The sequence below is a fragment of the Augochlora pura genome, chromosome 7, assembly GCF_028453695.1.
Source record: "Augochlora pura isolate Apur16 chromosome 7, APUR_v2.2.1, whole genome shotgun sequence".
In the NCBI taxonomy this organism is placed as follows: Eukaryota; Metazoa; Arthropoda; class Insecta; order Hymenoptera; family Halictidae; genus Augochlora; species Augochlora pura.
In genome coordinates, this window is record NC_135778.1 from 1,839,216 (window position 1) to 1,911,304 (window position 72,089).

The following is a 72,089-nucleotide window of genomic DNA, read 5'->3' on the forward strand; positions in this document are numbered from 1 at the left end:
AGAAGATTGACAATTGACTTACAATAGACAATTGACTTACAATTGACAAGAAGATTGACAATTGACTTACAATCGACAAGAAGATTCGATTCTCTTTGATGCGTGAAGGAAACGTTGGAAATCATAATGTACGATACTCGTAACTATAGAAGAGAAACGAAAGGGGCGAGATTTCCGCTCTGTCACTGATAATGAAATTAAGCTGAAAGATATGAGAAATAACGTAGATCTGTCATTTTTAATTTACACCGTAGAGAATCGACACAGCGGAACTGAATGAAGCTAATAGCGTTAATATATCACTGTATTCAATTTATTAAAATCATTGCTGTTAAAAACAAGATCACTAGACAATGTACAAGCATTAATAAACTTTGTTGCGTCGCTGCGGTAGTACTGCGTAGGGAGCGCGAGAGGGCGCGCCTCAATTATTTTAGTCAAGTCTACCGTCTAGGTTAATACCTTACCGCCATGGCAAGGAAGTGCGAGCGAAGAGAACGAAAGAACTCGTCGAATAGACGTTAATCAGTTGCGTGCGAGAAGAGAAGTCGTTACAACCTTTTGTTATTCTTTCCGAATTATATTAGAGTTTTTGATTAAAGTTTTTTGGTTATCATAAAGAGTAAGGTGTTCGAATACATTTTCAATCCTATGCCTTAAAATTCGTACAAACTTCCTCAAAAACGTCACTGTTTCTTCGATCAGAACCGCATCGTCGTTTTCACGGATTATCATATACCGCAGCTCGCCAAGCAGCTTCGCGATTTTCGCGATTGATTCCCAGCGGATCCTCAGGTTGACACAGAACTCGGTTGCAATCAGTAGCCACGGCGAAATAAAACGAGAGAAAAAGAAGAACTTGCTCGGTGGTCGCGCCGTAAAAATTCGCCGTTTCTCGGGGACACGAATGAACAAAAGTTTCGCGTACACGGAACCAGATATCCCGAGGGCATGCCGAACACGTAATCGCCGGTACGCACGCGGAACACCGATACGCATGATCGAGCCCCGCACAAAAATGCGAGCCCCCGCGGACCGCGCGGAAATTAAAGCGAGAGCCCGCGCGGCGCGCGAGAGACGTATCTGCTTGTTTCTCGAGCGGCGCTGCTCCGACGCGAATGCCTAATCAGCTAGGCGCGCGTAAACATGTTCGATTCACGTTTAATTGCGTTTTACGCGGGGACGCGCCCGTGACCGGATAACGTGTCGCGTCGATCGCGAAAAATTCCGTTGCTCGGAGAGGGGAGGGGGTCAGCCCTTTTACCATGAAATCATGGTCGAAATATAAAAGTGTGACGGATTTAATTGAAAATTTGTATATAAGGGTTTTTATGGTCACTGATTACGAATCTGAAAGTGAAAGTTCCGAAAACAAAATGGCGGATCCAATATGGCGGATGGGTTGTCCGAAAAATGTTTTGATTTTCACAAAAATTGATGTACGTATATTTTCGGGTGTTCCGATTACGAATCTAAATTTCGAAATTTCAAAAACAAAATGGCGGATCCAATATGGCGGATGGTTTGTCGAAAATATGATATGATGTTTACAAAAATTGGTATATGTATATTTTCGGCAGTTCCGATTACGAATTTAAATTTCAAAATTCCAAAAACAAAATGGCGGATCCAATATGGCGGACGGGTTGTCGAGAAAATGTTTTGATTGTCACAAAAATTGATGTATGTATATTTTCGGGAGTTCCGATTGCATTTAATATATAATTATATAATTTGTATTTTAAAAAATATTGGAAACCAGTTTGGCATGGAAAATGATTTTTCTTTATAAAGAATTTACCGAGAAAATTAATTGCGTTTTCCTGTACTTCGATCTCTTATTATTTCATCATCATATTGTCTATAGTAATCTATAAATCAAAGATGAACGATCATAGTTCGACAGCTATCATTCCAGCGAATTGCTTGTCTTTTTCCAAATTGATTTCAAATAAAAGATAACCCTCCATCTGAAATAACTTGCGTTGTCAACGGAAAAACGTCAAGAGATCCGCACCACCAATGAGCATTGACAGTTAATTGACTTTTTAATCAATCTCCTTTATCAGTCAATCAACTTTTAAATCAAATTATCGTTCGCATTTGTTAGTTTAGTCTGCGCTGCGATTTTTATGCAAAATCCTGTAAACATTGCGAGATAGGTTATCTATGTTATTGTGATCTTGTATCGTTTCGCTGACACAGCAATACGGTGTAATTTTCCCAACATTTCTTCGGTTCGCGGTTGCAAAAATATTTACGAACAGCGAAGCGTTCACAAATTCTCGCGAACACGCGAAGCCTGATCGGTACGTTTGTTAAACAAATTTCTTCGAACCGTCTCTCCGTGACCGATAATTAAATCCGCTGTCACTGCCGAATCGAGCGCAATTCGTGCTGACACAATTAAACAATCGATTCCGTTGACCGTGTCGACTGCAGCACCAAGCGAAAACAGTCAGAGTTGATAATCTTCAGCCCGCGAAACATTCGAAACGCGCGAAGAAGAATTTCAGCCGAACGGAATCGAAGCTTTCCATTGCCGATAAAACGAAACGTTGCGGCAATCGTTTCGTCGCTGGCAAGGCTACAATTTCAGCGATTGTGAGAAAAAATGTTATTGGATATTGATACGTGCTGATTGCAATAAATTGGCGCTTCGGCGTATCATATACTTAATAAAGCGACGAAAGATTAAGTGGTGAGCGCGCCGTGTTCGGCGGCAGGATCTTGCAAAATTCTTGATTATAGATCACGCGGCTCTCGCCGTCGCTATCATTAGCACGTTGCACGCCGTTGCGTTCACGATTTTATAGTAAGCGAGCCGCGCGTGAATGAGCCAACGGATTTACCGACTCGTCGCATCGAAGTATCATCGAGCCGGGATTATCTGTAAAAATAGGCGGCGTATCGCGCCAACGGGATGCTACGCGGTTAATAAAAGTCTTGCTCCGATAAACTTTACTGCGATTCTATTTATCGCGCGGATTATTCGGTCCCCGAAGTGAAAAGTCTCTTAACGTAACGAAACGTTCGCACGGGGTCAGATGCGCGTACGTCTTTCGTTGTTTTTACGGAGATAGGCTTGCGCCGCGTTTCATCAATAGCGCTGCGTGATCGATGATCTAATTATGCTAGATTCACGGAATCCTTACAATATATTCCTGTAGATTAATTCAAACCGATGATTTTAACTGGAGTCGTTACGCTAATAATAATCGCAGAACCACTTTATTTTGCACTAAAAATTTTCAATTCACGATTACAAGAAATTAATGAGTACTGCGAGTACAAGAAATTATTAAATAAAAATTTGGTCACGATCAACATGGTTCGGAGAAATAGAAATAGTTCTGCACTGTTGTTCCTCCGCGTTCTCAATGTCTCCGTTGAATTGCCAGATGACAATATCAAGTCGAACAAAGTAAAAATGAAATTCAGTTAAACGAGTCGGCGAGTGCATCAACTGAAACTCAAGAAAACTCTTCGACACTTAATTGGTTACACGATCCAGCACTTAAGGTATGAAGAGATAACAACCTCGTTCGAATCGCGCTCCGCCAGATGAGTCACAAGGATCAGCCGAAAAGAAGTCACTAAATCAACGAGTTAAAGCACAAATGAAACTCCACAAATCTCCACTTTATCGGACCCTAATTCCGATGAAAAGGAAACGACAGTGTCCTTTATTTATTGAATGAAAAATATATTTATTAAATGGGTCACCGTCGCGAGAAGAAGCTACCAAGACGAGCACCGATCGAATCAAACTCCGCAACATCGAATCGAGCCCGGGACTCCAGTGAAAAAGAAGGAAACGTCGAAGTCCATCACGGTTAACCCGAACTTCGTAACATTAAATGGGTCACCGTCGTAAAAAGCAGCCGGCGAGCACAAGCAAATCGAACCGCTGGTGGTTTTACAAAGCGGGAACACGCGAAGACACGCTATTAAAACTAAGACTCGAGACTGTCCTAGAACGAAACCGGTCCAGCGTCAAAGTGTCCGGTAAAAGATAGGCGTTGTCCAGGTGTTCGGGGCGTTCGCAGGAGGCAACGTGCCGGCGACCTTGGTCCCCGATGTCCTCGACATTCTCGTGGGATCGGCGGCGGTGTGCGACGATTGGTCGAGAGAGACTGGTAGCGCTCTCGATCCGACTGGCTCGCTCCGATCAAACGCGCTATCAACGCCGCAGTCGTTTGCGTCGCGATCGTCTCCAGGACAGGAGGAGAGTCTCTCTGTCTCGCGCGTCCCGCTGTCATTTCCACGCGTCATCGTCGGCCGTCTTGCTTGCCAGCCGGTCGGGTCACGAGCGTAGCCCGGCATCTACTATATCGGTTTCCTCGGTCGCCGTTGGCCGCGGCCTGCCCCGCGTCGAGAAATGCGTGGGACGGTCGGGAAAGGTGCTGCCCGCACAGGCCTCCGCCGCGGCACGCTGCTAGTCACCGGTTCGTGATTAAGAGAGCAACGTCGCCAGGGAACTCGCTCGAGAGAGCCTCGCCGCTCGCCGTGAACGCTCGATCCCTCGCAACCTGTTACCGGTCGCCCGGTTGCGAAATGCGTCCGTTACGGGAACTACCTGTTCACTGGCTCTGACTCGCACCCAGCGAACGGTTCGCTTCTCTTCGCGCGCGTCTCGTGCTCCTTGCGCCCGGACATCCAGAACGGTGGATAGAACAGCTTCAGGTGAAAGTGGACCGACGACGATCGTCGTCGATATCCCCCGTGTGCGTCGAGTGATCCTGCGAAGATTTTTCCACTGTGATCTAACAAGTGACCGACCAGCTGAGAACCGCTGTTTTGTGGTTTTACGAGAGCTAGATATATTTTGTGGTTTTATGGTAGCGCGTGTCTTTATGCCTTCATGACGGTTTCTGTGGAAGTGTAATTTGCTTTCTGCGAGAGAGGCGTCGCGAGCAGAGGGGACTTTGTATCGGCCTTGGACAGTTCGCACTGGTCTGGTGATCGACAAGGTATGCATTGTTTCTTTTTTTCTCTCTCTTGTTCTATTAAGTGCTGAACTTTGCTCGAGATTTTCGCGCTCGTCTCGGAGAATCTAATGTTTTCGTTGGCTGCGATGTTGTGCTTTGAACCTCGTTCCGCGATGTAGGACAGATCTTTTTTTGCATTCACACTGTGTACATTTATACGAGCATCGGTTTTTACGAAACCGTTTGATTCGTCATTGTTTCTTCGAAGTGTTTTGTATTGTCTTCGAGGTGTCTTTGTATTGTCTTCGAGGTGTCTTTGCATTGTCTTCGAGGAATGTTAACTGTTCTAGCGATCGAAAATGTGTGGCTTCCCTTCGTTTCCTGTATTTTCGTGGTTAAACAGTTGTTAATCAATCTATCGTGAACAATTAAGCGTGACTCATCTGTACTATTGTATCTACGAACAGTTTCGGATCCTCCAAAATTCAGTGATTTAATACCGTTCGTCAAAAATTGGAATACTGTTTCTCCTGTTAATAAACTTGATTACCGTGATATCGATACGAGAACAATTTAATCCACCAGCGAAATTGTATATTTCATGCACGGCGCGCCTCCGCGAATTTCGCGAAATCCGCCGCCTAATTATTACTTTTTACATGCAATTTAATTCGAATATCGGTGCAAAGGATCTGGAGCGCGTGACACGATGATTTGCATCGTATACTTTTCTGTTAATTCCTCGCGGACGACCGAGCCCCATCGACAAATATTTTTCACGCGTTGGTCTCTTCGAACGAGACAGAGAGAGAGAGAGAGAGAGATAGAGAGAGAGAGAGAGAGAGCTTGTTAAGTTCTTTTTTTTCCTGCGATGACTCCTATCGATATTCGCACGCTCATTAAAAAACAACGGTTCTTGTTAAATTGGACTAAAGTAATTATATCCGATCGATAACGGAAACGTTTCAATACTTTTTCACCTGTGTCTGTATCGAATATTTTAAAGGTACCTTTTTCTCGATCAACGTCTATTGTATACTATCGAAATCGGTTGACTTTCCATGCGCTACAAATGATTGAAGACGAGTTAAAAAATCTATAAATTGTAAGTGACATAGAAATTATTGTACGTGTCGGTGCTTGCCATTTCTTTCTTTTTGTCATCAAAATGTTTTTGACAAAATTTTCTAAATAAAAAAAAAATTCGATAAAATATCGACAAAATTTTCTAAATCTACAATATGTAAATTATTATTATTATTCTTTAATTACGGGCTAGTAAAACCCGTTTGTGTCACCCGTTTGTATATACACATAGTCCGGAATACACTTAAATAATATAAATGAAAAATTATAATATAAGAGTTGTTGCATTTGTAAATTGGCTCAATGAATTGCCAAATAATTCGATTTTTCTATTATGTTTATTTGCTGTTCTTAATGCTCAGGTTATACAATTCTGAGATCCCAAATTGGTTTTAAAGTAATCATCAGCAATTATTATTTAAAGTAATCGTCAGTAATTATTAGTTTTTGATATAGGTTCGAATAACACGTAAATAAAACGAAAGTCTAACTTACATAACCTATGTTAAATATTTATCGAACTTCATCCAGGAAATTAATTGTTGGATAAATAAATCTATTTCAAAGAACGACACTATAGTTGTTATCCACTGTGCATGGTTCGATTGCTTTCTTTCCTGGCGTATCAGTATAATTTGCTGTTATTCGAAATATTCTCGCTTGCCGGATCATGATGGCTCGCGTGGACGGATCCGGTTAATATCGGCATGCGCGTTTTTCGTATTATAAGGTACGGTCGAACGCCACTTTCGTAATTGACGGAGAAATTCTTTCGCTTGGAATCTGATACCGCTGTCACGCCGTTGACTATTGACCAATTGACGGCGGCGGCGGTGGTGGGGCCGGCGAACGCGTCGAAATCCACAATGGCAGCGCGCATCGGACGTGACCGAAATGAAAAGGCCGTCACGATAATGCGTTTCACTTGCTTTAAACGCTCTCGGCTAAACGCTTCGCGGACACTATTTTCTACATCCGGCTACCGGATACTCTTCGACACACATAAACGCGCACCCGTTAAATACGTCGCCGCCGCCGCCTCGATTAATCGCTCTTGACGGCCCATGCGTCGCGCAGCATTGGCGTCGATCCTGCCCCGAAAATTTCAATCGTTCTCCGGGTCCTCTTATAAATCGTTGATATCGATAAAATGTCGTTCGTAATCTGCTTGCCGAGTGTTTTTACTACTGGTTTTTTTTAATGAAAATAATTGAGCCGATCGTTAGTTGGCGATGAACAATTTTAATAACTGTTCCATTGTCTACAGATGTTTCGATTGCTATTATATTGCTGTTTTAACCCTTTGCACTCGAAGCCATTTGAACAGCAAATCTAAAATAATTTCTCTGGCTTCTAATATTTCCATTTTATATGACAAAGTGCATTTTATGCGTATTTAATTGATTCTTGTGATTCATACTAACAGTTCTACTTATAACAATTTTTTAAATCCAAACTCTATTAGTACAAAGATTATTTTAGAACGTGATAGAAAAAATTGAGTGGCGCCTCAGAGTCACCACTCGAGTGCAGAGAGTTAAATTATGTGGGATTATAAAACAATCACGTTACAATATTTTCGTGTGGTTACTACATCTGAAATGTGAGAAAAATTTGTTTTACTTATTCAAAATTGTCACTTTATTAATTAGTAATTTAACCTCTTGGGCACGACGCGCCATTGTAATGGCTTAGTTGTATTATTAGTTTTTAAAGTGAACGATTAAAATAAAAGTGTACATATACAATATAGTGAGAAAAGAATATATAATTGGAACAGCTATATAAGAATATGAAAAATATATATATTGAGAAAAATGGTAATTTAGTTATGAAAGTTTTCATTCGCGTAAAATCCAGCCGAAGAGGTTAAGAAATATTTTTTCGTTCCATCACTGATGTCGCAAGCTTGTTAAATAAAGTATCGATAATAAAGCTGTCCCCTTAATCGAAGAACTACAAGAACAGCCTAAACCAGTGCAGACGAATTAGCGAATGTTTGAAAAGGACAACGAGAGCGACACGGACAAGCGTCATTTAGATAAAAATGAATGCGGAAGTCCCGGGACATCGCAATCATTTCAGCGGGCGCGTTATAACATTTTCCCATTTCGCCGTACAAAAATGGCTTCGCTTTTTCCGCGCAATATTCCAGCTATCGAATATTCAAGCTCGTTCGACTAATTACTCGCGCGCGGGCGCGTACCTCTGCACTTACATTTCCGATGGAAACGCGGCGGACGTGCCGTGCGTTTGTCGAAAAAAAAAAGAAGAAAAAAAAACAGTCGTTTGATCCCGGCGACGATTGGGCAAGAGAATGATCACCTCGGTCGTTACATTTCAATTTAAAATCATGCTCGTCGGTCGAGCGTTTTTTTTTCTTTCTTTCCCGTCATATTTTACGAGCGGTTTCCTACCGTGGCGCCGCCGGCGGCACGACAACGAAAACGAGCCGAAAGAACGAAGCTCGTCCTTCGGAGATGAAAGCGATTGCCTTCGGCCCACCGTGCCCGATCGGCCGTCTGCTTTCGGATACCCAGCGCGTGGCCTTGACATTGAGCCACCGTGCCATAGACCAATTACATAAGCCCGTGAAGAAAGATGAAATCTCCGGGCTTAGCCGTCCTAGCGCCGGAACGCACGTCTCGTTTCACCTCTCGGGACTCACCTGCTCTTCCCCAGCGACCGTGAACCGTTTCGCCGATGAGTCAGACCCACGAACTCGACCGTTCGCAGAATCGTTGCTCGATCCTCTGTTTTGCCGACGTCATCGCGATCCGTGTGTCACTTTGACCCCGAATCGTCGCCAATTCATTACGAATGTCCTCCTGCCTCCGCTGTAATTCGATTTATAATTACACTCGATGCCAATTTATTCAACATTCGGTTCTTATTAAACGCGCGTTCGCTTGCAAATTTATTAAAAGTACATTTTTACCACTTTTTCTTTACCTCCGCGCGTCAGCGATATTTATGACTTTATTTTTCTCGTTCTACTTATTAGTCTCGTTCTACTTATTAAACATAACCTGTGACTGGTGAAACAACGTCATAGCTAACGAAATAGGAGCAATATTATCGCGATTCTCACAGACGCAATTAATCGAATAGGAAACTGATTTAGAGAACATAAAAACTCGACATGCTCGCTGTGATAAACGATCTCCAACAGATTTAATGAGATCGTTCGAGTCGCGGTTCGATCGAAACAACGTCCAGAACGAATAGGTGTCGTTCTCGATGCCGCGGAGATTTCACTTGCAAATACAGTACAATTAAAGAAATGATCGACTGTTATTATAAGTGCAACGATGCATTATTATCGCGGCGGACGGCTCGCATCGCAAAACCGAGAACCGCCGCGCCGGCGGCCTTGTTGTTATGCGCTCCCTGGTCTCCGCGAGCTTACCAAAACGGCAACGTCCGCGAAATTCCAGCCGCGCCGAGAATCTTTCTTTGTTCGAGCCGGACTGTCTGACGTCGTCGTCGTCGCCGCCCGGTTGCAAATACCTCGCGGGTTTTCTTCTCTTTCCTCTCGGCGGACTGTTAACTGTCATCGGTGCTGCCCCTTTTGTTCTACTCGAGACCCGGCGAAAGAAACTGAAACTGCAGCAGCGACGTGGATCTCGGCGAAAATCGCAAAATCGCGCGTTTGAGTGATTTTTTCTGGAATAAGGTTATGTCGAATCGCGATTTAACGTAGATGTAATAAAAATGATATTCATTTTCAACGCTCTGCACTCCGACGTTGTGTCTATGCTATAATAAATCTTGTAAAATATGTAAGTAGAAGCGTAGAATCTTTTATTTATTAATTACTGTGAAATTTCACGAAAATAGCCGAAAATCGCGCATTCGAGTGATTTTCTCTGCTGGCATAATTTGTTGAATCGCGCTTTAATTTAATTTAAATTTTTTAATAATTTGACGAGCCAGAGTCTCTGGAGAAAATATATTGTGGTCAAGTTCTCCTTAACCTCTTAGGCACGGCTGGATTTTGCGCAAATAAAGTCTTTCATAACTAAAAATTACCATGTTTCTGAATATACATTTTTATCCATACAGCTACATAATAGTATTAATTACGTATATTCTCTTCTTAGTGTAATGTATATATACACACTTTCACTTGAATCGTTTACTTTAATAATTGATAAAACAATTGAGTAAAGCACGCAACATTCGCGAAAGCCACTATAGCGGCGCGTCGTGCCTAAGAGGTTAACATAACCTTGTCGGATCAAATTTCATCGGTCCGAAACGATTCGCAAGCCTTGAGCGTTCTTTCGCTCGAATGAAACAGCCTTGATCGTTGTTTCGCCGGTTGACTTTAGCGTTAGAAACCTTGATCGATGATCGACGGAAAAGGGCAGGACACGTAAATGACCAATAATATGCACTAACTAGATACTCGAGGTCGGCCAGCTTTCACGGTGTCGAATACCAAACGCGCGACCATGCCTTTGTCAAGAAGAAAAAAAGGATAACGTCTCCCGTTCGCTGTCAATGCCAATTATTCCTGCTCCGGCCGTGATGTAATGTTTAACTTCGATTTTTCATCTTACGCAAGCCAGATATGTGTTGACGACGCCTTATTGGCCAATCGACGTTCGTTCCTAGAACGCCGAGGCGCTTCTTCCGCTTGTTATTGAATTTTCGTTATTGCCGCGGCTTCTGCAAACATGGCGGACTTCTCGGCGGCTCATTTGCGGAAACGCCGCGCGCAATTCTGTTGTTAGTGGACCGTGGAAGATGATCATAAAATAGAAGTCTTGTTTAAGCTGCGGTTAACGGACAGCGAATAACTATGCAAACCGCACGATTGGAAACGATAAAAGATGAATAAAAATTTGCTCGGCCTGGAATCGTTTCAATTTTCATTAAATTGATACAGTTGTGCGGTTGGATTTTTACGCATTTATGTATTTTTTAAATTTTGTTAATTGATTGTCAAGAGAAAATTTATATTATTCGATTCTCTCTTGCGTACGCACGTGAAATGAATTATATTTTCGAATTTCGTGAAATCGATACGATTTAAAACTGTGCTTTATTAATTCAGCGTGCTTGTGTGAACGCGAGCATGAGCGTTAAGGGGTACAGTGTTTAATTCGTTTGATTAATATTTATAAGTATTTATATTGATTAGTATTTGACTAGTATTTTATTAATAGTAGTATTCGTATTTATGACGAATTCGATCTAGCTTGTTACGAATAAAATATAAAAATAAAATAATGAAATAAAAGATAGGAATTTCTGTTACTATATCTTCTCTCTTCTGTCAACATAGAAAAGGTTAATTTTTCTTAACCACTTAGCAATCTGTCCAAATCCACCAAGAATAAAATCAAACTATATGAAACTATATAAAACTATATAAAACTATATAAAACTATATAAAACTATATAAAACTATAGAAAACTATAGAAAACTATAGAAAACTATGGAAAACTATATAAAACTATATAAAATAAAATCATCGTCGAGATCATGTAAACACTGACTAAATCATAGCAAATTTTAATTACAGGTCCTCACGGCGTGGATCGTCCAGGACGAACAATCCTGGAAGTATGATCGCCGTAATGAGTCGCTTCTGTTGATTCGAGCGAGCACCGCCATAGAACGATCAAGGAACCATGTTGCCGACATCGAGGCTGTTACGCGAGGATCCGGCTGGATCACCGGACCCTGGCGCGCCATCCATAGACCCGGCCGCAGCATTGGCTGTCCCGTCGATCGTGGTGGAGGACGCCGAAGGCAACGACGACGATCCGCCACCGTACACAGCGATCGCGCCACCGGATCACGTCGGCTGGCCGTTCGTCTTTCCCGGTATTCCGTATTCGTTCTGCAGCACGACGCCCTGCAGAGCGAACGCGTCGTTGGCGTCGTTCCAGCCGTTGGCCACGACGCCGACGCCGTTGCCGCCGACATCGACGCTGACGCCGACGACTCCGACGACGTTGACGACGGGCTCGGGTCTGCGTCCCGAGGGGTCGGACGGTCAGCAAGCGTCGATCTCCATGCCTTTAATGCCCTGCCGGCTGTTCAAGTTCGGCTCCCACAGATCTCTGTTCGGGCACAGGGGCCTCCCGTTCACGGATAACATCTCCGTGAGCAAGGACGGCCGCGGAAGGACGCGCAGTAAGTGTACCGTGCGGTTTACTTATTCAACGCCCCGGTGGTATTAACCCTTAGCACTCGAGTGGCGACTCCGCGGCGCCATTAAAATTACTGTAATACATTTCAAATTATTCTTAATAGACATCGCCAAAGCTTAGATTTAGAAATTGTTAATAGTTTAACTATTATATGAGTCACGAGACTCAATTTCATATGAATAAAATAATTATTGTTATATAAAATGGAGACACTAGAAGCCAGAAAAATTATTTTAGATTTGCAGTTCAGATGGCTTCGAGTGCAAAGGGTTAACCTCAATTTTTTTCTATCACGTTTTAAAATAATCTTTGTACCAATAAAGTTTGGATTTAAAAAATTGTTATAAGTGGAATTGTTAGTGTGAATCACAAGACTCAATTACCTATGTATAAAATGCACTTTATAATATAAAATGGAAATATTATAAGCCTTGGAAATAATTTTAGATTTCCAGTTATAATGGCTTTGGGTGCAAAAGGATTAAATCGTAATTCTGGCGAAAACTAAATTATATTCGTAAATTTTAATACGTTTAAAATGTTTAGAGGTCAAAACGAAACAAACGAAGGAAAATTATAAATAATTTGAGCTGGATTCATAGCTTCCTTCGTCATCGCTTGATTATCGGGATACACGCACTGGTGGGCGCTTAGCAAAGAGATCGCCACAGTTAACTGGTTAAGAACAAGTACCTTCCAGTCGGAGCTTTATGCAACTTTTTCGTTTAATCGCTCCGTTCCGTCGGCATTGATTTCGTTCGCACAGTGAACACGGTTTTAGTAGTTCGCAAACAAAAAGATGAGCTCGGCGCGCGAATAATTTTGCTTCGGAAATTGTTTTAATTCGGCCTGGAAAATTCGAAATTTAGAGGAAATAATTTGATCGCATTATTGCTGTATTTATTCTCATAAAAAGGTGGCTTTTTTTAGTTGAGATATCGTTGTTTAAGTAATGTGTCCACTTGTTTCACTCGGTCGTAATTTAAACTGCTGCGGTAGCTTGCTTAAGGAGATACGCTTGTCGCCGAAGTCGTAAATCTAATTTGTTTAGCTCTGCGTAATCTTGAAATCCGCAGTAGCTTGCGTTATGAGAAAATCCTTTTTAACCCCGTTGCAATAATGTTGGAATATAAGAACATAAAAAGTGGTACTTTCTTTTAATAAAAATATGCGCGAGTCCTTGGTTGAAATAGAAATAAATAATACAACCGATAATAGACAAATAGCGTAGCGTGATCCGAAAGGGAAAATTTCATACTCCATACTCGTCAGAAAGTACAAAATTGTCAAGATGAAGACCAACTACAATTTCTCGCGCTGTATTCACAGTGGGAAAAAAATTTCCAAGAAAAATACCTCTTGGAAAAGCGACGGTAAAAACTGTAACTTTGTAATAAGTGACAGAAAATTCTGCGGCATCTCCATGACGGATACAGTCGTCGAGTACACTTAACTGGATAACCCTTTGCACTCGTGTGACTCTAAAGCACCACTGAAATTATTTTATTTCATTCTAAAATAATTTTTGCAACAATAAGGTTTAGATTAAAAAAATTGTCAAGTGGTAAAACTGTTAGTAGGAGTCACAAGAATAAATTTGCATAAAATTGTATGCATAAAAATTGATTTTGTTAAATAGAATGAAAATACCCCGGACTAGAAAAATCATTTCAAATTCACAGTTAAAATGGCTCCGAGTGCAAAGGGTTAATCGTGACAAAAAAAATACAGTGCCCGGTCGCATCGAAGCTGCTTCGTTTCGCTTGCGTGGCGCGGGATCGGTGGTTCCCCGTCCAGGGTGTCGTTCTTGGAACGATTTCGCGGGGACGTGTCGTATCGCGCGTGAAGTGCGCGGAGGATTGGCGAGCAACCGTCGACGAGTGGCGCGTTTTATAAAATTTCCCGGCGCGGCGTTCGCAGGGCCGGCGCGGTAACGAGATCTTTAACGCTCAGTTTTCACAGGGCCCGTAATTCGACGCGCTGAAAATTCATTACAATAAATGTTTCAGTGTAATCAGCGAATATAACACCAGGCTGAACGCGCCTGGGCGCCGCTTTGTGCTCTCTCTCTCTCTCACTCTCTCTCTGCTTCCTTTTTCTTCAGAAACTCACTTTTTCCGTGCGGCGACCATTATCTTTTCGTTTCAATATGTGAAATTAAATTCGTTACATAAACGTGCGCTGGGAACAAACGTTATTTCTTCCATTGCGAACGATTCGAAATTAAAAAAGCTCTCGTACCGCTACGGTTTAAATACCATTCTATTTCGTTTACGAACGAAAAGCACACTGCTGCAGACTTCGCTAAAAATAGCACTGAACGAAATCGCATTTCTCTACGCGCGCGCCTCTGTTAAAAAAGCTAATGTTACGATGGTTGCTTCGGCTCATTGACTTTCGTTAACTTTGCTCGGTGAAATACCGTTTACTCGACGCAATCGCGTGCCCGTTGCTAGCAAAACTCAAACAGTGTAATTATTATATTTATAGAAACGTATTAATCGTTTAGAAATTTTGTATTACTTATTACTATTTATTATAATTCGTTCTATTACCTGACAGAAACTGAACTTTCGGAACGATATGAACGAACCTTTAAACTGTTAAATACTGCCGCAGAAATCGTCTTTATCGACCTATAAATCGGCTTTTTATAGGCTAACCAATAATTTGTTACCTATAGTTGAAGTAAAAGTGTTAGAATGTACCATGTAGCTCCGATATTATTATTCAATTTTTTAAATATCAGATACCTTTCTTAACGAATAAAAATAAGTAAAATGGATGAAATAGATATTGTTTAATGCTAATGTTATGAAAATTGGAAAATGTTGGTAGATTTAATTACCCTACGATGACTTCAATGGTCGAATAAAGTGTTAACCCTTTGCGCTCGAAGCCAATTTAACTGTAAATCTACAGTAATTTCTCCGGCTTATAGAATTTCCATTTTGTACGACAAAGTGCATTTCATGCGTACATAATTGATTCTTGTGATTCATACTAACATAGCATAACCTCAACAATTTTATAAAATGCAGAGTTTGTTACTACAGAGATTATTTATCGCGCAGTAAAAATAAAGACAACTTATTCATAATTCTCCCTCCCCTAGATAACAATTCTCCCTCAGCTTTAACCCTTTGCACTCGAGTGGTGACTCTGAGGCACCACTAGAATTGTTCTATCACATTCTAAAATTAACTTTATACTAACAAAGTTTAGATTTAGAAAATTTTTAAAAGTGAATCTGTTGGAACGATTCACGAGAATCAATTTCCTATACATAAAATGCACTTTGTTAAATAAAATAGAAATACTACAAGACAGAAAAATTATTTCAGATTTGCAGGTAAAACGGCTCCGAGTGCAAAGGACACGTCCTTTTTTCTCCAAAAAATTGAGAATTTTGGAAGAGAAGATACCACTATTCGACTGTTACGGCTTATTTTATACTTGTTGACAATCGACAATAATTATATAAAAACGAGCCACGAGCCTCGAATAATGGTACCCGCTCTTCCCAAATTGTCCATCTCTGTTCCCAAACTGAGAATTGCGAACGTTTGTCAACAGGATACGGCGCCATACTCGTCGCCGCGGCGGTCATCATCTTCCTGATGGCGTTGTCGTTGCTGGTGAGGTTCGTCATGGAAAAAAGCCTCTGGAGACGCTAGAAGACGCTTGGAGACGCCGTCGAGGACACGTCGAATCTCCCGACGCCGCGGGGGGAAACGCTTTTCTCCATTCCCGATCCGGACTGAATCTAGAGTAAGCGTTTATCACGGGTTGTAATTCCCTCCGCGTCGACGCGAATTGCAAGTATAATTAGAACCGCGATTGCCGTCGCCTTTTGTCTCGCCTCCGAACAGAGAGTGCTCGCGAGCCCGCAGACCTGCAAATCGTAAGTGCGATATTACATAAATGTATCCGCCGTGATCGATGCGTTGCATATCACAGCGACCGCGCCGCGTCGCGATTCAACGTTACTACTTTAAACCATAATGTGACATGTATAGTGCGTAACTTTTTTTTACTTCTACTTGGTATTTTGTAACTGTGTAAGAAATAGAGAATCTACTATTTTAAGAAACTTTCTCTCGTCTTATTCGAACAACCTTCTTCCTGATTTTTATCCAAGTGGCTCGACCTTTTATAAAATAATTCCAAACGGACGTTTGGGAATTTCATTATTTGCCTCGTAGATCTTAATTTATACGGCGGAGAGATTGAGACGCAACGAAATGTTATTTTTATTCCAAGGAATCTTGGTTTGAAAATAATTTAAATAAATGTTATTTTTATTCCAAGGAATCTCGGTTTGAAAATAATTTAAGGTATTTTCTGAAAACGAACCTTGAAATTATTTGCATATTTCTCGGAGATCCGCGGCGACGAGTGCTTCGAATACTGCTGAATCAGAATCTTGCATGCTTCGAAAATGGAATGTTCTTTGTCGCAGAGAAAAAACAACACGGCGTTGCATTTCCATAACTACGATCTCATAAGTGAATACTTTAACATAATATTGATCGTCCAGGACGAAACAGATTACGTACCGTCTCCGACTCGATAATCTGTTTCATTGCGACCATGTTTTTTGCCGCGCTCGTTCCAGAAGGTTAATTAACCTTTTAGATACGGCAGGATTTTGCGCAAATAAAGTTTTTCATAACTAAATTATGATTTTCTCTTAATATATATTTTTTCCGGATATCTATATATAGTACTAATAACATATATTCTTTTCTTAATATATTGTATATACACACTTTCACTTTAATTGTTTGCTTTAATAAATAATAAAACAATTGAGTAAAGCACGAGCCATTCGCGAAAGCCACTATAGTGGCGCGTAGTATCTAAAAGGTTAAACGAGCTACGCGCAGGAATCCTCCAAAAACAGTTCTTCTTTGTCGGATTGCATCGCAAGAATGGAACCGTCGATTGTCTGAATTTTTTCACGGTGTAGATGCCGTCTTCTTATCGCAAATGATCGTGGTCGGTGGACGCGTCACCTTTCGCGACACGACGACACGAAGATTAAATATTTTTGTTGATCCAATATTACGCTCCGCGGGAAGATCCGATGGGTTGCGTTCCGACGAGCAAACGTTTGCCTGTTGACATTCGGTCGTGGTCGGCGGTCTGGCCGCTTTCAAAGATTCCGCGATTCCACCGTAAAATTTCTCTGGTTATCCAACCTCTGCGGAGACCGACATTATGCAATCGTCCTCCGCGCTACGTCATTCCTCTTTTTAATTACTTAATCGATTCTTTTTAATCGACGCGTCGATCTTCACGGACATTGTCGAAAGAGAATTGTACAAACATGTTTAACCAGTTAAGTGTGCTCGACGACTATATCCGTCACGGAGATGAGGCAGAATTTTTGTGTCACGACGATTATATCCGTCGTGCGTAAAATTACAATTTGATATTTAAATTGTAGTTCAGTTTTTGATATTTAAATTGTAGTTCAATTTGATATTTAAATTGTAGTTCAATTTGACATTTAAACTGTAGTTCAATTTAATTTAATATTCTATGATTAAAATATTAAAATAATCCATATGTAAAATGTTCAGAGATCAAGACGAAATGAAACAAAAGAAAATTATAAATAATTTGAGTTGGATTCATAACTTCGTCATTGCTTGATTATCGCGACACAGACTAATGAGCGCTTTGCAAGGAGATCGCCACAGTTAACTGGTTAAATGTCCATAACAAGGATTTAACATTGCAAAGGAAAGTGTTGTTATATCGAAAAGAGTCTACAAAATTGTTCTATGCAAGAATCGTTCCCACAGCTTTCGCGGTTCGAACGCAAATAATTCTTAAAGTTGCATCTCATCGCGGTCACCTCACTAATTCATGAATTACTAATTTACTAATTTATGAATTACTAATTCACTAATTCATGAATTACTAATTTACTAATGCATGAATTACTAATTCACTAATTCATGAATTACTAATTTACTAATTCATGAATTACTAATTTACTAATTCATGAATTACTAATTTAATAATTTACTAATTTATGAAGACAGCTGGATGTTACTCCTCGCAGAGGTGCCTGGACATTTAACAATGATAATCCTTTCTCCGTTTCAAGCTCTATTTAGTCCCCGGTTGCGTGTTTAGCGCATTAATTGTCCCATTACGGATTCAAATGAATTTAATACTCGACGACGCGCATAATCGACGGGATGCAGCGTGACTCACGTGCTCCTGATGTAAACAGTCAGACGCACGGCATTCGTCAATACGAGACGAAGATTACTATATTACTTATTGCTTTTCGATGGAAAGCTACTGTCATGCTGCGCGCGTACCATTAATCGCTTGACCATCGTTTTATCAGAAAACATCTGCTATCGCTTTTTACGCGGAATTGTGATTTTCCCGCGGCCTCGACAGTCCACGAATACTATGATACATCCGCTTAGGTGAAGTCGCCGGAGCGATCAATGAGAAAATTATCATTATTTTATTATTATTTATTTATAAACGGACCGTAGTCCTTTTTGCATGAAATTAAACATGAAAAGAGAAGCAAACATAATATACGTAACGACGAATGGACGTGTTTATAAACGAATTATTTAAGAAAAATAGCTCTAATGTATTACAATGCTGGGAGATTAGGTGAGTTTTTAATCATGTTCCCGTGGAGCAATTTGGACTATATAGCTTAAATTGAAGCTGAAAGTGTCTACTTTAAGGCCCCGGAACGTATGTTCCCGTGGAATGTCCTGGGATTTTTGGGATCAACTTTTCGATCGCATCAGGTGGCCAGGGGCTCATGCTGGGAGATTAGGTGAGTTAGAAACTAGTCAGATGCATCGAGGAGCCATCGTAAAACAGAAGTTCCATTAAAATCGATTTCTTTTTCCGATTATTTTAATATGATCGAAACAATGTAAATGCAAGATTTTCGTTCGAAATGCATAAAGTCCGCGGCGCAGCGATGAGTAACGGGAATAAAATGGTAACCGCGCACCGCGGGCGAGAAGAAACGCGGCGAAAAAAAGCAAGTAATCGGTAGAACGATCTCGCTCTCTTGGCCAGACAAAATTAAATCTCCGCCATTTATCTCGCAATTTGGCATCCGAAAAAAAGCTTCCCGCGTGGCCGCGGCAGTTTCAAGATTAAAAAAATCTATCGTTCCATGTGTCCGGGAACGCCCCGCTAGTCTAACCGCGCAGCCATAGTAATTCTACTTTAAAAGTCCAATCAGCGGCCGATGGGTATCGAGGAGATTCAATTAAATAAAAACCGTTCGCGGGATCATTTCGCTGTTTCGCGGAACGCGTTTATCAAATATTGAAACATTTTTCCGTACCGCGGGTATCGCGCAATTCATTTGCGAGCCCCCCCATATCCAAAAATCTACTTAGCCGAATCGCGTATTCCGCTTCGAATTACACGCGCGCGCGACCCGGAGCGAATATACGGCGGCGCGACAACAGGGAAATGATTTTATAATCGGGGACACTTAATTCGGGGGCTGTTTTTAACCAGTCAACTGTGGCGCCCTCGTTTGAAAGTGCGCACAGTTTTGCGTCGCCGGAATCGAGCCGCGACGAGTATATTCGTCAATCGCAGAGTAAGTTGCGCTGCTAAGATATTGGATGAAAAAGATGGGTTTATTTTATAAAATTGAAAATTTTATTACTAATATTTACTTCTTTGGTTAAAATAAACAATTTTTGGGGTTTGATACAGCAAGATGAAGATCAAGATCACCGAAAATTCAAAGTTGCTGCACTGCTCGCGAGTTAGCTTTCTAGTTTATAAATCCACTTTTTCACTTTTGCCTCTGCCCCTTTTAGGTTAACATCGAAAAAAACGTTGTCATCGCACATAAATAAATTCATTACGCGAACTGGTAAACTTTTTCAACCAGTGCAGACGGGGATGCACGACATCGTCTCAAACTGTTTATATTTTCTATTTGTTTGTTTTATTCCGGCATAGCCTGAAAATATTCTAAACATCTTGAAATATCAGAATATGTTTTTTTTTTTCAAAAATTGCAATTTAAATAGCTAATGGTCACTGATTTATACGCGTGACGAGTATACTCGTCGATACACAAAATTTTGCCACTTCTCCATGACGAGTATACTCGTCGTTACACAAAATTTCGCCACTTCTCCATGACGAGTATACTCGTCGATACACAAAATTTCGCCACTTCTCCATGACGAGTATACTCGTCGATACACCAAATTTTGCCACTTCTCCATGACGAGTATACTCGTCGATCATAGTTGACTGGTTAATCGTTGAAAATTCCGAACGAGTCTCGCAGCGTCCGGAGAGACGTTTCTATGGTATAGAAAAAAAGAAGAGGCAAATATCGTCGAAAAAGATGGGACGCACTCCGTCGAGAGAGGATACCGTGACTGCAATCGCAATCAGCGGTTTTATACGTCGCGGTGCTTAACTCTGATAAAGTCGGCTCGACGCCGGTGACCAAACACCATACTCCCTCCGTCCCTCAGGCGGTGGGATCCAAGCAATGCGCCACCGGGGAAATTAGCCGGCAAAATAATTAATGGAGCAAGCTTTTACTTGACGTCCGCCGCGCCGCGGTGGCCGATATTACGAGCGGGGCCCGGCGGCGCGACTCTAAACAAATGCGCTGCAAAATTGTTGATTCGCGCTAAGCACCCTCCGGAGTCTTCATCGTTTCACGAGAACCAGGGCCCCCCCCCCCCCCCCCCGGAACTGGAAAACATTATCGCTGTAACTGCATTGTGGACGGTCTGTGCTGCAATTGGTCCGCTCGCTCGCTTTCGCTCCGCGCGTTTCGTTCATCGAGCAAATTTAATTTCTGGCCGCATTGGCGAGAAAAAATATTCAATTCGTTTGTCCTGGCGGCGTGGCGCGCGAGACAGATTTTCAAATTTGTTTTTGCCGAGTTGAATTTTTTTCTTAAAATGGCTTCGAGTGCAAGGGGTTAACCCCTTGACGTACCATTTACTTCACAGTAAATTTTCACAGAATTTTTCAATTGCTATAATTTCTTAAAACAGAGAAAACATTAATGTCTATTTCATGCCTGAATATACTCAAATGCTTAAATATTAATAACAAGGGATTAGAATTTTATTCCAACTTTAAAGAACAGAATAACATCCATACTTAACAATTTATTACGACCAATTTCCATCACGAGTCAGACTCGTCAAAGTACGGTAAGGGGTTAATAAAGGCGTGTAAACGTCGAGCGCGATTCCACAAGCAAAGAAAGATCAGGAACGCTAAGGAATATAAATATTCCAGATCATAAGAAATGTCAGGCTTCTATATTTAAAATATATCAAAGTTCAAGAAGGTTATAATTATAACCTTGACACCTATTAGTCCGTTCATTTGTATTACCTTATCTCTGTTTGCACGAGACGCTCGTACATGAATAAATAACTTTCAACTGAAAGATACTGGAAGATTACTTTACGTCGAGGGGTCTCAATAAAATCAGTTGCAAGTTCATAGCACATTAATAATTGAATCGATATTCTAAAATCGTTCCCGTCGAATCATCAAAAATAGAGGTTAGAGGTCGCGGAACGATACTTGATGGTAAGCAAATTCAATCGGAACACGGTTGTCAGTCTCCCCTCTCTCTCTCTATGTTTTCGCTGGTTTAGATAAATGAACAGGTGTGCAACGACTTGTGCCGTACCGGCGAGAGATTTCTCCGGCTTCGTGAAATCGCTAGGGCAGCTCGATCGATCGATCACGGCCCGTTCCGCGGTGATTCGTTAATTCTCCGCTGATCGCGAATGTTTCTCTCGTTACAGTCCGTCATGCGGTAACTGTTTTTATTACGGCGATGTCGCGGCAGGGTGGGGGGGAGGCGCGCAATGGAAGTGGATTGGCCGCGCGCGCGGACCCGCGGATGGGACACTCTATCGATTTTGATGTTTCATTAACTCTCGGTACGTAACGAACAAATTGATTCGCGTTCCCGTAGTATGTCAACCGAAATATCAGTTTTCGCGAAGCCCCCCGGGGGCGGTCCGCGCGAGCTGGCCCGTACCAGGAGCCCCGGTGGTTTTCGAAGCGGCGCGGTTTCTGCGAGCGGACCGAAAGCGGGGCGAGGGGGGAGGGGGACCGGGGCAGGGACGGCTCGCTATTGGATTTTTTTCCTTCCGGTTTTCCCCGGGCCGGCTTCCGGTCCGCGTAAAAAACCAAAGAACGAGTGTCATACGTCCTGGAAATGGTCACGAAAAACAGCGATCCCGTTCTTCCCGTGATTTATCGGCGAAGTTGTTCGAAGCGAAACATGAATCCCCGATTCTGTAACAATGATTCATGGCGATATAAAGCGAGCGCAATAAAATCCGGCGCGCAACTTCGACGCACACCGCGGGAGGGGTGGTGGAAATAGGCAGCACGCGATAGTACTGTCGCGTCGTTCTCCAAACCGTATCTCCTTTCTTTTGTCCGCTTCTCTTTTTTTTCGGGTGCTAAACCTCTTGTCGTGTCGTCTATTCTACAGTGTATACAGTGATTAGATGGTAAACTGACTGCGTTGTAAAGGCGTGTCAGACTCGTGATGAGGATTTCAAACACCATCTAGTGGGTTGGGGAATAAGTTCGCAGTGTTTTAATATTTTCTTTTATTTCTATGAAAGCTTCGTGTACGCGCCGCTAAGGGTCGGACGCTTGAGGAACGGCGCCACTGTCGCGGAAGAACTTAAGAACTTAGAAAAGTAATTTCTAACCTTCACTGTGCGATATGAAAACTGAGGAAAGCAGGAACGTTTAATTGGCGATTCTCTAATTTCAGGTTAGTATATAAGTTGTAAATAGGGTTATAAAAAAGGGGAAAATCATATAAAAAAATTTAATAAACTCTAATTTTAGACGAATCCGTTGGCGTTTCCTTAATCCTACACCCGAGAAGAAAAAAAATCGAAAACATATTATAAATCGCCATATTAAAATTAACGCTTAAATGTACGAATTTATTTAGTCACTTTCTACGTCGGAATCTTTATAATTTGAACAATGTAGAAAGAAACAATGGGAAATCGGTCGGTGGCACAGTGGGCTTAGCGTTAATAGCTTGAGAACAATGTTTTTACTGTTCTGTGTCCTTGATGGAGAAGGAAGGCGAGCCGGGGTCGAAGCGGCAGAAAGGGAAAGGAAGGTCGAGCGGAGGGTACAGGTAGCGGTAATCGCGAGGGAAACCATTAAGGGCTGTTTCTGAAGCTTATCGTGGCCGCGCAGCAAGAGCGGGAAAGCATGGAGGACTCGGGGCCATTCAATTGTCGTGATAACGTTGAGATCCGAGTCAAGGCGCATCAGCCTTGCCCGGAAACGACCTCGTCGAACTGCTTCCTGCCCGTTTAGTCTTCCCTTCTCTCCAGGCAACGGCGTCCACCCGTCGCTTCCGACTTCGCGCCCTCTGCGAAGTTTCCGTCGAAAACAAGGAATGCCTCACCGTGCCGTGCCACCAGCACCCCCTCCGAGGAGACGTCAATTCCACCAATTAGAACTTTTTCTTCCGCGACATTCATCACGCGATCGTTACGACGTCGTGCTCTTTGCATCTAAGTTAAATATTAACCCTTTGCACTCGAAGCCATTTTTACTGTAATTCTATAATAATTTTTCTGACATACAGCATTTTCATTTTATAATGATTTATCATTTTTCATTTATATGACAAAATGTTTTTTATGCATATGAAATTGAATCTTGCAATTCGTGCAATAACAGTTATGCTTTTAATAATTTTTGAAATTTAACTTTTTATACTATAAAAATTATTTTGGCATGTACCGTAACAATTTTAGTGGTGCCTCAGAGTTACCATTCGAGTGCAAAGGGTTAACGCTTTCTGGTGAATGATTTTAGATCTTGGAAATATTGTCCTGGGTCTGGTATTGGTCTTTGTATTTCAGAATTTTGTAGAAATCTGTAGAATTTTATACAAGTGCCAAAAATATTTGAATGTGTATCCCGCAATTTCTTTGGATAAAAATTTTCAACTTGCGCTTGATATCTTGTCAAGCGAACAATAGTTGCAGAATTGATTTTTGTCGATTTTTAAAGGGTTTTAGTCTCTCTATAAGTATCGATGAGTGTCAGCAATTTCTAAGTTTAAAGATTACCATAAGATCGACGATTATACCGTGGTGGTAGAATTGAATATTTCAAAAATTGTGTATAGATTTCGAAATCGATTTTCAGATGTGTCCTCAATATGACTTATTTAAAGAGAATTTTGTTTAATTTTGACAAACTTTCACAATCTAATCAACACAACTTTCACAATTTAATTAACTAACTTTCACAATTTAATTAACAGCCCTTAGAGAAAATTAAACATGTATTAAAAAATGATCGGTATTCCTTTAACATTTATAACACCGCGATTCGCAACGGCGAGAAAGTTAAAAAAGATTGCACGCTTCCCGGCGCAGGGACGTATTCGTTAAATTCCAGATTAGGCCGTTATCAGCGGCAGACGCGGCGAAGCACCGCAAATAGGTGTCGTCCCTGTTGCTTATCGCCGGCAAATACAAATAAGGACAGTTGAACTTCAGCAATTGAATTTGTAAGTCGCGTCCCCCGTGAAACACAGTCTCGTTTACGGTAACAGTCGAGATAGGTGGAGGAAATCGCGCGATGCAGGAAACGTTAGCGCCCGGCAGCCTCCTCTTCCTCTTCCACCTCCACCACCTCCCCACCGCCGCACCAAAATATCGCGAGGAATTTCAAGTTCCATCGTTCCGATCCTAATCAGTTATTCCGCGACGCAGCCCGCGATTTTCATCTGGATTGCTCCTCCTTCACATTGTTTCAAGCTTCCCCGAATGGGCCCCCAGTCACTAGCAATTCCCTTGAAACCTTCCTTTACCGACTACCTATCGAAATCTCGAAGAAATCTCGAGCGGCGGCGAGGGCGCGAGCCTCTCGCGCTGGAACGTTCCCCTGCCAAAGTGTTCCCGGCCTTTGTTGCATTACATAATTGGAAACTTTGTCGCTTAATCTTCCAGCTGCTGCGATTTTTTAGATTTTAGGTTGGTAGATGATATTTAGGTTGGTGTGTATGAAATATGTCGGATGTTTAAGTAAATGTATAATGTATTGTTATTATCTTAGTTGATTATACTTATTTAGATTTTAAATAATCAAAATTGTTCCGTTCCATTCTTTTTAGCCCCAAAACGACGAGTTCGCAGCGAAGCCTGCACGAGATAGTAAGTATACAAGGATGCACATGCGAAACCTCAATTATTCGGACTTTCAGTGCCAAAATTCTCTCTATTGTCCAACCAATTGTCAAATTCATTTTTATTGTAATATATCGAACATAATGGACGTTAACAGGATTTTTCAAACATGAAAGAGTTAAACGAATATTTCCTATAGAACATTTTAACTTTATAATCTCGGCTTTACCAAGTTAATGGCTTCGATACTGTGGGAATTTTTGAAGTTAATATTCAGCATTTAACGTGTTATTTTAATGAAAATTCATGGCTTTCGGATGGATGTCGCGTCTAGATTCAGCGAATTGCTGACATTTCGCAAATGTTAGGGTCTGCATCATTAGGGCCAAAAGACTATGATAGAAGAAGGCCTTTTGATTCGGGGAAGTCTTTTTACACCGACGATGCAGAAAAATGCATCAGCTAATCATATGACTTTTAACCCTTTGCACCCGAGTGGTGACTCTGAGGCACCCCTCAAGATTATCATATAACGTTCTAATAAAATTGTTATACTATGAAATCTATTTATTTTTAAAAAACTGTTCAAAACATAATCGTAATATATCCTCAATTTCGCAAGCATAAATTACAGCAATAAGTCGTATAAAATATACAAGATATTGCAGCAATTTATGCTTACGAAATTCGTTAATACGTCTATCAAAATTTTATTAAAAAGATACAAGATAGAATAAAAGGATCTATTAACCCTTTGCACTCGATGCCATTTTGAAGACTTTAAAACTATTTTGGATGATTTACAGTAAGTCGTATAAAATATGCAAGATACTGTGAATCATCCAAAATAGTTTTAAATTTGTCTTCAAAATGGCATCGAGTGCAAAGGGTTAATAGATCCTTTTATCCTATCTTGTATCTTTTTAATAGAATTTTAATAGACGTATTAACGAATTGTTCCCTGCAGGTTAAAACATAATACACGGTCAACGGATCTCATCTCGCAATTATTGAAGGACTCAATCGCGCTTATCTCTTTCTCCTGAAATCGAGAATGCCGAAGGATGCCTTTTGCAATCGGCGAATGTTTCGGCCCGAACGAGATCAATCCACGTGGATGAAAAATAAATTTGTAGAAGTCCGCGTGTTGTCCTAATATTCGAGGAAACAGTTGCGAGTTGGAGGGTTCGCACGCCTGTTCCACGGGTCCTGTATACACGCAATATAGCAGTACGTATCCGCGAACAAACAGAGAACGCATTCCCGCTTGGCCCGCTCTCCCTGCGGCCTTTCTCCCTTCGAGAGGAGGAACGAGAGAGATAGAGAGTCATAGAGAGAGAGAGAGAGAGAGAAGGAGAGATAGAGAGTCAGAGAGAGAAAGAGAGTCAGAGAGAGAAAGAGAGTCAGAGAGAGAGAGAGAGAGAGAGAGAGAGAGATAGAGAGTTAGAGAGAGCGAGAGTCATAGAGAGAGAGAGAGAGAGAGAGAGAGTGCAGAGATTGCAAGTAGCGCCGTTCGCGGGATAAATCATTCATACATAGCCAAATCTCATATCGGTTTCTGATCCTCCAGCTATGACGGCCTTTGAAACGCCTCTCCTTGCCGCCTGCCCCCGGCCGGTTCAATCCCGGGGGCCGGGCTCTGTTTATTGTTACGTCGCATTTATGCATGAACCGGCCGCGATGCCATTGTCACGGACACATGACGAACCATAGTCCGCGAACAGACAGAGGGTGAGCGCGCGCGGCTCGACCCACGACCTGGCCCCTGTCCCGGCACGGCGCGGCGCGGCCCCCGACCTGTCCTTTTTGCCCCCTCCCCTCCCGCGGAAGTTGGTAACGGTGAAAATCGAGGCAGAGTTATTGGGCCAAAACGGAAATCGATGCCACTCCACGCTCGTCGGCTACAGTCTGTTTCATAAGAATCCGAACGTTAGAGACATTCGAATTTCATTCAGAGGAGACTTACGGCTGCCACGTGACTTCTTTGATATTTCTTTGGTATTAAGCCTGCAGAGGCCGTTCCATGCATTTCAAACTTTGGGGTTTATTACTTCGTTTCGTGCCTCGATGATTTCGCAGAAGCCACTTTGGCAAATGCGAGAAAAATCGATTCGTTTATGGGTAACATTCCTTTTTATGGATAACTGGATCATGAACGTTGCGAGACACTTATCATTTAACCCTTTGCACTCGAAACCATTTTAACTGTAATTCTAAAATAACTTTTCTGCCATATATCATCCCAATTTTATATTACAACATGTATTTTATTCATACGAAATTGAATCTTGTAACTCGTGCAACAACAGTTATACTTTCAATAATTTTTGAATTCTAATCTATCATAATATTAAAATTATTTTGGGACGTTCGGTAACAGTTTTAGTGGTGCCTCACAGTGAAAAGGGTTCAAATGCGACGAAACGATAAATAGAAATCGGGAACCAACATTTAAAAACTCGTCGTAAAAGTAGAAACCGTAATCTGGATTTGTAATATTTCAAGAGGCAACTCTGGTTTTCAACTCTATCCTACAAGCAAACGTCAATTTGTCAAGAAGTTACGATGACGTACGTAAAAATAGAGGCTCGAAAACTAAAAATTTATCCCGGGTCGACTGTTATACGATAGAGAGTCAGCAGTTCTCTCGTCCAAATTTAGTGTTCATTTAACTTTATGGATTAGTTTATTTTTCTCCCCGTCAACGTCGGCGAGCGCGGGTCCACAGGAGATTTATAGAGATTTCCACAATGACGTTATATCGCTAATCACCGCTGTATCGTTCGGCAGCGCCGCGACAACGCTGGTTCAAAACAAAAAACGACAAACTGGTTCATCTGAATTCCAGTTCCAAATGAACTCGTCTCTTTTTAACCCCTTACGACTCCTTCCATACTGCGTTGATTAGCACTTATTCGTTCTCAATATTTTGCCTAATAAGGCCAAACCATTTTTCTTTCTTCTTCGTTATTTTTATTCATTTTCACTTCGAAGCTTTGAGAACAGAGTAATTAAATTTGATTTCGATTTAAGAGAAATTAATAATATTAACCCTTTGGAGTCGGAGCCATTTCAAGCGGAAATCTAAAGTAATTGTTTCAGACTCGTGGCGTGTTCATTTTATATAACTTGGAGCATTTTGTACATTCTGAAATTAAATTTTATGACTTGTGCAACAGTTAACACATTAAAGGCGGGGTATCTTGACGAAAGTATGCCAGGTAACGCGGCGACCACCCCGCCTCGTTTTTCGTCCTAGGGCGGCCGATATTTTGTGTAATCGTAAAAAAAATTTAGATTTAAAAAAGTTTATTTAAACTCTTAAAGCTACAAGAAATATTAAAAAAGAACTGAACACTAGATAAATCGTATTACTACGACTCCCGTCTTCAAGGTACAGTCAAGATAAATCGTAGTACATAACCTGAAATAACCTAACTAATAAGTTCAAAACCGAACATAAATGTTTTTGTAACTGTTTAAATAAATGAGTAGACGATTATAATTAAAGATAGAACACGATAGCTTATGTTATTTATAAAATATTAATAATTCCTTTCTTTTTTCCTTCTCGTCCTAAATTTTTGTCCGCTACTGTACATGCGAATCGACAGTAGGCGGTTGGTAACAGCCAATCAGTTGTCGAAATAAACATAGAGGGCAATTAAAAGATATATTGCTTAATTAAACCGAAACATAGCAAGAAACAAAGGTACGCCGACGGGACCGTCAAGAGTCAAGGGACTAGAATAGAGAGGGGGCGGGGGGGAGAGGAGATCGGAAGACCGACGGGCACAAATTAAAAGAAAATTCCATTAAACGGAATTCCGTTTTTTTTTTTCGCCGGGCAACTCGTCGACCGTATTACTTCTTCTTCCTCGTCTTCAATTTCTAGCGGTTACGCTACTTTCGAGCGCGGTCCCCTCGAATTAAACTTTAAATTACTCACAGTCACCGGGAACAAGGGTCTACCTGAAAAATAAATACAAGAACGACGCGGGGGCGTGGGTGGCGGCTGCCTTAAGAAAACCGTGCGGGAAGGAAAGAGAAAGAGAGAGAGAGAGAGAGAGAGCCGGTCCGAGCTCGTGCCGACCGATGCACATGAGGGGGTTAGGCGGCCGCCAGCAGCGGTTCCCGGCAGTTAATTATCCGACATGAAAGGAACCGTCGTCGGCCGCTTTCACCGCTCTCGAGTCTCGCCACTCACACCCCCGGCATGCCATCGAGTTCTTGTACACCTCGTCCGGCGACCTTGAGTGGCCCGGCACCCGACCGAGCCCCGTCTTCGTCACCTGCGAGAGCGCCTCCCCCCGCGCGCGCAACCCTAATCCGATGAAAAGGTTACGTTCAAGCTCCGTGAACGGGCCGCGCGCGTGAATGGGACCCGGCGAATCTCCTCGCGAAATACACCAATTTATATATTAATTTAGTGTACCGCGCGCGGACGACGCGCTCCCGATGCGCACGATTCGGCGAGAATTCGCTTTGTAATTACCGCCGAAACTTCTGCTTTCGCATCCACCGAATTCTAAATAGAAATCTAACTTACTTCTCTTTGCGAAAAGAACTGTAACGCTCGCCTTTTTAACGATTTCTATTACGATATTTCGCCCAAGAAATAAATGTGTTGAATAAATATCTTATCAACCCTTTTTGCACTCGAAGCCATTTTAACTGTAAATCGGAAATCATTTTTTTGCTGCACAGTATTTCCATTTTAAGCGACCGAATGTATTTTATATATACCAAATTAAATCTTGTGATTCATATCATTTTAAAGTTTCATGTTAAACAATTTTTCTAAAATTAAACTTTGTTGCTGTAAACATTGTTTTCGAAGCTGACGGAATAATTTTAGTGCTGCCTCAGAGTCGCCAATCGAGCGCGAAGGGTTAATGTATCTTCGTGACTTTAATAATCGTGAATTAAAATATTTAAAATCGATCATCCTGTAATAACTCGTTCATATAACAGTGAGAGACTGCCTGCCTTTTTTACATCTTTCGCAAGGGATGATTTTTATATCTACAACACTTATTTCCCTGAAAAACCATTGGAAGCTCTTCACATTTTTTTTTATTGCTTTGTAGATTTCGTTTGGACCACTTCGTTAACAATGGCACATTAGATGCCACTGGTGTTGGCAGATTAGATGCCACTGGTGTTGGCAGATTCGGCGTCGCGCGTACAGATCATAGCCGACGAATAAAAGGACAGCGGGGGTGAAAAAGAATCGATCGGATATCGAAAGGACGCTAAACTATTCCATGTACGCTCGTATCCGGGTATCAACGGAGAACGTTGTGTTTGCACGGATTAACTTTGATCTAACCGTGCAGTGGCACCCCCGCGCCACTGTAATGTCACACCCCAGTGGTTTTCCTCGAGTTCGCGAAGAGAAACACAGAGGGTTAACTTCGGTTTGAATTAATAAACGAGGCTTTGCTTCTAATACCGGGCTTAACTCAGTTTAGTTTGTCGATCGGCCTGTGTAGCACCAAACTGTAATCCGATTTTGCAGATTGTGCTCAATACGATACACCGGGCGCTGGCTCGTCGTGGCATATTTCGCTCAGGTTCCCTCTCTCCCTCTCTCTCTCTCTCTCCCCCTCTCTCTCTCTCTCTCTCACTCTATCTGTCTGTCTATCAATCTATCTCTATGTGCAAGAATCAATCAGCGCTCTCTTTCATCCCCACCAGCATTTATCATCCACCGAATCGTCAGCAGTAACTGTTTCCCTAAATAAATTCGATACGTGTCTCTTCGTTGGTAGACTATTCAGCTCCAAACATCTCTGCGATGTCGAGGTGAAAAAATAAATGAAATTTACCGGAAAAATTTCAAGCCATTTTCGGATCGACTTCATTTTTTTAACGAATCTCCAATTTTTCATCAAACGAGGCACCAAGACGAGGCGATTTTCTCAGATGCGTCGACTATCTTGTATATCAATTATTTCAATTTGTATGTCATACAAATATAATTTATATACGATCATATGCAACTATATACGATTATATGCAACTATATACAATCATATATCGCGCCACTCGTCCAACCGCGCGAAACACAGTGGCGACCGAGAGTCGCCGCCTCTCGTCCGTTAAGGGTTAATTCCCGAAACACCCTTTTCTCACCTGGGGATCGACGCGGGCCGTATCGAGACCCGGGCCGTTAGAAGAATTCAGACGCCAGCAATTATTCGGGTTTTCCAGACGATCCCCCAGGCCGCTCCCGTCCACCCCCTCTCTCCCCCCTTCCACCCCCGGACCGTTCATAAAATCAAATCTGTCTGCCGCAGCGGAGCGGCAGAACCACGTGAAAGTCCGTAAGAAGTGGGGGGAGGGGCCTACGGAGCCGTAGTCCGGAACCCATCCCCCCCCTCCCTCCGTCCCCCACCTGCCTTCGTTCTTAAACCTGGTCCTCCAACGGCAGGTTGCGCAAGATGCGAAAGTTTCTTCCGCGAGGAAAGTTTTGAATATTCAATACTCGCCGTGGCACGAGCGCAACGCGTCTCGACGTCGTCGTCGTCGGGAGCGAGGGTGGGGAGGGGGTTCGCTAGAGGAAGGGGGTAGCAGACGGGGTTGGTTGCGGGTACCGGAGAGCAATTTCATTTTTCCTATTTTGTTCGCGGCGGATTCGGCGATGCTAGGCGCAGCCTACCAAGAATCGAGAGAAAAGGGGTGTAGGGGAAGCGAGAGAGAGAGAGAGAGAGAGAGAGAGAGCGAGAGAGAGGGAGAGAGAGAACCAGGGTATTTTCTATTCACGGTGCGTCTGGGATCCCGCAGCTAGCCCCCTCCTCTCTCTCTCTCTCTCTCTCTCTCTCTCTCTCTCGCATCCTCTCGAACCTCCGCGAGATCCTCTGGCGAGACACGCCGAGCCAGGTCTCCTGGAGGGTTAGATGTTTTCGATGAATCGATTCGAGGGTACTTCCGCTATGCAAACTCTCTTTCCGTCTGGGAGTGCTCCGGCCGATCCAACACGCCACCCCTTTGGACAGCCTAGGCGCTCTCTCCGCACCCACCCCTGGACCTCGGCGAATCAACGGAGTTAAGGTTGCACCCCGTGCGACCGTCCTCAACTTTCGGTAACGAGGTTCCCCTAAATTACCGTCGGTCCGACGGCGTGTGATCTCTAGCCGGCGCGACGCGATACATCCGGAAGAGAAAGAGGATTCTGCGTCTTCGGGTGAGGTCTTCGGTTATCAGGTTATTTTATTTAACGACAGTATACATATATATCGTATACTATATAATAATATTGTTACGTGAGCGCAGCCGCGGCGTGTTGAATAATAACGTCACGACTTTAATAACAACAGAACTCTTTATTTGGGAAAGGGGGAACTCAATATTCGACCGTTTACCACGACGTCTCTCTCAACTCTGAGTCGTTCTTGTTAAATCGTTGCTCAGGAGATATTTACCAAGCAACGATGCCACAAGGAACTCTCGATATCTCGATATCAAAAGATATCCATATTCGTAACAATATTATAAATGTTTATAAGCGCTGGTAGGTAACATCCATGATGGCGCCGAGTGCAAAAGGTTAACCCTTTGCACTCGAATGATGACTCTCAGGTACCACTAATATTGTTCTTTCACCCTTCAAAATAATTTTGATAGCAGCAATGTTTAATTGTAGAAAAATTTGTTAAATATGGCACTGTTAGTATGAATCACGAGAATTAATTTGGTATATATATGAAAGCTTCGTGTACGCGCCGCTAAGGGTCGGACGCGTGAGGAACGGCGCCACTGGCGCGGAGGAACTTAGAAAAGTAATTTCTAACCTCCACTGTGCGATATGAAAACTGAGGAAAGCAGGAACGTTTAATTTAATAAATACAGTTCGTCGCTTAAAATGAAAATACTATGAGACAGAAAAATTATTATAGATTTAGAGCTAAAATGGCCTCGAGTGCAAAGGGTTAATACATTAACTACCACGACGCTACCAGAAAAATCGTACAAAATTAAAGAAAATCCAAAGTGTTAAAAATAAAATTATGTGACGCGGATAATTTGTATTTTGCTGGATATAATAATCGAAAGTTCCGCAACGGAATTCAAGATCGGCCGATCGAGTATCGATGACAGGAGCGGCGCCGAAAGTCTCTCGAAACTCTTCCGCGTTCGGGTAATTGTGGGTCGTTCCGCCGCAAGTTGATTATCTAATGGAAAATGACGAAGGTGAAAAAGGAGGACCCCCGGCGGTGCATGGAAATATAATTAAATCTTGTTCGCGCGGTCTGCGGCGACCGGTGTCCTTCGTCGGTGTCCGCTTGTCGTCATATCCGGGCTCCGACGCGGCCTCTCTCGCCGCCATCTTTGCCACTCGTCCGAGACCCGAAGAGAGAGAGAGAGAGAGAGAGAGAGAGAGAGAGAGACTGATCTAATTACGACCAGTGAAATGGAATCAGTATGCTGAAAGGGAGCCGGCCGGGTAGCGCGATAATGGCTGACCAACGCGTCGCAACGGTGTACAAGGTAGGGGCGACGCACCACGTATTCCCCTGTAAATTTTCTATCGAATTTTTCCTGTCTAGTTTCCTGTGTTTGTATTATCTTCTCGATGACGGAACACCGCGGCATTGTCGCCCCGAAAGAGCGCGACGCCGCGGGTAAACGCTCGCGTAGAGGGTAATTCGATTAACTCGGCGCACTTTGAACGAGAAAACGCCCACGCTGGCACCTCAGCGATGCTGTTTAAAGCGCAATCGACGGGCTCCCCTTTGAGGACGTTTCATGTGTCTCCGGTTTCAAAGTAAATCTTGAATAAGAGACCCGAGCCCTGCACTCTCCGCCAACCTTTCCCCGATTCACGGCGGGGCCGAGGAGCGGCGTCGCGCGGAATTGGTCACGGATAAATAGGTAATCCAGCACCGTTCGCTCGGGAACGGGCTGCGACGATCACGCTTCCGCGATATTTGTGAATTTGTCCGACAGAGGTACGCCGCTGTCAACCTTCGCCGATATCCTCGAACGAATATATCGGACTTTTAACAATTCGCCGGCGGTGTTGGATGATTTCTGGCAACAAAATCGTTTACATTTTATTTCACAATGTCTGAGGTACATTAATTTAGATTGGGTCAAATGTGACTCGGTACGGCTATCCCGATTCACTATCCAACTGTCCAATATCTAATTGTTAGGTTATGTCAGGTTATGTCCAATATCTAATTGTGAAGCATTTTCCTTGGCTATTCATTGCCCTCGATACTAGTTGCAACTGCCTTTGTTTAACACGTTCGCGACGGGGTCTGAATTCACTGGCCGCACCGTGGGGCGTGCTTGTTTTTCGTGCTCGAGCCCATCGGGCGAGCTGAGCCCCCAGTAGTACGCGAACAATTGCCGCGTTATAGCAATTGACACGTTTGCGATGGGCCTGTATTTAGTGGCTCCGCCGTGAGATGGCGCTGTTTTCGCACTTTCATAAAGCACGTGGTAGTGGTCAAATGAGCATTCTCAAAGGAAAAAATTATTGATAAATTGTTAATAACTGAAGAAATGTCAGTAAGGCAAATAAAGGACAGAAACCTTAATTTTATAAACAGATATCTGGGCATTGCGAAATTCCTGGACTGGGATCGTCACATAGCCAAACCCTATCACAAATCCGACCGACGATAAGTAATCAAACTTATCGTCGTTTCCAATAATCAGAAGTTAAGGAAGATAATTCGTGACTTGTCCTTGAATTCGCTGATACGTTGATGATATTAAAGCACACCCACACTTTTGTTACATTATTCCGTGCTCAGTCTCGGATCGGATCAGAGCGAGCACTATCGTTCGCGAACGACTCAAGTGACTCGTGTAGAATAGTGATCGTTTCTTCGATGAACATTTGCAAAGAAACATTGATTATGGCGAGTCAAGACACAACCATGCAAAACACTCGTGAACCATTGCATCAGCCGGCTGCAGCTACCGTGACTATTATCGAAGCACCGCGAAGATCGAGGCCCTTCTCATCCTACTTTCACTGTACATTAGGTAAGAATAAACCGCCAAAGATTCGTAGACCTTTGAATTCTTAACTGTAGAAATTAATAAATAAAAATTAAAGAAAGACCTAAACGAAGTTTATTCAACGCGTTAATATTTTCATTCCAGCTTCTAAAATTGCCACATTCATCATAGTAGCATGCATAGTGGCTTTAATCATCCTGAGATTGTGCCTTATATGACTTGCATCAAATTATTTCTACCGAGGCTCGAGGAAATGGATAGTCTACAGAGTTTTGGAATTTGTGTTTTACCATGACTAGGCTGTCGGTTCATTTACTTCTCGTTTTACTCATTCTACTACCAATTTATTGACCTGCTGGAACCAAGCGACATCGCTCAACCAGGATAATCTCAATATACTTGTACCAAGAGAGAGAGTGCAAAGGATTAATGCACCGAATCCATGAACCTTATCGGCCCGCGGAGATGGACAGAACGAGCGTGATCTCTAAGTATTTGGAAGTATTCCCAATCGGGACCCGATCCTCCCCGGGTACTCGTTCGAGGCGGATCCGCTCAGACATCGGCGAGACGACGCGGATCCACGCGGCAAGGCGAGGCAAGGTGAGGCAAGGCGAGGCAAGGCGAAGGCGGATCGTCGACTCTCTGTCGTCGCGACGCTGAGTAATTACGGCTCATACCGTCGGCGCGTCGACAGACGAAACGGCGCGGTGTCGAGCGTCGGGCGTCGCGGTCCGCTCGCGCCGCCGATTGGAGCCGCCTGGCTGTGTAAACGCGGCGCGGGGAACGAGCCAGCCCGCCCGTGGCACGCGCGCGCGCGCGCGCGTGTGTGTGTGTGTGTGTGCGTTAACATAATGCATCGAGCAGAGACGTTGCTTTGATGTCAAGTATGAATTCCGTAGGCTACGAGCAGCTGCGGATGCGAAGCAAACATCCTCGGAGGGTCGCGCGCGGCTGCCTGCCGCGTTTCATGCGCGGAGAGCCGGGTCGGAGAGCGCGGGTACACGCCGAATTCCGGCGAGCGCGTCGCGACGCTCGGCGTCTACCGAGCCTCGTCCCGGCTCGCGACGTGACGCCCCCGAGATCCGTGGAATTGCGACGCGGGCTCTGCTCGCGCGTGAACCGGCCCACCTGCCACCCATCTCCGCTCGCCTAAGCGCCGCCGGTTGTCACTGTTCCCCCCTCTCCCCGTTAGAAATACGCGGGAAACGAGGATCCCGAGGCACCGGGCGGAACTTGATTAACTGTGCCGCGAATTCAGGCGCGTCGCCGTTCGGTTCCTTTTTCCGCGGCAATCTGCGTTCCTCTGCGACGAACCGTCAACCTCGATGTTTGTCCGCATGCGTGGATCTTGTAAGCAGGCTCCATTACAGGCGCGTTAGGTACACGTCAATTTGCGACTTCCGTTTGCGTAAAGTTGAATAATTTATTACTTTGAATATTACGTATTATGTAATCGTATTATGTAGAATTTAAAATAATTTTTGTACAAGACATTCGACACGTTTGAGTTAATCGCCTCGTTCTGTTTTACCTCACTAGGTCGAAAATTAGCCGTAAATAAAAAGTGGCCGTCTACAAAGGGTTAATCTCAATGATCGAACAGATTATATTATAGATCATTTTGAAATAATGCCAGACCAAGTGTTGAATACTTCTTGTGCATTTCTTTTTGGACAAAATTCTTGACGTTTTTATTTGCCAGTAGACAAGATGGTAGAACTCCGTAACGTCGTACGTGTCCGAACAGAATGTAACTTCTTCAAGATTCGATCTACCTCGCTCTCTATCGCAATACCCCTTCCACGCGAAATTTATATTGCAAGGGATTTATTAGATCGCGAGAGAAACTACAGATTTGATCAGCGCGCGCGCACACGGTGGAACCTTTCTGCTACCATAACGTTTACGGACGTTGCTCCCGGTGCTTTTAATATGAAGCTAAATCAACAATACCGTTTCCAGAATACATATAATTCCTGACGTGCATCGCAAACAATGCAAATGTTTGCCGCGCCGTTGCTTCAAATATCCGGGGCTTGAACGCGATCGCCCCTCGCCCCCCGCCCCCCCCCCCCCCCCCCCCCCCCCGGCTCGCTCCGACCCCGACAAATTTTCATAGCCCGATTATCATGAAAAATGGCGGCCGGTCAATCCATTTTAATTCGCGAGCTCGATTTAACCAGCTTGCGCATCAGCCAGGGGCTTTATTCGTTACACGCGTTATTGCGTTCTCCCTAAAAACGCTCGCGCCCGCTCGCCCCCCCCTCCCCCACCCGGTGTCCGTTTTATTAAATGGAGCAGTTTGCCGTTTTCGTTATTATTCCCGCTGCCGATTAATACGAGCAGCGGACGACAAGAGTGGTGGGGGGTGACGGGGGGTGGCCGGGATCCGGTGATTTATGAAATACCGAAATATCTCAGAAAATATGAGAGGGAATCAAATTGAAACGTATGCGCCGCGATTGTTCCCGCGGACGCGGATAATAAACATCGCGACTGCGCCGGATAAATCGAGCGCGGGCCGCGCGCCGACGGAATCTCTTGCGGAGAACGAACTGTGCGAAACGCGTGCCAAAAACGACTTTCGCTCCCGCGCGAACGACAAATCCCGCGCCGAACACTTCGGGGACGAACACTGCCGGAGACGTACGAGCGATCGAAACAATTCGCGCGAAGATACGTCGCGCGAACGCGTTCGGTGGAGAACAGCGTAATTATTTTGTTGCTTTTGTCTCGTGTTCGCAGGCTTGCAATTTTTGTTCGCAACAGTGCGAAATAATCATCAACTTAACCCCTTGCACTATCACTCTTTTCATGCTGCGACGATTAGCACTTATTCGTACTTAATAATTTTCCTAATAGGATTAGACAATTTTTGTTTTTCTGTATTGTCTTTATTTACCTTCGTTTCTATACTTTGATGACAGTAGAATTTATTTTTACTTCGACGTAGAAGAAATTAATAATATTCATATTTAGTAGAGCTGCATAAAATCTTCACCACGAGTCTGATTTGTTGTTATAGTGCAAGGGGTTAAATTGGTGAAATATGACGCCGAAGACAAAATTTGCGAAATAATCATCGAAGGAAATTAAATTGGTGAAATATGACGCCGAAGACAAAATTTGCGAAATAATCATCGAACGAACTTAAATCGGTGAAATATTGTAACACCGAAGACAAAATTTACAAAATAATCAACAAAAGAACTTAAATCGGTGAAATATGACGCCGGAGAAAAAATTTACAAAATACCCTCGATATTATACAAAACACCCTCTCGGTTATTCGCGACGGTGTTCCCAGATAATCAAACAGTCCCAAATCCCTTCGTCGGCCCCTTAGCCGGCGCAAACAGCGTCCCAGAAATGCAAGAATCCGAGAAAAATTCGATCGGCACGGTTCGCAACGGCACCTCGCAAGAATATTCCGCGCGACACGGGCGTCGTCAACATTATTTAAAGTTCCCGAAGTGTCAGGACGACGGGGCTGTTCGCTGTGTGTGTGTGTGTGTAGGGTGGGGGAGGGGTTGGGGGGTGTGTGGGTAGTCGACTCGCAAATTGACTAAGTCCTGACTCGACTGGTGAAATACGGTTGTTCGGATGAGTGTGTACCAAGGTTGCATCCTCCTTGCTCCCCGGGCCGCTTTACCATCCCCCCCCTCCTCCCTCCTCTTTGGCGGCGTGGGGCGAGGTTGGCTGATTCACGACAGGCGAGGCAGCTGGGCGCGAAATACGATAAACTCTCTCTCGCGAATCCGCCGCGAGTGACGACGTCGAAAAATATTTACTCCCCGAATGGCCGTCGGGCGTGTTCCGCCTAAGCCTTCGGCGTCTTCGCCTCCGCGCTACCTCCGTCCGCTACCGCCATTCCCGCCAGCTACCGCGACGTGCTCGGCCCTGCTCGGCGATGCTCGGGCAAGAACTCGTTTATCCGCGGGCCAAAGGTATTTACATAAATCAGCCATGCAATCTCTTTTTATATTTCGCGAGAGCACGAATACACGGCTCTTGTAGCGACGTCGCCCCTGCTCCGGTCCGGCACCCAGAGCCACCTCCGTCCCGAAAAGCATCCGAAACTCGCCTCTCTCCCTCTCTCTCTCTCTCTCTCTCTCTCGCTCTGTGTCGCTCTCTCCGGGAATACACCACGCTCGTGCGGCGTTTCCTGGCCTTTTTTGTTGGCATTCTTGCGAGATAAGCGGGTCACTGGGAAAATGCTTTCGTTTTTCTTTTTTCCCAGCCCCGACCCCCTCTCTCTCACTCTCTCTCTCCCCTCCCCTCCGCCCCCTTTTGGTCGGATCCATCTCTTCTGTCTCCGGCGCTGCTCCTTCGTTTTCCTTTTTTTATACTGCCGCGACTACTTCCTCCGCGCCGGGGTGAATGCGAGATACGTGGCTGCTCGTGACCCGGCAGCCGTGGCTTTATGCCCTCGCGCGGGTATTACGCCTTTTTTTTTTCGAAGCTTTATCCTCCCCACCGTAAAATGGCCGGCCGAATGAATTCGCCGTTCAACGGATTCGCTGTTACGACCGCGTGTAATAAATAGCCGGTTCCGCCCTACCGAAGACCGTCTTTCCATTCCCAGGCCCCCGATACGGGCCCCCGACACTTTTATGCCCCGTGCAGAACGGCTTCCGACGGCGCTGAATTTTTTAACGGCCGACTTTCCGCGAGCTGTCTGCGCCGGCGAGGACCGGCTCCCTTTCGGCTCCTCGCGTGATCGAATGTTTGATGCGCTGATCGTCGATCTGCGATCACGGAATTAACCCTTTGCACTCGAATGGTGAGGCACCATTAAAATTGTTACACTGCCAAAATAATTTTTATAGTATGAAAAATTAGATTTCAAAAATTATTATAAGTATAACTGTTATTGCAGGAATTAGAAGGTTCAACTTTCATATGCATAAAGAAACATTTTGTCATATGAAATGAAAATGCTGTACGTCGGAAAAAGGATTTTAGAATTACAGTAAAAATCACTTCGAGTGCAAAGGGTTGAATCGGTGGGTCGTGTTGGAGATAAGATAGGGACTATGAAGATTTATTATATTAATTGATGCCGGGTCAATGTATTATTAAACCATTGCACTCGAATGGTGACTCTGAGGCACCACTAGAATTCTTATGCAACATTCCAAGATCTTTTTTGTACCTTCTCATCAAAGTTTCTATTCAAAGACAATGTTAAATAGTGAAACTATCACAAGAATAAATTTCATATGCATAAAAGTGCACGTTGTTGCATAAAATAAAAGTACCAGAGAATTTATTCTAAATCTGAGGTTAAAATTGTTTCCAGTGCAAAGGGTTAACATAGGAGATTTCGTACTAAATTAGAATTTTGGTTAACTGGTTTCCAGTTTGTAATTATTTTTTATGAAATCATTTCGTAAAATCGTTACAGTGAACCGAAAGGATAAGGTAAGTACATTGTATTATATTAATCACTGAGCCATATCTTGGTTATATCAGCCTCAGAGTAGATAATGCTATCGCGTCTGACTATAGCAGGATATTACTACTTACGCTGTACGAGTAATCGTATTTTCTGTCATCTTTTCTCTTCCTGGAATTCGTTTTTTTTTGCAAACCTGTCAGCTACATTTTAATAGTCTTTACTAAAATAGTTTTGAATAGTTCTTTTCTATGATTATTTAAAGAGAAAGTATTTCTTTTCTCAGTAATAAACTGTTGAGTTTATCGCAACAGAGTTACATCGATAGACACTCGATAAAAATAATGTACGATAACAATTAATTATTCGTCAATGAGCCTATTGATATATAAGAGTTTAGTTAATTTATAGGTGTTAATTTATATTTTCATCGAAACGAAGCCTTTGAAACCGATCCGATCAGTCTAACAATCGTGTAACGACAATGAAATTTTACTTCCAACCGTGAGAACGTTATCGATCGTTTAACCCTTTGCACTCGAGTGCTGACTCTAAGGCACCACTAAAATTATTCTATTCCATTCGAAAATAATTTTTGCAACAATAAGAATTAGATTTGAAAGATTGTCGAGTAGTAAAATTGTTGGTAGGAGTCACAAGAATAAAATTTTATTTATTCTGTTAAATAGAATGGAAATACCACGAAGCAGAATAATTATTTCAAATTTACAGCTAAAATGGCTCCGAGTGCAAAGGGTTAAAATTTTCACGGGGCGTCACAAATATTTTCTAAAGTTTATAAATTACTAGACGAGATTGTAAAGAGATTTAGGTATTGCCACGGTGTATCGACAATCGGGAACGAGCATATTCTCAGGACAACGGTGAAAATATTCTGGTATTCGACAAATTTCCGCCACAAACGCACAAAGGCCGGTCCAGACATCGCTCCGAACAGTGGCAGAGCGATCACGGTCCAACCCTCTATTTATTATATATAATACTGTAAAGCATTGTATAGCAATCGGCAGCGGTCAGCAAGTCCATCACGGCGCGGCACAAAGAGACCCTCGACCGGGACCGGGCCAAACAGCGCGCGCTGCCCCCGACAAAGAGGCGTCGATAACAAAAAAAAGCTGCCCCGGCAATTCGACGCGGGAGCAACGGGCAAACGTTGATCGCAATTGGACGCGCGCGCGCGCGCGGGCGCGATCGCTCGTCAGAGTCGCCATCGGTTCCGCGATCGTTTCGCGATCACAGGCACCCGACCTCGCGGGAGAGTATTCGACTCGAACACGTTTGTCAGTTCCGGCCGGTACTTTGGACTAATGAAATCGAGGTTTCGCCTTTAATAGGATAAATTTCAAGCCGGCTTTGATGCCAGTCGAACGGGGGACTCGGCCCCGGCATGCCGGTGACCAGCGAAATATTAATTAAGTCGTGGCTTGGTCGCGATCTCCGAAAAATACGGTCCTCCGGAATTTTTCATGAAATGGTCGATGGCCCTTTCGGGAAGATAATTATCTTATGTAAAAATTATACGTATCGTATTAAATAATTTTGATTGAATTATTTTTAGGTTTATTTGATTTTAAATTGAAAATTTTATTTAAATTTGATTTTTAATTGAATTTTATAATGAAACAGTTTCCAAATCCTCCAATTATAAAGGGTATAACTATAAAAAAAATTATAATAAATGCGTGTGAGGTGACAATTGAATTATGAATTTGATCATTATTAATTCATCCTCCTGGGACTCTTAATTCTATACATTAGTATGCGGCATAATTTAATTGATGTAGAATCTTTCAAAATGGCCAAGTAACGGTATTTTTGGTATAGTCTGTATTCTTGGGAATTGCTAATTTTTTTTTATAAATGGTCCTTTACTGGACTGAACGAAGAAAATTTAACAATTTCTTGGGAGAAAGTATGGTACACAGGTGTTTCTTAAAATTTTGCAGCAAGACAATAGCTGTCATTTTGAAATTATATAATTTTCAAACGAATTATTCATTTTTAACGCGTGCATTAAATATTATCGAAATATTCCATCAAAATCATGTTCTCCTTAGTTGACGACTATGTATAAAAGACTAACAATTATTTCCACAAATTATTCAAATTAATGCGCGCAGCAAATGGACTGCGATTTTGCACGTTTACGTGAAAAGTTAACGGAGCGAATGTAAAACGGAGGAACCGGTCAGAAAATTTAACCCTTTGCCCTCGAACGGTGAGTCTGAGGCACCGCTAAAATTCTTACAGTAGGTTCCAAAATGATTTTTATATTATGGAAGATTAGATTTAAAAAATTATTGAAAATGTAACTGTTGTTGCATAAAATGGATTTGCTGTAATATTTATATTAATAAATTAATATTTTCTGTTGTAATATAAAATGGAAACGATACATGTCAGAGAAGTTATCTCAGAATTACAATTAAAATGGCTTCGAGTGCAAAGGGTTAAAATTACTGCTGCATTGTTTTCGATTTGTTTCGTTCGAGAGAATAAATATGCTTGGATGAAACTGTCCTATCTCGCAACCGATACAGACAATTTCAATTTTACGTGAAAATTCGCAGCCCGGCAATACGTCTCGTATTTATATCGCTTCGGTATGAAAATTTGCCGTAGCCGAAGGGTTAATAGAGCAAAGACACGCGTCGCCGCGGACCGCGTCCGATTATGCCGGCGCCGGCCTCTAATTAATTAAATGGAGCCCGTGAGAACGCGAATTGTTTCCTTCCACTCTTTGCCAGCCACCGTGGAGGAAATCGAGCGTGGCCACCCCCACCCCCTCCCTGTTCGCCAGCCCTCCCGGCGATTAATTGCGCCCTCCGAGCTTCCTCCAGGACTTGTATCGTTAGCTGCGAATCCTTCCGGAAGCCTTTCCTGGCCCACGATAAATCCTCCGGTTCGAGAATGATGATCGCTTCGTAAGCTGCTCGAAAATGTTTTCAGCCGTCTTGCGTCAAGCTCTAGAACAGAACGGTTCTTCTCTCGTGGAAGCACGGAGATAATATAATGCAGCCTCTCCGACGATTGCTATAACGAATATCATTGTTACGAGTGGAATCAGTCGTGATTTAAATCGATTTTTAACACGTTCCACGTCGAGCTGTATTTAGTCGACTTCTTCATTCTAGTCAATTGAAGCTTTAACCCTTTGTACTTGAGTGGTGATCCTGAAGCACTTCAAAATTGTTCCAGCACGTTTCAAAATAATTTTTATGTTATGAAAAATTAGATTTGAAAAATGATTAAAAGTACAACCGTTGTTGCACGAGTTACAAGGTTCAATTTTTTATATGCGTAAAATACATTTTGTCATGTAAAATGGAAATGCTATAGTCAGAAAAATTATTTTAAAATCGCATTTAAAATAGCTTCGAGTGCAAAGGGTTAATATATTTCAGATTCGATGTCCCTGCAATCGCTATTAGCTTGAAAATTGATGTCTTTCCACCGCAACAATGTCTCCAAATTTGATGTGCAATTTTTGTTGCGACTTTACCGGGCGCCGAACGAAAAGCGCGACGATAAAAATGAATAACGCAGCTCGTATAATTGCGCAGTTTCAGCGGTCGCCGCAAAGTTCCACAAATTTTTTTCTCCGCATCTAAAACTAACGTGGATTTACGGAGCGAAGTCTCGCGTTTAAAACGAGGCCGTAAAATTTGACGTACGATCCCCCCCCCCCCCCCCCCCCCCCCCCCCCCTAGCTTTATTACGCTCTTAATGGAAAATGTGTCGTTAGCGTCGAAATAAGATGCCGCATTGTTTTTTTTTTCTCGCGAACGTTACGCGTTCGAAAACGCGTATTTGTTACTGGCGCGGACCAGAAACAATTCTTTCGGCGACTGGAAAGCATCGGGAACGCGAAGATCAAAGCCTCCCCCGTCGCAACGCTCTCGCAAAATTCGCCCCACGATTTTCCGTTTCGTAGTTGCAGCATCTTAAACCCGGCGTGACCCGCGCGAATCGAATCCTCGGCGCCGCGGATCGTCGCGGCAAAAGGAACGCGCAACGAGGAACAATCGGTTCGTCGAAAGAAAAGCGCAGCCGTAAATATAAAAAAAAATAATATTCGCCGCACAAAGGCCCGAGCACGACTTGCCCGATTTCCGCGTTTTCGCCGAGCGCGAATATTCCATCGACATTTTCGCTCCGGCAGGAGGGATGGAGATAGAGAGAGAGAGAGAGAGAGAGAGAGAGAGAGAGAGAGGGAGAGAGAGTTTTGTTCTCCCGTTTCCGCCGTCGTCGTATCGATACTTCTTTTTTGGTACGGCGGCGCGAGGCGCGAGGCGACGGAGAGGCACGAAAGTAGTTAGAGAGAAGCGGAAAGGCAGCCTCGCCTGGAAGAAGCCGGAAAACGGCAGTTGACAGGCCGATTTATAGCGACCGACAGCCGTGGAGTGGCGTCGCACCTGCATTTCCCCGTCGTCGCTGACCGTAATTTACATTTGAAATTGCATCGGGCCGGGCGCGTTTTAAAATTTTCAACAATACGCGCGCGCGCGCGCGCGGCCACCGGCGCCGACTTCATCAATGAATTTCACCGTTAAATTTAAAAACACCCGCTCGTTCCCGTTAATTACGCATGCTAACGACTGTTACCACTCTCACCCCCTCCCCGCGACACCGAAGTATAACGGCTCCCCCTACCCCGGTTCTCCTCTGTCCGTAAACAGGCGCGCGAACCGCCGTATAAAGCTTTACAAATTTCATTGGACAATCGTATCAGAGGCAAGTCGGATATTGAGCCTTTCTACGCAGCTACGCAGCCACCCCCTCCCCTCCACCGGCCACGAATAATTAATCTATTTAGAACGGTTGAACCTCTAGCCGACTGTTTGCGCGGAACTGATTTTTCTGAGCTTTGTGTGCATAATACGTGCCCGGCATTGTACGCGGCGGCAGCCTTGCGCGGTCGAAATTGTATATATTTCGCAATCCACCGAAGCCCGATCGAATTAATTTGTTCAGCGTTTCGTGCCGCGCACGGACGGGAAACGCTGCCGCGATCGCATTCGGCGCCGGGGATACTCTTAACGTTTCGTTAGACAATCGCGGAGCACTCTGTTACGTTCACGGGCCACGTGGCGCGGGGCTAGTTGCGCGATTATCGAAACATTTTTCACGGTGGGATGGTCAATCTTTAGTTCGAGCTGTTATTAACCCTTTGCAGTCGAAGCCATTTTAACTGTAATTCTAAATTAACATTTCCGACATGTAGTATTTCCATTTTACAAGGTAAAGAGGTTATGTTCAATTGTAATTGAATCTTGTAATTCGTACAAGAACAATTACACTTTTAATAATTTTTTAAATGTAAGCTTTTATAATAGAAATATTATTTTGGACCGTGATGTAATAATTAGCAGTGGTGTAACTGAAACTATGGTGTAACTAGTGATGTAAAGAAAATATTCATGTTGCACATTTGCTTTCATTCAAATAAGACTTCATTGCTAAAAAGTCTCTAATTTCATTGAGAGGCAACTAGACTTCTCAGGCTAGTATCCCCATGCGTATCTTATCGTTTCGAATGACAGACGTACGCAGCAGCAGCAGCGCGAGAATTGGACGGCTATATGCCGACACACTCGTCCCCAAAAGGTTAGGTCGATCGTCGTGCAATCGCTTCCGAAAAATTATACAGTACGGTCACCGAGAAAAATCTGCAATTTAGCGTCCCGGTACTTTCGTAACTGTTCACGCGGTTTCACCGGAACCAGATTGCAAGTTTTCGTTGCAGGCTCTGCAAGCGGGGTATTAGACGGCCCCGGGGAAGGGTTCCTGCGGGACAGGGAGGATGAGCATAAGGCAAAGAAAAAAAAAGAAAAGAAAAAACTGTTTATCAGGGCCACCGAGGCCGCGCCGCGTCGAATACAGGGGCGGGGGGGGGGGGGGGGGAGGGGGCAACCGGCGAACGGCTCGCGGGAAACCCTCGAGCCTTGTGCGGGCAGGATTTCTACGGGGGGGGGGGGGGGGAGGGCAGAGAGGGGGTGAATTCATGGGGTAATTCCGTGTTCGATACACCGTGCGCGCTTAAGGCTGGCGATGTTACCCGGCGTCACATAAGCGTAATACCGGATAAGCCGCAATAATGCAGACCCGCTGTGCGTGCACGCGAAAGTGGAATGGATCCTGCTGCTCCGGGGGGCTGCTTGCTTCAAGAGCCAAACGTCCGTGGAGCATAATCATTGTACCGAAACGCGCGGGCCGTGGAGGGGGTGGGCGACTACTTTACCTTTGCCCGGGAGAGACAAATCCGCGAAAAGTTTTTCCGAACGGAAACGCACAGAGGGAACACGTTGCGCGGACAAGGAAGCGCACTCGAAACCGTTCAGCCACTCCACGCTGATGGGAACGTTGCCGGATTTTCTTTAACGATTAAAAACTGTTCGCATCGTAACGAACTGTTTGCATCGGCAAATAATTATTTCTAATCGATATCGAACAGTCATATTGTAGACCTTCGATCATTTAGTTTTGCAATGGAAGAATTGTCCATTGTTTGGGATATCTCATACCTGTAATCAGCTCGTGGTGTTCTGAGAACTTGGTTAACCCCTTGCACTATAATAACGAGTCGGACTCGTGATAAAGATTTCATGCATGATCTGTTAAATATAGATATTACTAATTTATTTCAAATCGGAGCCAAATTGAATTCTTCTGTTAGCAAAATACTGAAAGGAAAGTAAATAAAGGCGATACAAGAAATAGGAATTATCTAGTCCTATTAAAGAAAGTATTAAAAACGAATCAACGCTAATTAACACAGCATGAAAGTAATCATAGTGCAAGGGTATCATAGTGAAATTCATAGTGAAATTCAAATTTATTTCAATCGGCGAACATTTAATTAATTTAATGTATGCAACGAATCCGACGCGACGCGATTCGCAATTTTATTGGAAATGCAGAATGTACGCAGTTCGTGATCGCAGGATAGATTCATTATTGTCCGGGCGAATAAGAAGCCGAAGACGGCGGACAGCGCCGGGACTTTCGGTTTCGTCAATTGTTCCCCGGGCCACTGTCAAGACAGACGAACAGAGAGAGAAACTGCTCGCATAAATTTCGCCCGAACGGCATCGGCCACGGGGAACGATCTTCAGCATTATTCGCACAGTCGAAGGATAATCCGGATTTGTGCAATCGGCCCCCACGGCTGCAACGGTTCGGCAACCGGATGTGCAAACCGGCTCGGATAATAACTAGCTGCTTATCGGACACTTAAGACGATTCCGAAACGCCCCCGGAGGAATCGGGCACGGTCCAGGGATCGCCGCGTCCACGGATCTACGATTCGGTTTGCCGGGAAGCTCGTTAACGCCTCTTGAATCCACCGTCATTTTAATCCGCCATTTCAATACCGTCTTCGCGAACCGTCTGCTACGTGGAACAGAGTTGCCCAGGTGTTTTAGCAAACTGAAAATATACGAGCATTTTTAGGGGTTAAAAAATTGCTTGTTTCGATGCAACAACGTTTAAAATTACTTGATTCACGCTTGCGGTAAACTAGACGAGTAGTAGCTTCTTTCTGGCAGCAAAAAACATCGACACAATGGGTTTTCATTTTTTTTTTTTTTGACAATGTCGCAGGCGAGCAAAAAATCTGAGAAAAATTGAGTGATAGTACCTTATCAGGGAATTAATATAAAAATAGAGAATATACATAAGTTTTCGAGAAATCTTCAATATTCCGAATTTTTTTGGTTTTTCATTTTTGATAATCACAGCTTGCGACTGAAGAATCAGATAAAATTCTATAACATGCGGCTCGATGTCCAAAATAAGCCATATTTTTCTCGAGCCTTTTCTTTCAGGAAAATCTTTTCGTATTTTTTCGATTTCTCGCCCGGAATCGGAAGCGCATCGACAAAGACGTGTCATTGATCAAAAAGTTCTTCGCAGAAATACTTTTCATTCCATCGTTACTTTAATCTCCATCGCAGAGTTTCTTGAACATACTATTGAATTTATTTCATACCTCTTCCCGCTGACTGTAGAACGAATTTATATTTTATTCGCGCATAATTGGTTTCCCGCTTCCACAATTCTTCGGACGATTTTTGCTTCCGAGGCAAGAAACGGGGACTGTCTAAAGTACTGTACAGGTACAGCTGTACTTCATATTGTGCTCATTTACATTTTCATTTCTTCCTGCTTCTTCCCCCCGTTGATCAATGAATTCGTCCGCGAAGAATAGATATCGACGATTCTTCGGATTCAATTTGAACGGTTCTGCTTCGTCCGCGCCTGACTTTTGTCTCTGCTTTTTAAATTTTGTTCAGCAAGAATTTAATGAAAATTGACTAAAATATGAGTAGATAAAATTCTTTTATATTCTACTCTTTATAATTCTTTCCGTATCTTTCTTCAACGATCGACGAGTTCTACCGCAAGAAATGACTGTGCATGTGTTCCTTGATTCAACTCTAACAATTCCTGTTTCATCCGATTGTTCCGTGTCCGCTTTCGAAATTCTGTTCCGAGGAAAACAAATGAAAGTTAGTTGAAAAATCGCATCGATATAATTCTGCTCCATATCGTACTTATTTACATTTATTAGAAGAGATTCGTCGTGCTGGAAGCGGGGCGACGACGTCGACGCCGCCGCGCCCGCATCGTTCTGATATTCCGCAGGCAGCCTCCATTACGGCATTCCGATGCCCGGCGAAGGAGGCACGCACGAAATTCGTTCATCCAAGACCCCCCGGGTCAGCCGGGGACGGGTTCATTAGAACCGGCTGTCTCTCGCCGATCGGCTCGAACGCCCTTTGGAATCCCGGAAATGGTTCCTCGAGTCTCTTATCATCCCTTATTTCCAAGTGTCGATCATCCTCCGTCGCTAAAGTCCCACCGGCTGCAAAGAAACGTTGCATCGTCACTTCCAAATACGATTCGCACGCATTAAAATATGCGCCAATATGCGCCAACGGTAGTCAAAGGGTTGAAAAACTACTTACGAACGTATAATAACCAAAAATACTGGAATATCGTCAGAATTATTTGGAAATTGTTAGGAAACTTCTGTTTTATTCCGCAGCATTTTCTTTCGTATTACATAATTATAATACCGGATGGGACTCGTGAAATGTATTCGACGCTGTATATGATTTACCTGCAAGGAGAAGTCTCCGCGAGAAATCTAGAATTCTTTCCTCTTATCATTACGTAACGCCGCGCCAATGCCAGCCCATATTTCCATCAAGTATTCCACGCTTCTTCGGAAAACAAATACGAATTCAGTATCGTTGTTTCTTGCCGTTTTCCCGCGAGTTCCGCCTTCGGGAATTCGATTGAATAGCGACGAGAAGATTTTCTCGAATTATTTAGCGTCCCTTCACGACCTGGAAGCAAAGTTTCTTTATCGTTATTACGAATTTCCTACACGCGTCTGTCCGACAAAACAGAAAACGAAAAAAGTAGCACTCCGCTAGAATTTCTGCAGCACGGTTACTGCAGATGGTTCTGCAAATGCTGACTTTTTTTGCAATTATGTGAAGCAACTGTGTCGAGAACTGTGACAAGAGTTTAAACTATCATTGGTTCTATTAGACTTGAAGTTAACATTTAAAGAAGTTCTAGCTTTAGTGAAAAAAATTATCGAAGCAATCAATTGCACTATAAATATAAAATGACGTATTCATTAGCGAATATTGCTTCGAAGTACAAAAATAATTTCTGACAATTTATAGTTACCATTGAAAGTACTCGAGCGTATTGCAAATTTAATTTTGTTCCAAACGATTTAGTACATAGTCCTGAAAATATTAAAAATAAAAATATTTAATAGACGATAGGATTTAGTGTTTCAGGTATTAATATTTCTAAAGAATAATAGAGTTTTCTTTAAATAAAATGTCACGTCCAGACAGCAGAACCCAAAGAAATTCCCAGGAAACGCAAACGTTTGGTCGGAACACCCAAAATCCGCGATCTAATTATAATTGTACCGTTTATCCATTATTCGGGCATTATCCAGCACAGCGACAAACAAGCGCCGGACGATCCGTCACGGTGACGTCACTCGTCCATCAAGTACGCTTGGGGCAAAACATGCGAAAACATCGCGGCGTAGCGCGGTTATCGGTGGCCGTATCACCGTCCGCCATTTTATCCGCGAATCTACGCCCAGATAATTTCGAAGATTCTGTTTCGACCGCGGGGCCGGCCACCGTTCGCAAAGTACAAGGATCAAGGGGCGAAATCTATCGCCATGCTGGATTATCAACCGATAGGGAACCCGTGCGCGGAAAACAATTGTTTCGCGGGCCGATCGTGGTGCGCGCAACAAGTCGCGTCCGATAAGTCATGCCGAGAGGAGGAGTTTGCGTATCGAGCAATAACCTATCCGCGTTGAACACCTACCGCCTATACATCCACTTGCCGGCGTTATCGCACCCCATGCGTGCCGGGTCGATACGCAGATCCCGCGCAGCCACGGATTCTTTTATTTTCTCCCGTTTTCTCTCTCGTTCCGGTGCGAACTTCGCGATTACCTAATGAAAAATTCAATGAGATATTAGGTTGGGGAACAAGTTCGTAGCGTTTTTATATTTTCGTTTATCTTGCAACGATTTCTTGCTGTTTGACAAACTGTATAATATTAACCCTTCGCACTCGAAGCAATTTGAACTGTAAATCTGAAATCATTTTCCTGGCTAACAGTATTTCCATTCTATGTAACAAAATGCATACAAAATTGATTCTTATGATTTATATCAACAATTTTACTGCTTAACAGTTTTTTAAATCTTAGCTTTGCCGGTGTAAAAATTATCTTGTCACTCGATAAAATTATCTCTCGAGTGCAAAGGGTTAATTCGATAGAGCTGTTTCTGCTCTACGAAAAAATTATATTTATTATAATATAATAATTGTTAAAATATTATAAAACGATATATTAAGTAATTTCGTTACTTTAATATCACGTGGACAGACAGAGTTTATTACTAGACTGCGGATGTTTATGCAGTTAAAAACATGTACAGATTTCCAAAGTGCAAAAGAACGTATAAATTAGACAATGTTTAATAACAATTTAATTTTCTTTTTACGATGGTTTAATAGCATTTTCTTTTTGCGACGAGTAATCTTTTAGCTGAAGATCTTTCAGGAAATTTTTCTCTAATTTTAATTCCACGGGCTAAAAGTAGTAATATTTCTTTGAACGAAGAGTCTCGTGAAGAAACTCATTTTTTCATCCAGATGGAAAATGCGAATTTCCATTCAGATTCAGAAAGTACTGATTACACATTTCGGATTCCTTTTTTGCCAGGAGAAAAATGTTATATATCTACTAAATAATATTTCCAAATACCACTCTTATTTTTCATCGCAGATTTATCGGTAAAATGAAGTGATACGAAAATAAAATATAAATTGCAACATACAAACAAGAGAATATGATGAAATATATTGCGAGTGCATTTTCCGATGCATTCTACGTTCACATTTCATAAATTTTTCCGACGTCTTTACTGTTTTACATTCCGCTTCAATTTTCGGCATATTTTCATAAAATGCGTTTCTGCATAAATTTTGTAACGAAGTGGTGCAGAAATAGGTGATTGCGATAAATGAATATTTTAGAAAGACAATAAATATACCGCGGATTTAACCCTTTGCACTCGAAGCCATTTCTAACATGCGACATTTCCATTTTACAAGGTAAAGAGGTTATGTTCAATTGAAATTGAATTTTCTAACTCGCACAAAAACAGTTATACAATAATTTTTTAAATGTAAGTTTTTACAATGGAAATATTATTTTGGAACGTGATGTAACAATTGCGGTGGTGCCTCGGAGTCACCACTCGAGTGCAAAGGGTTAAAGTGCAAAATATTTTACTTTTCGTTCGCTCGAGTTCGCGACAAGTTGGAATTTCTTGAAGATCGTTTTGCCGCAGCTAAATCTCGGTTTTCGAGTACGCAGGACGTGCCAGACAAGCTCGATTTATGATCTTCACGACGTAATACTTAACGCACATCCACGCGTACAAGTCGAAAGAAAAAGGCCCGATTTATAGTGCGCGGAGTGCTCGCGACTGTTCCTGAAAATGGAAGGCCTTATCAGAAACAATCGCGGCTATGCAAAACGTATATAGATTCTCTTTCGATCTGGGTCGCCCGAAGTGGCTCCCCGCCACTCTATTTTATCGTTCGGGGATTGGCACCGAGATGTAACAATGGATAAAAATCACCGCAAATTCGTCTAGCTACTTGCTCGGCCTTTCAAAAAACAGTAAAAAATTATTATCACTTAGAATCACGTCACCCGACGCTTTCTTATCGATTTTCGATATCGCTCCACTCCCGGCGCGAAAGTGTTCGATCGAGAAAAAAAACTTTAAGCCATAATAGTTTCTCGAATGTTCTAGGAAATATTGCTACCGATATTCAGACACTTCTTCGAAGAAAAGAACTGTTTCGAAATTAGAAACGATTTGCATTTTTCTACAGCAAACGAAAGGATCAATTTACTGTGCGGGAGAAATTTTTTGCAAAAGTTGCTATTGACGAAAAATACTGAAGGCTTGTTATAATTTTCTTTACTTGTATCAATAATTTAAGATACCACGGACACTTCAAAATACATATTGTCGTAACTTGTATACTATTATTTGAAAACCTACCGTTGCTATTGCAGATAAAAATGTTAGGTTATGTCAGGTTATGTCACGGTATTGCGCACGGAAAGCCTTCAGCATTTCCTCCAGAATCTCAAACAATGGCAAACTCAAACAATGTCCCAAAATTTCTCTTACACAGTATCCAGCAAACTAGTCGTAATAATTGTTTCTGATGCAGTTTTGAAAAAGGTTGTACCCCTGTGAAAAGTCTCTGAATATTAGCGGGACTATAAAATTGTTCAATGGCAGAAGGTAAAGTTGTTCGTTCGGAACGCTTCGGTTGAACTATTCTTTTTGCCGGGAGAAGTGGCCACGTTCACAGACTACTTACCCATTGGTACCATGAGCGAACTATAACAGGAACCATGTCTCGGCCGGTTCTATCCGACGGCAGGCGGCGGGAGCGACGGGGACTCTGTAAACGGTGCCACTCGGCCGTCGGCGTCGCACGAGAAGAAAAAACAACAGACTGCCTCATTTCCACTCCGTCGACCCTTCAATCTCGTCCCGAGGACCGGAAAATGGAAACTCGGCGAAAGCCCCGCGACGAGCACCGGAGTCGGGGCGAAATGTACTATAATTATACGATTCCAATGTAACTTACAATTACGAAATCTTGTAATTTCTGAAATTGCCGATTATTCCATCACGCAGCAACAATTACATCATGGATTTTTATGTGACAACGAAGCGCGAAAATTTGAAAGAAAACACAGAATACAAGTATCGATCAAATATGGAAAAATCAATTCAAAAGAAACACTGCAGATTAGTTAATTTCTTTTTCTTCTTTTAGTGACTCTAATTAGCTGAAAATGATATTTCTATAATCTCTTAGTTCGTCCAAATGTGGGTGACGCTCTTCTCATTCAAGATTTTATTTATTTAATTTATTTAATTTATGAAAATCTCATTTGTAGCACAGGAATTAATGAGATAAAAATCCTAAAAATCCATACGTTACTATATTTGTTATACACATTAATTTATATTTCATGTATAAAATATAACGTTGACCATTTTTAAACTATAGACATGTTTTTGCTATTTCATGTTTCATCTACTCATTTTGTTAAATAGAATGGAAATACTACGAACCAGAAAAATTATTTAAGATTTACAGTTAAAATGGCTCCGAGTGCAAAGGGTTAATCATTTCTGATCAATTTCGAAAATTTATTTTTATTGCAATATATTCGAGCAAAATGAATTCGACTATGATTTTTCGAAAGAGTTCTAATGTCATCCCCTATGATAAATCTGAACTTTATAGTTTTATTTTAATTAATTAAATTGCTTTAATCATGTGTGGATTTTAGTGTCTAATTGTGTTCGACGAACGTGTTAAATCCATGATATAATAATTAGAAACGTAATAGTAAAAATTTGAAATATACTATACCACATTCCAACGGGAGAGCCAGCAAAGTTCCACGGAGAACGCCGACACTTGTCGCGGTCTAGACTAGAATAAGCTAGCAACGGTAGGCGAGCAGTTAGGTTAGCGGAAAAGAGGGAGCTATCAATTTTTTTCTATCTTGTTACCCGGAGAAGCGCTCTACGGCCGATTTCCATTGGCGACTCCCCACGAGCCGCGCTGTTTAGCACTTGACTTTTAAACCCGGTAAGCGGATCAGCCGTAGCTACTTTCGAACGTTGCCTTTTGCTCGGCGATTTTCGCCCACCGCCGCCGTCGCCGTCGACGACAACGACGTCGCAGACTATGGTTGCAGAGGCGTCGCGACGCCTCGGCTCGTGGGAAACGGCGCGACGCTTCACGGATTAACTCATTCGAGGGTTACGAGGCCGCGATTATGTGCCACCTGCCACGATTGCGGACTCCCCGGGCATTAGTCTGTAATTATTCGTGGCTCCGCGTGAAACAGGTAGCATTATTCTGTCGTAAACGGCAGACGGAATATGTTGTTCCCGGCCTGCTAATTGGGGACCCTACTGCGGCTTAAGGCCGGCGGACCGGCCGGCCGCAAGTCCGCAATTGTCGAGCTCCGGGCACCGTTGTTACTCGGCAACCTAAACGATATTTCTCCCTCGATCGTTCATTGGTCCGATAACTTTTTCATTTTTTTCTCGAGATTACGTTTGTTTTGTCCCTTATCTTGTTTGTCGAGGACGCTTTTCGAGATGTCGCGACGCCACGTAACCTTTCTCGCGGTAGCCTCTTTGTTCTTTAGAAGACAAAGCGTGTATGGTATTGTTGTTTCGTGACAAGAAATCAGGCTTTATCTTGTTTGTCGGCTCTCACGGTGCACTTGAAATTATTTTTCTCGCCGTTACGTTTTAAACGAAAGGGGGCCTTACGTCGAAGCGAAATTATGTTGCTCGAATTTCAGAACTATCCGGCTAGGAAAACGTGTACCGTCGGGTAAAATAAAGTTTCCAAGAGGAACTTTTCAAAGGAGAAGATCGGCCGGGGATATGTGTGTCGACAGGGTTTTTAATAGTTCGTGCCCTGGAGCTGGTCTGACGTGGCGTTTCTTGCAAAGTGTTACTATAAATTTAGTGAGCTGACCTTTCTTGAAATACGATTTAATTTAGCTCGGCTAGGAATTTAAATTTTGATGATTGTAGACGATATTAATCGTACCGGAAAATAAATTTTTATTAAAATAAATAAGAAAGAAAGACGTATATAAAACATTAATAATTATCGATGAGTATTGCAAAATGTTTAAGAATTAAACAAGATGGTAAAAATGCAGCTGTCGAAGGATCTAATAAATTATTAAATGACCACGTAAGGCAGTGGAATACGTTTTTGTTTCTTTCACAAGCAATTTTATAAAGTAGCAGCCATAAACTGTATTATAATTTTTATTCAACTGCGCCGAGAGTGCTCGTACAGGCGCATGAACAATCGCAGTCGAGTAATGTTCGTTCTTTCGTGTAACGAACGCGATAACTTTTCTTCGTCGTTGAAAACAACGGTTTAAAAAACCGTGGTTGAAAAAAGTAAAGGAAGTGCGAGAAAAGGAACGTGTACTGTTGCCTTTTTGATGAATATAAAATGGAAGTTCGAAGCAAGGTTGTTACCTGTTAGGTTGCACTGCCGGCCAGAATTAATTTTTAATATGCTGCGCAGGAGTTTTTCGCAAGGAAAAAGTCTGAGAACTGCGTTACGAGAGGCCATTTTATCAAGGTTTCTTTTGTGCAAAATTGGATATTGTTGAACACGAAGATACTTTAAATATTTAGCAGCAGACCTTTACGATTCTTTAGAAATATTCGATAAACGTAACAGAATTTTTACAAGTACGTTCTTAATTATAGAGCTTGCGATTATTAAAATTACAAAAGTTCCTCCTTTGTAGTATTGTAATATTGATGTTATACTAATTAATGCTTATACTGTGATAAAAATAAAGGTTATGTTAATTAATGCCTATACTATAATAAAACTAAGGTTATGTTAATTAATGCCTATACTGTAATAAAACTAAGGTTATGTTAATTAATGCCTATACTGTAATAAAAATAAAGGTTATAATAATTAATGCCTATACTGTAATATTATAAAATTAAGGTTATGTTAATTAATGCCTATACTGTATTAAAAATAAAGGTTATCTTAATTAATGCCTCTCCTGTAATAAAAGTCAATCGAAATTGTTCAAAGCACGTATTTACAGTCCCTATAACGACTTTAAACTGATCGACACAATTATCTATATTAATATTACAATTATTAATTTCCAATTGCATCGATTGATCAGTAATTTCCTTTCGAGCTGAACCAAATAAATATTCTTTTACTTCTAAAGCTAAAGATGACGAATGAAATGTTTTCAATAGCGTTCTTCCGCTGCTTTCAGGCAGATTTCTGGAAGAGCAAAGTACAGCTCATGGGAACACGATAATTGCCACGTGTATCCAAAAAGCGCAGAATCCTCGAGAAAACTTAATTATCAACGGATTAACGTCGCCGACGTCATATCGAAAAATCGGCAAGGTGATCTTCGTTCAAGTATCATACGAAGGGGTTGTGTAACAAAAAGTTCGATAGAGACCCTCGATGATATCGTGCGGCACAATGACCGTCCGCCATTTTTCTGTACAACGTTTAATTATCAACGAACTCCCCCTACCACTAGCCCGGCGTTAAGATACCCCCTTCGAATTTTTCCGCTCGTTACCACCAACGTTATCAGGGGACGTGACTTTTGTCGTGGCTGATAATACGATAACGATCGCAACCACTTTCGTGGTCGACGCGTTCGTCGATTTCAAGGACCTTCAACGAAGGACGATGATCGATGATTTTCGTCGATGATGCGATTTTGTCGATGATTTTCGAAAAGTCGTGTGTCTATTTTTTTAAACGTTGCGGTGAAACAGATGTTTATAGTAATACAATAAATATTACGGAAACATTAAAAATTGTAGAAGCATTGGAATGTTTAATGTAATAGTTTTAATGAATGTTTAATCGTTAAACAAACGGATCCTTCGGTAAGTTTCCGGTGCTATTCGATTTAGCATTTGGAACGAAGAAATACGTACGATCGTTGGAAGAAGTTGCGTACGCTTCTTAAATACATGAACGTAACAAGTTTCTAGATTGAACGACTTGAATTTTTTAAACGTTGGAACGTCTACTTTATTGTACAATAAGTAAAAACATTTTTACGAAAATTGCAATTGGTTGGAATGATAAGATAAATGTTTTAAAAGCTGTACGCAGATCTTACTGACTGATAACCGGTGAAAAACGTGGACACAAAGCAATTGTTTAAAGGTTACAAGTCACAAAATATGGATATAGACTCTTGAAAATATTCGATTAGCGTATATTTAAATTTCAAGTGAGTTTCTTCAATTGGCACTGTGGTTAATGTGCCCTTTTCTATCAGAAGACACTGTACCTTTTATCAATTTTCCACTTCGATTCGACTCTAAAATCTGCTCTCGCTCGTTCAACCACTTCCCGCTGAAAGTTAGCCTGAGAAGATCGCTGACAGTTTGCGCGATGACACAGAGAAAATAACGCGCAGCGAATAGAGAGGCTCGGCAACGAAAGTGTCGATTTGTAGGATCCCGATTGACCGGTACCAGGGTGACGAAAAATCGTTCGCTGAACGTCTCGCGTGGTTAGTTCAGGAGCGAGCAGCGAGATTTAATAATGTAGAGTAGCGGGCTAGACGCTGGGTACACATCGGGATTGGTACACACCGCTTTCGGGCGTCTTCAATATCTGAGCAGCTCAAGGACCGCATTGTCTAGGGCGACGGCCCAACCCCGAGCTTTATGACTCTGTCTCTCACTCTCACTCTTCCTCTGTTGGTCTCCCTCCCTCCCTCCCCCTCTCTCTCTCTCGCTCTCTCTCTCTCTCGCTCTCTCTCTCTCTCTCTCTTGCATTCTCTCTATGCTCCTTCTTTCTCCCTTTCTCACGATTCCCAAGCAACGACGACGATGACGAGCATTATGCCGCGGATAATGGTCCGACCGGCCGCCATTCACTTCCTCGCTAGACGTGCAAAGAAACCGTACTTGACAAACACCCCCCCGCGCAGATCCTGATTGAATTATGCCTCCTCGCCCCCGGTCCGGGAAGAACTTTCGTCTTTCGATCGCGGAGGGACAGGCAACAGGGTGCACGCGAATGCGATACCGTGTTGCTTTTTGGGAATGCATACTACTCGGTAAAGAGTAACAAAAATTGAAGAAAAAGCGTTAGAATGTACCATGTAGCTGCGATATTATTATTCAATTTTTTAAACATCGGATACCTTTCTTGCTGAATAAAATAAAAGGCAAGTTTGACGTTTGACGAAACACATAAAAAGTATTAAAATATTAATTTTTTAAATAAAAAGTATTTAATTATTAAATTATTTATTAAATACTAAAAAGATTATTTGCCACGGATCGGTCCTGTAGCCGACCAACTGTACATACCGTGGCACACGCTCTTTCCGTACGAATATTTTATAAGCATATTTCTTGTTAATAAATAGTAGTTAATTGTAAATACCTCAATCATTACGCACACCGTACACAACGCGCGCGAACGATCCTATACCACGGACAGTTGTCGTCCACGAGGCTCGTTCGCGGCAGCGGCGCGACCAGGTCCCCGCCCCCTCGAGAGGACAATGTCCGATTGAAATGTAAATACCGTGGCTCCTAACTTTCTTCATTCCGCCCTTGTTGTGCCCGCGTCGCCCCATTGTCGCTTCCTTCGCCGAGCATTTTCGCGAAGTTCATGCCGGATCGGACAGCTAATTTTTTCCCGCTGGCGAGTGCGCGCCAGAGGTTTGAAGAACGAGAACGAAGAACGGTTGAAGCCCCCCCCCCCCCCCCCCCCCCCTCCCGGAGGGCGAAGGAAAGAAAGAACGCGTCCCGCGGTCCCCCAGTTCCTAGCCCGCCCTACCCCCCCTCTCCCTCGCCCCTGTACGCGTTCGGGAATCCAGGAGAGACACCCGGCCGAGGGACGACGGGAACTCCTATTCCAATTCCAGCAAGTTAATTGGAATTGTTTGCCGCAGACACAGCGAGCCGCTTGCCTTCGCACAGTTCCGGATCCCGTTTCCTCCCCTTCGAGAGACCGAGAGGAAGCAAGAGGGAGCAGGACGAAGCAACAGGGAGCGAGAGGGAGCAAGAGGGAAAGGGAGAAAGGGGAAGGGAGAGAGAGTGGGTGGTAGGCTGCATCGCCGGTCTCACGGTGTCCCCTTGATTCCCCCGGTGTCGCTCGAGCCCCATCTTCGCCGCGGAACTCGCGCCCGACCTGTCCCCGTCATACGGCCCCCGTGACATCTTCAACGGAATTAATTCCTTCCGCGGACGCCGCGGCGCGTCTTAAATTTCTCCGTTCCGGAACGGATCGGCGGCGGCGGCGGCTTCAATAAAACGGCCGCGACGTGACCCCCCGGGATAGCTCGCCGATGAATCCTGATCGGGTCTCGACTTCGTGAACATCCTTCGTCGAGTCGCGTCGGTTTTAACCCCTTGCCGTGTCATTTCCTTCGCGATCACCGCGATTAGGAATTTTTCTATTGGCACAATTTCTTGGAAGGGGCAGAACATTAATGTTTATACCGTGCCTGACTTTACTTTAACACGTTCGTCGCCGCGTCACCCATATCCGGGTGATACTAATTTCTGACGAATTTGGAACATTTATTTTTATTGCAATATGATTTTTCATATATCATAGCATATCATAGCATTTTATTGCTATGATTTTTCGAAAGAGTTCTAATGTCATCGTCTATAATAAATGTGAACTTTATAATTTTATTTTAATCAATTAAATTGCTTTACAAAGGGATTAGAATTATATTCCAATTTTGAAGAACAGAATAACATCCATATTTAATTATTTGTTACTAGTAATTTCCATCGCGAGTCGGACACGTCAAAGTACGACAAGGGGTTATCGCGGCGACTTCTCTACTGAAGTCTAGAGACCTCAAAGAAAAACTAATGAACTTGTGCATGGAAAAAATATTTTTCTAAATCGTTCGTGCCAGGTCATTCGTGCGCTTTTGATTTTGAATTTAATTTTCCATATAATAATTATCTAACGATTTTATTAGAGTTATTAGAGTTTAGAGATTTTATTAGAGTTTAGTTTTAGGTTTTCTTTCTGTCGCGCATTGTTCAGCTGAAAGTGAGTCATTTCTTAAAAATTATGGAGCGTCGAGTTAATCGGAATAAACGAGTGACCGTATTCTTCGAAAGTGTTTAATACGCCACGTGTGCAGGCATGAAGAGCACCTTGGCGTACTTAGCGATAAATTTCTCTAGCGTAACTTGTTACGGCAAATGGATAATAGATAATATGCTTCCGCCGGTAAGATTGGAAGGTACGTGACTAGCCGACGATAACCGCCCTCTTTATTAATATTTTTCTCGCGCGACGTGAAAAAGTGGCTGTATCTGGTAAAAAGCGATTTTTGTAAATTGAAGCGAAGACAATTGAAGTGAAGACAATTGAAGCGAAGACAATTGAAGCAAAATCAATTAAAGCCAAGTCAATTAAAGAAAAATTGATTGAAGCAAGATCATTTGAAGCAAAATCGATTGAAGCAAGATCAATTGAAGCAAAATCAATTAAAGCCAAGTCAATTAAAGAAAAATCGATTGAAGCAAGATCAATTAAAGCAAAATCAATTGTAGCACGAACTAACTTTTCACCTCTTTCATCGCAGAAGAATTTTCTTTATTCAATTTATATCAAACTGAAGAAGAATCTGTTAACAGACGTACGTCCAAGTGATCAGCCTTTAATACTAAAATTGAGTCGAGATTACAGTAGCCGATACCAGGGAAAGTACCATTTTAAAAAGTGTTTCCATACTCAAAGGTTTCTCGGTTTTGCAACGCGACACGTGGAATATTTCCCATTATCGCGAACATTGAGCGAAGCAAATTATCGTCCATAACAAAATTGTATCGCACGATGATCGCATTTCCATTTCCTCTTAATGCCATCCACGCCGATAAATTAACTGTTATCAGTCTCCGCTTCGTATAACATATATAATAATAATTGCTACGTAACAAGAGTGGATTTTGGCGACGAAACAGACTTTCCCGTATCATGTGATGCTCCTGTTGCCCCTGTCAGTCGTTGCTAATCAAAATTGAAAATACCAAACGATGCTCGCGTTATTCTGTAAATCGCATTCATACAATATATATATGCGATTCTCATTGAAAATAATCACTGTCAAACATGCAATTTTTATTCCGTAGAATTATCTTTCGTTCTGTAAGAAAGTAAAATCGGAATATTAGTGGAATTTCTATAAAAATTTATTATACAATTATAATCGCTTCGCATGAATTCTAAGCAAGCAGATGTACGAATCTGATCATAGAGCGAGCAGCGCGATTAGTATCTTCGTAATGTCATATATAAGAGCGAAACGTTGATTGATGAGATTATTATCTTGCAAAGATGACCAGGGAGTAGCAATTATCGATTTAGATGGAGCGATACACGCAATCTGATGTTTCCATGCTGTATCAAAGTTGATACGATAGTAAAATTGCTATCCACGACCAGAGTTTCTTGCCAAGAGCAAAATCTCTTGTCAAATGACTTCGATCGCTTCGGTTTTCTCCGGAATAAAATCCTGGAACCTTGTTTCCCTCGTCGATTTATAAATAATAAATTTAATGAATACATAAAGATCGTATTATCAAGAAATTAACTTCTAATTTGTTTAATTATTGTTAATGTCTACAGACAACTGCAAATAAATATTTTCCACTAGCACGTTGCATGCATCAGCGACGAATCCGACATTATCTAACAGAGTCATAATTTCTTATCGTAATCGCAACATCTCGAGATTATCTACGAATTTCGGTGTCGATGAAAAGAACCGCTTCCTTACCACCTGTACACGTCGCTTCGTGGCGTTTATCTATCTAACATTTGTCTTGCCAAAACTACGATTAGCGTTGGTCAATTATTGGTGAATTAAGGTAGCCGGAGATTGTATAACAGTCTCCGCTAAATCGGAAAATTACGATCACGATGCTCATCGCTGTTAATCTTCCTTGTCGAGGTATTAGTTAAGATACGATTCGAGATAGCCGACACCAATTTTTGTTGCCTTAATATTCACGGTTAGGCTAGTTCTAGTAGAGGCGAATGATTCTGGAAATTTCGGGGAGTCGATCAAAAATGGGTCGTTCTAAAAACCATACTGGTTTTATCTGTGTATGATTAAATCAGGTTAATATTAGTGGTTATGGTTAAATTTTTTATTTACCACTAACAAGTGCTGGCAGGTAAAATATTTTCCTTTCACTGTTGAAAGTGAAGCTTGTACTTGTTGGAAATAATGGATGTTGCAATATAGCTTAGCTATCATATTTTGTATTTCGCGCCATATGATATGTATGAATCGTGAGATAGTTCTCCTTCCGTTTCCGTCGGAGAGCTATAGTGTGAAGCGAGACTGTGTACAGCTGTCTGTTCTGAGGCGTCTTCTGTCCGGTAAACGTGTAGTGTCCACAGAGACCCCTAACCTAATTGTACCTTTCATATTAAATAATTATAGTTTTGAACCACGCCTCGATTTATTACAACAGTACTAAGAACCTTACATAGCAGATATCGAACCTTAATGTTTCAGACACTGTGCAAACACTTTGATCGTTTCAGGCACATTTCAAACGCTGTATAGAACAGCTCGAAGAACGCCTGGAACATCGTTGACTTTGTGTATATCGCGCTAGGTAAAACGCAGTTAAAGTTTGCGGCGGTTAGGGGTCTCTAAATCCTGCAGAAACCACAGATCCGAATTCTATCATCTCGGCTGCATTCCACGGTCTACAAACTTGTTACAGCGGCGGCTCCAAGAGAGACGTTTCTCTTGCACGGGAAGTTCTTACGGGCCGCGGGGAGCTTCATCAACTATGACAAAAGGTTCGTAGCGAGAAGAGCTCGGCGACGCAATCCTGCCGGATCGTGTAGTACCATTTCTCGGAAGAAGGATACGCCGACGCCACAATAGATGAGAAAATTCTGGATAACAAATCAGTTTCGATTCGTCACTGGTTTCATCGGTCTTCTTGGAACATTTTTCTATGAATGATTTATTTTCTCGATAAATTGTACACCCGCGATAATAATAACAGGAAACACTTGCAAATTAGAAAGAAACTACGGGCAAATTATTTTATTTATATATTAGTAGTTATTGTATTATTTCATTTTACGATAATGAGAATTGACTGATTCATCGAAACGAATGTTTAGATTAACCCTTTACCGTACCATTTCCTTCACAGTCGCTGCGACTAGGAATTTTTCAATTAATATAATTTCTCAGAAGGGACAGAACGTTAATGTTTATTCCGTGCTTGAATTTACTGCAATGCTTAAATATTAATAACGAAGGATTGCAATTTTATTCCAATTTTAAAGAACAGAATAACATCCATGCTTAATGATTTATTACTAGTGATTTTCATCGCGAGTCGGACTCGTCAAAGTACGGTAAGGGGTTAACATAATATATCTATATATAACAAATAATCTTAATATTATTTAATAATAATATATATAATACGTTTTCGACTATTTTTCTTCTTGGGTGTAGGATTAAGGAAACGCCAATGGATTCGTCTAAAATTAGAGTTCATTAAATTTTTTTATGTGATTTTCCCCTTTTTTCTAACCCTATTTACAACTAATATACTAACCTAAAATTAGAGAATCGCCAATTAAACGTTCCTGCTTCCCTCAGTTTTCGTATCGCACAGTGGAGGTTAGAAATTACTTTTCTAAGTTCTTCCGCGCCAGTGGCGCCGTTCCTCACGCGTGCGACCCTTAGCGGCGCGTACACGAAGCTTTCTGTTCTGCACACTACAATATTTGAGTCGTTGTCTACGAAGTACAATCGAAGCGTTCTTCGTTGCGTAATGTCCCGCGCAGGTCGTTCGCATTTGACAATAGTTCTTTATTGACATTGACAATCGACGCGATAACTTCATTAAGAACAGCGGCGAACGGGGGGCAGCGAGGAAGAACGAACGCGATAGCGGCAATCGCTACGATACTCGATCGTTGTCGGCAGATAGCGACGGCATTGCAAATTATGCGTGACTGCGTCTCGGCGTGTGCTCGTCTGACGCTGCGTAGAAAAATGGCACGCTACGCGTTTAGATTCCACCAGATTAGGATTTAGAATCGGTACGCGTCATAATTATCTTGCGCCGATCGCTTACGTGTCTGACCTTTACAATGATACAGCGAATGACATTTTTGATTTTCAACCACTTGATGCGTCTATGTAACAGTGTTGCAGATAATGTTAATTAATCCTCTCCTTTCCGATATTGACAGCGATTAGTAGAATTATCTTTGCTGAGATTAATATAAAATGTATTATCATGTCCTTTCGCAAAAAATATATAATTATTTTATTTTACACAACGATAATCGAATATGTTCTTCTCGTTTGTTTACTTTATAGATATTAACCCTTTGCACTCGAATGGTGACTCCAAGGCACCACTAAAATTGTTACAGCACGTTTCAAAATAATTTTTATATTATGAAAAATTAAATATCAGAAATTATTGAAAGTACAACTGTTGTTGCATAGGTTACAAGATTCAATGTCATATGCATAAGATATATTTTGTTATAAAAGATGGAAATGCTATTTGTCAGAAAAGTTAGTTTAGAATTACAGTTAAAATGGCATCGAGTGGAAAGGGTTGAATCTCCGAAATAAAATGGCATCATATTCGCGAAAAATATAAATTATATATATTTTATATATATTATATATTTTATATATATTATATATTTTATATATATTATATATTTTATATATTTATCAACCTCGAGAAACGTAAGTTATTGCAAGAAATGAAATGTAACAAATATATGTTGAAGAGTCGTTGTTAGATAATAAAAATTGTCGCAGCAAAAAATTAGTCTCCCGTTATCTTTTCCAGTTCGATACGATCTAGTTTGCAGCGATATCCTATGAATATCTAGCAGCTGATAAAAGAAGACTTTGTCGTGTTATCTTATAGATACACTTCACGTTGTCGTTGCTACTGTTCAATTCTGAATGAAACAAACAAATAGAAAATATAAACAGTTTGAGACGATGCTACGTGTCCCCGTATGCACTGGTTGAAAAAGTTCACCAGTTCGCATAATGAATTTATTTATGTGCGATGACGTTTTTTTCGATGTTAACCTAAAAGAGGCAAAGGCAAAAGTGAAAAATTGGATTTATAAACTAGAAAGCTAGCTCGCGAGCAGTGCAGCAACTTTGAATTTTCGATGATCTTGATCTTCATCTTGCTGTATCAAAGCCCAAAAAGTGTGTGTCGGTGCATATCTTACCAAATGTCGGCGGTTCTTATCAAACAAGTACAGTGCGACGTAAGAATTTCAAGCGCGTAAATATTATTTTTATAAAATAAGCCCATGTTTTTCATCGAATATCTTAGCAGCGCAACTTACTCTGCGATTGACGAATATACTCGTCGCGGCTCGATTCCGGCGACACAAACCTGTGCGCACTGTTAAACGAGGGCGCCACAGTCGACTGGTTAAGCAACCACTAATCTGACGATCATCAGAGTAGTGAAGAGTAACTGGAACAACACGGTGTTGACATTCTTCTTCTCGGCTTCCCTAATCAGGATCTGGTAGTGCACGTTATTGGCGAGTCTCTTGTAGAACTCCAGGAACCTCGGACTATACGAGATCACGTAGTACTCGGTGAATTTGCCACCGGCCGCTATCTTCTCATTGAAGAGGGCCACCGCCTTTTCGGCGGGAATGAGAGAGTTCATGTCGACGACGAAGCCTAAGAGACCTCCGGAGATCGGAATGTCCGGGGCGACAACAGCAGAGGGCAATTGGTGATCGGTCAGCAACTCGTTTATTCGTTTCAGTATATAATAGCCGTCGAGGCCGGCTCCTTGCATGAACGAGAACAATTCGGCGTATTCGGGTGCAGCCTCTAAGTCCATCGTGTATTGGTAGAGCTCCTTGGAGTAGAGGATCTCTATGGCAGCCTGGAACTCTTTGTCTTTGGCCAGGTATGCTCTCACCAGTTCGCTCGCCCTCTCCAGGGGTATCAGGTCGAGGAAATCCTGCAGGTCCTTGGCGAACTCACCCGAACCTGTTGCCGGTATTCTGAATGCGCCGAGGCCGGTGACCAGGAGAAAGACGGACAACACCGAAACGGCGAGTTTCATCTGTGGGAAAATCAGAAAAGAAAATCAGAAAAGAAAATCAGAAATGAAAATCAGAAATCTGGATCAGTTGGGCCTACGGATATGCATTTTGATCGATTTTTAACAAGATTTTAAACGAATAACTTGAATAAGCTTTAAATGGATAATTTACCATTGCTTTGTTGCTGTATAGTTTCTGAACGAAAGATTAAAGTGACTACATGATTGGAAAATTAATGTAATCTTATGCTGTGAATTCTGATGCAAAAGATGAATAATTTTTAGCGACTGCGTTTTATCCTACCAGCTGGCAATGTGATATAGAAATGAATATACAGAACCTTGGTAGTCCTTAGTGATGCTTAGCAGCGTTTAGCAACTCGCCCTTGTATTATTGGCACAAATTTTATAAATCAAGGTGAATGAAAAATTGACAAATGTAAATACGTCATGATCGTATTTTCTTTGAGAGTCGCAGCTATTTCCGTTTGAATATTCAGAACTCAATGATGCTCACTATGCGATGGCTTATTATATATATATATCACAAAGGGATTCCGGTACGACGAGATTATTGGGCGGTTTTTCGTAATCGATCATTTTATCTAAAGCCCCATTCATCATCACGCATCCGGATTCGCATATTATCGTATTTCACAATGAGTTTTGAATGAAATTTGTGGCGAAAATTGATAAAAAGCTTAATTGGAATATGAGTCATCCTTAAACCATAATTTCCTTTCTCGACACGATAATTATTTGTTTGCAAGTAAAAAAAATACTGAAACGTTTATCGATAGAATTTAAGGTGCTGTCGAAGACTAGTCCTCACCTTCAGAAATATATGTACAGGCTGAATACCATTTTAGTATTCCTTCGCTTCGAAATATTTCGGATTGCTCACAATATAGAGTGTTATTTGTATTTATTAATATTAATTATCCCTCTTAGTGCCGGAGACCGATATATCAGCCCGCGCTGCACTGGCGAAAAATGCCTTATACTTATACCTTTGTGATCTATGTAATTTCCAACGAATATAGAAAAATTGGCGTCAGTGTTTCATTCTCAATTTCGTCCTTAATACACTGCTTTTTGAATTATGTGAATTTTGCTTTTCGTTCGGTTTTTACGAGCCTTTTTCCAAACCCTAGTAAAACCGTGAAATTTGGCGTTTTCGCCCATCACTAAGAGGGTTAATATTTACTATAGTTAATAAATTATCCATATCCGATTTTTATTACTAATCTCAATATATAAACTCAGAGACATTGTTAACGTTGAATTTCAACAGTAAAATAGCCGAAGGACGAAGGAGTTAGAATGAAAAAGAATTAAAATAATGTTCAACAATATTATTTATTATAATAAATCCATTAACAACAATAACAATAACGAGGAAACATATTTAACCATTCTTAAGTTTCCTTAATCCCAAAACAAAGAAATATTTTTTTCAGAAAAATAGTTTAACTAAAAATCGAAAAGCCAAGGAAAAGAAAAGCCTGAACGTCGTTTTTCAGATTTCTAAGCAAGGGCTGCCCTGAGGACGACCAGGATGGGGAACAGCTGCTGGAAGACCGCGGTGTCGATGTTCTTCTGCTCGGCTTCCCTAGCCAGAAGCTGGTAGTGTATGTTGTTGTGAACGTTCTGGTAGAACTTCACGAACCTGTCGCTCAAGCAGATGTTGAAATACTGTTTGAAAATACCGCCAGCGGCTACCTTCTCGTCGAGCAACGCCTGCCCCTCCTCGTAGGATATGAGAGAGCCGAAATCCTTGGCGAAACCCACGAGTCCTCCCGAGATCTGAACGTCGGAGAAGTCCATTGCGTGGGCTCGGTTACTAGCCAGGATCTCGTTCAGTTTGTTCAACAAATAATAGGCGTCGAGGCCAGCCTCCTGCATGAACGAAACCAATTCGACGACCTCGGGCGCAGCTTCGATGGCAATCACCAATTGGTAGAGCTCCTTGGACCGCAGCACCTCCATGGCAGCTTGGAACTCTTTGTCTTCGGCCAGGTAGGCTCTCACCAGTTTAACGGCCGCCTTCTGTGGTATTAGGTCGAGGAAGTCCTGCAGGTCCTTGGCGAGCTCTCCCGAACCTGTTGCTGGCAGCCTGTAAGCGGCGAGCCCGGCGACCAGCGCCAACACGGACAACAATGACACGGCGAATTTCATCTGCGGAAAAGAAAATCAGAATCTCGGTCTTAGAATAACTTTAAATGGATCATTTATAATTACTGCGTTAATTTTCAAATTAATAAGATTCACATATTAATAAAATCGTAAGAATTTTAAAATTAATAAGATTTACATACTAATGAAATTGTAAGAATTTAAAAATTAATTAAGATTTACATACTAATAATATCGTAAGAATTTTAAAATGAATTAAGATTTACATATTAATAAAATTGTAAGAATTTTCAAATTAATAGTTTTACATACTAATAATATCGTAAGAATTTTAAAATTAATTAAGATTTACATATTAATAAAATTGTAAGAATTTTCAAATTAATAAGATTTACAAATTAATAAAATTTCAAGAATTTTAAAATTAATGAGATTTACAAATTAATAAAATCACATCCTCTGGCGGTACAATTTTTGTCAATTATTTCCTACCGTGTTATTTAGGAAAATAATAAAAGTTTGAAACAAAAGACTTTGTGAATAGTTCGTAGCGATCGCATTTAATATTTGCTAAAATGGTATAAATCAATGTAAATTAAAAGTTAAAAAAGATTTCAAAAAAACAATAGAAAAATTTCTGATGTTTACATTTACCTTTGATAGTTGCAGCTTCTTCAGCGTCGATGTCTAGAAAGCTTCTGATATCGATAACATACTGACCGCGCTTTATATATTATGCACAGTGATAGAGTTGGCCACGATAAGATTACTAGAGACAGTATCATCAATGATCGTAATCGATCGACACGTAATTTCATCCAAAGGTCGATTCATCGTTATAGACCTCGGACACGCATAACTATTATCAGATTTTATATCGATGACAGTAGAAAAATCAGTGACGCGTCGCGTCATTGATACGTGAGCTGTCGAATGGAATTTTTACCGGAAATCAATCAAATAGCTTTCTCATCTTTAGACCACCATCCTTTTTTCTCTATTATACTCGTATCATAGCGTTCGTTGTGATCCTATCTTCCGATGTATCGTTAATGTTTACGGACTTAAATTGATAAATTCCTTTTTGGTAAAACTGGAGAGATTTTTCCACGATTGATTAATTAACTCTGAGACGCATTGCAAATAAAATCCGTCGATAAAATTTAAAGTGCTGTTAGAACGTTAACTGTCTAAAAGCAATCTGTCCGAAATATTGCCTTTTCAATTCCAATTCGGAATTTAATTTCTTTAAAAATCACAGAATTTTTAAAGCAGATTCTGTTAATTAGAAAATATTGACTTTAAGTCCGAAGAAATCTTTCATTCTAAGAAAGTGGTATTATTTTTATTATAGTTCTCCCGTGAATCAGAAGTTATGTCAGAGAGATAATACTCTCTCGAGTTAATTGTGATTAAAACTTCTAAAGGTGAAAAATCGAAATTAATGTCTTATTAAGATAAACTGTAGTTCTAAAGAAAATCATAAGCCACCATGTGTACAATTTCAAGTGTACTCTACTAAGAATTATTTTTTCGATTTCTTCTGCGATAGGTAATTTCAAAGAACTTGACACCTGTGCGCACGTCCGTGTGACACAAAGTACTACAGCAGCTGAAATTCGTCTTATTTATTACGATATAATCTTACATTGTTAACGAATTATGCGTAATATTTAATTCTAGCGAGAATTGATAATTTTTCTCGATAATGTATTCTCTTTGAATAATATAGAACGATAAACCATCTTTGGAAAGATAGTGTACACTTTGACAGTGTATACTACATTGTTTGTCGTACCCCACTCTAGGAACCACTTCTGCGTTATCTTTGAACAGTTTTGTAGCAACGATTGGGTGTGCAGTATATAACAACGACGATTGACAGAACTATCACCAATCTTCTTCTGAACCTCAACGACGAAAAATTCAGAGCCGCAAGGTGAGTATTCGCTTGTCATATATTAATAGAATATTGTCAAAGGATCTGACAAGCCGCCACTGTTCTCTATCGCGTAAAATGTTTTCCTGAACCCTGTAAAAATAATTCACCGTAAAGTTCAGACTTCTGATGTAAATCTCCTGATTTTTTTATTGTTATCGCTATAGTTTCAATGCTCCAATCTTTTGGAATCACAGTACATAATTTTATTATCAAATTATTAAAACCTTACTTATTACTACCTACTTAATACTTAATATAATATATTAATATATAATACTTAATATAATATTATCGTGTCAAAAGTATTATTAAAAATCTAAAAATATTCTAGCTATAAACTATTTAAAAATATTCAAGAGAAGTGAGAATTTCAATGGATCTAAGTATGCCATTTAATAAGTAGCCATATGATAATTATTAATTTTAATCAATAGTATAAAAATATTATTAATAAATAGCCATATTACATAAGTAGCCATTTCAACTGAAAAATCTGAAATAATTTCTTTAGCTTATAATATTTCCATTTTTTATAACAAAATTTTTTAACATTTTTTATCAACATAACGTAACCCTAACAATTCTCAAAATTGCAAACTTTGTTAGTAGAAAGATAATTTTGCAACGTGATAGAATAATTTTAGCGGTGCCTCAGAGTCACCACTCGAGTGCAAAGGGTTAAAGAACAACCTTGGTCATCAAACGTTTTATAAAAATCATTACACGGTCGATAAAATATCTGAATATAAAAAATTCTGCTCGCAGATGAGATTCGTAGTAGCAGCATTGGCCGTTATGGCGGTAGCCAGTCCTCTATCAAGCGCCATGAGGTTGCCCCCGGCAGGCTCCGGCGCCCTCGCCAAAGAAATACAGGACTTCTTGAACCTGATC

At 41.9% G+C, this 72,089-nt stretch overlaps 4 protein-coding genes across 4 annotated transcripts in view; 2 read left to right on the forward strand and 2 right to left on the reverse strand.

Moving 5' to 3' along the window:
• The first annotated feature begins 4,083 nt into the window (after positions 1–4,083).
• On the forward strand, positions 4,084–16,272 carry LOC144472956 (uncharacterized). The gene is made up of 3 exons (XM_078186434.1): positions 4,084–4,973; positions 11,552–12,168; positions 15,762–16,272. Exons 2-3 carry the CDS (start codon positions 11,661–11,663, stop codon positions 15,860–15,862), a joined length of 609 nt encoding a protein of 202 aa, XP_078042560.1. The 5' UTR covers positions 4,084–4,973; positions 11,552–11,660; the 3' UTR covers positions 15,863–16,272.
• Positions 16,273–66,487: 50,215 nt separating this feature from the next.
• Positions 66,488–67,141, reverse strand: LOC144473039 (protein G12-like). The gene has a single exon (XM_078186582.1). The coding sequence runs from the start codon at positions 67,139–67,141 to the stop codon at positions 66,488–66,490; it is 654 nt and encodes a 217-aa protein (XP_078042708.1).
• Positions 67,142–68,460: 1,319 nt separating this feature from the next.
• Positions 68,461–69,963, reverse strand: LOC144473040 (protein G12-like). The gene is made up of 2 exons (XM_078186583.1): positions 69,911–69,963; positions 68,461–69,298 (listed from the first exon to the last, which is right to left on the reverse strand). The coding sequence occupies exon 2, from the start codon at positions 69,296–69,298 to the stop codon at positions 68,648–68,650; it is 651 nt and encodes a 216-aa protein (XP_078042709.1). The 5' UTR covers positions 69,911–69,963; the 3' UTR covers positions 68,461–68,647.
• A 1,151-nt stretch (positions 69,964–71,114) lies between these two features.
• Positions 71,115–72,089, forward strand: part of LOC144473038 (protein G12-like) — a 1,586-nt gene continuing 611 nt past the window's right edge. The window contains exons 1-2 of the mRNA XM_078186581.1: positions 71,115–71,195; positions 71,964–72,089. The exon at positions 71,964–72,089 is cut by the window's right edge and continues 611 nt beyond it. Coding sequence (XP_078042707.1) covers positions 71,964–72,089 — 126 coding nt within the window. The 5' untranslated portion in view covers positions 71,115–71,195. The remainder of the gene's footprint in view (positions 71,196–71,963) is intronic.

What these genes read in the sequence shown, in the direction of transcription:
- LOC144472956 (XM_078186434.1), top strand. Translation starts at nt 11,661, where the DNA reads ATGTTGCCGACATCGAGGCTGTTACGCGAGGATCCGGCTGGATCACCG. An exon ending in CGGCCGCGGAAGGACGCGCA is followed by an intron (nt 12,169 to 15,761) that starts GTAAGTGTACCG and finishes GTTTGTCAACAG; the next exon opens with GATACGGCGCCATACTCGTC.
- LOC144473040 (XM_078186583.1), bottom strand. Translation starts at nt 69,298, where the DNA reads ATGAAATTCGCCGTGTCATTGTTGTCCGTGTTGGCGCTGGTCGCCGGG.
- LOC144473039 (XM_078186582.1), bottom strand. Translation starts at nt 67,141, where the DNA reads ATGAAACTCGCCGTTTCGGTGTTGTCCGTCTTTCTCCTGGTCACCGGC.